This window comes from Myotis myotis, unplaced genomic scaffold (genome assembly GCF_014108235.1).
Source record: "Myotis myotis isolate mMyoMyo1 unplaced genomic scaffold, mMyoMyo1.p scaffold_m19_p_1, whole genome shotgun sequence".
In the NCBI taxonomy this organism is placed as follows: Eukaryota; Metazoa; Chordata; class Mammalia; order Chiroptera; family Vespertilionidae; genus Myotis; species Myotis myotis.
This window is the reverse complement of record NW_023416313.1, coordinates 54,392,373-54,454,493: the sequence shown is the minus strand read 5'-3', so window position 1 is coordinate 54,454,493 and position 62,121 is coordinate 54,392,373. Positions and strand designations below refer to the sequence as shown.

The 62,121-nt window shown below is 41.7% G+C and overlaps 2 protein-coding genes across 4 annotated transcripts; one reads left to right on the top strand and one right to left on the bottom strand.

The window, feature by feature from the left end:
• Positions 1-1,943: 1,943 nt before the first annotated feature.
• ENOPH1 (enolase-phosphatase 1) lies at positions 1,944-33,397 on the bottom strand. Of its 3 annotated transcripts, none has more exons than XM_036337703.1 (6): positions 33,249-33,397; positions 15,229-15,330; positions 13,811-14,013; positions 12,675-12,807; positions 11,167-11,290; positions 1,944-3,020 (listed from the first exon to the last, which is right to left on the bottom strand). In XM_036337703.1, the coding sequence occupies exons 1-6, from the start codon at positions 33,252-33,254 to the stop codon at positions 2,881-2,883; spliced, it is 708 nt and encodes a 235-aa protein (XP_036193596.1). In that variant the 5' UTR covers positions 33,255-33,397; the 3' UTR covers positions 1,944-2,880. The 3 variants fall into 3 exon arrangements, with proteins under 3 accessions (XP_036193596.1, XP_036193613.1, XP_036193604.1); XM_036337720.1 differs by having other exon boundaries at positions 33,260-33,397; XM_036337711.1 differs by lacking the exons at positions 15,229-15,330; positions 33,249-33,397 and adding an exon at positions 32,616-32,829.
• Positions 33,398-33,643: 246 nt separating this feature from the next.
• On the top strand, positions 33,644-39,013 carry HNRNPDL (heterogeneous nuclear ribonucleoprotein D like). The gene is made up of 8 exons (XM_036337689.1): positions 33,644-34,259; positions 35,054-35,222; positions 35,324-35,485; positions 35,954-36,085; positions 36,184-36,298; positions 37,019-37,189; positions 37,509-37,601; positions 38,750-39,013. The coding sequence occupies exons 1-7, from the start codon at positions 33,820-33,822 to the stop codon at positions 37,577-37,579; spliced, it is 1,260 nt and encodes a 419-aa protein (XP_036193582.1). The 5' UTR covers positions 33,644-33,819; the 3' UTR covers positions 37,580-37,601; positions 38,750-39,013.
• The last annotated feature ends 23,108 nt before the right edge of the window (positions 39,014-62,121 follow it).

Sequence of the window (62,121 nt, the reverse complement as noted above, 5' to 3'; positions counted from 1 at the left end):
TGTTTGTGTCCCCCACAAAGTCATATACTGAAATCTAACTACCCCCCCCCCCCCCACACACACACACACATACTTATGTATTTGGAAGTGGGACTTTGGGAGGCCTTGGCAGAACCCTCATAAAGGGATTAGTGCCATTATAAAAAGAAGCCCAAGAAAGCTCTTTCGTCCCTTCCACCATGTGAAGTTACAAAGAGAAAACTGTTCTAAGCAAACGGCTCTCATCAGACATTAAATTTGCCGGCAGCATGATCTTGGACCCAGCCTTCAGAACTGTTAAGAAATAAAATTCCAGCCCTAGCTGGTTTGGCTCAGTGGATAGAGCATTGGCCTGTGGACTGAGGGGTCCTGGGTTCAATTCTGGTCAGGAACACATGCCCAGATTGCAGGCTCAATCCCCAGTAGGGGGCGTGCAGGAGGCAGCCGATCAATGTTTCTCTCTCATCATTGATGTTTCTCTCTCTCTCTCCCTTCCTCTTTGAAATCAATAAAGGATATAAAAAAAGAAAGAAAATTTCATTTATAAGCTACCCTGTCTCTGGTATTTTGCTATAGCAATCTGAATCCACTAAGACACCTCTCCACCTCAATTCTCCATTGGCTAGATACTTACATTCGTTTCTAGTCCAGATAATGGTGTATAATTTTCTCTCATTTCTTCCTTACTTTTCCAATTATTCCTTTATTTTCTGTAAGAGATGCCTTTTCTGTCACCTTTTCGTGAGCTTTGTCAGAAATTGTATGAAGTTCAATCTTTATGAACATTTGTGGTTTTACCATCATTTACAACTCACTCCTATAAATTCATTTCCCTTTTACTACTCCTCTGTATTTCCATAATCATTAGGTTTCTTAATTAGCTACTAGAAGATAAAAATTATCAACATAAAAAATCTTTTATAGTCCCTATTCTCTCATATTTGCAAGGTTACTTCCTTTTCCTTATTCAGAGCACTCCCAAAAATCATTCCTTCAGGATTCATTAGTTTTTCTTTTTTTTTTTTATTAGTTAAGGTATTACAAATGTGTCCTCATCCCCCCCATTAACCCCCAACCCTCCCCCCCCCCCCCGCCCCACACACTCATGCTCCCATCCTCCTGTTGTCCATGTCCATTGGTTTGGCTTATATACATGTATACAAGTCCTTCGGTTGATCCCTTCCCCTTACCCCCGCCCTCCCCTACTTTCCTTCTGGGGATTGATAGCCTGATCACTGTTTCTCAGTCTTTGGGTCTGTCCCTTTTCATCAGTCTATGTTGTTCTCTATAATCCACAAATGAGTGATATCATGTGGTATTTATCTTTCTCTGACTGGCTTATTTCACTTAGCATAATGCTCTCCAGTTCCATCCATGCTGTTGCAAAAGGCAAGAGTTCCTTTTTTTTTTTTACCGCAGCATAGTATTCCATTGTGTATATGTACCACAGTTTTCTAATCCACTCATCTGCTGATGGGCACTTAGGCTGTTTCCAGATCTTAGCTATGGTGAATTGTGCTGCTATGAACATAGGGGTGCATATATCCTTTCTGATTGGCGTTTCTGGTTTCTTGGGATATATTCCTAGTAGTGGGATCACTGGGTCAAGTGGGAGTTCCATTTTTAGTTTTTTGAGGTAGCTCCATACTGTTCTCCACAGTGGCAAGTTTTTCTTGATTAATTACAATAACTGCCTCCTTCAAGCATTATCCTAGGTACCTAAAATATAAGTCTCAAAAATCTAAGAAACCCACTCATATCTTGAATGCTTACTATTCAAATAAAATAACCAATGAGGTTAACCATATATGTATACATAACTCAGTCAATGATTTCCAATGGCATTCCATTAAAACACACACATGATAAAGCAAAAACTAAAATGAAATTCTTATTTTTCTAAATCTCTAGTTTCTCTTTTGATTATGGCAATATGTGGTGTAGTTCAAGGATCTACATAAAACTGAAAGAAAAAATGTTTTTATTAATCACAATGTGAAATTAACATGATATCCCATTAGGACTAAACCAGGATAAATAATGCTGTTATAAAATTAACATTTCTCACATTCATTTTGAGGAAAATAGTACATAGTAGGGCTCTTCTAAGTCTTATAAACTGATTACAGTAAACTTTTTTTTTTAATAGTAAATAGCAATAACATATATTCTCAAACTGTGCTAAGAAGGAGTTAGAAGGGCAACTATAAAATCTAGTGATTACAACTGTTTTGTAATTTTACCTGTTACATCAGTGCACCTTTTTCACTGATAAAGCAGCTGCTTGCTAGGGGTGCCATAATGATTAGCAAGTTTCTTAAGTAATAGATGTTTGATTGATCAGGACTCAACTAGCTTCCTTTCCCAATTTTGTCTCTTTTGGAGCAGAAATAAATAACGTTATCTTCTGTAGGTAAGGAAGCTAATATTTTGAAATTCAGCTGCTAATAATCTTTTAAATCATAATTAAAAGGGGGGATGAATTACTATTAGGAATAAGTCTTTAAAATATTTCCAGTTTTTAAAACACCAAGGCTTCTGAATAACTTCTCAAACCTATCTTTCCATTTTGGTCCATAATGTGATAACTGTAACACATTAGATCTGTATTGTAGTAATTTCTTCTATCAACTACATTTTACCCTCAATAAGGGTGAGAGACTTGTGGTTTCAAACCATTTCTACATATAAAGCACCTTTAAATTAGTTTCCTTTTCACTGAACTGAGATTTCCCCCCAACTTCTGTGCCTATGAAGGTAATTTGAACACACACATATATACTTGCATGCATACATACGTGTGTTTATATGTACATTTAAAAGTAAGTTACTTTTACCACTAGAAAAAACTAGACTACAGGGCGACTCTGTGGAGACAGTTTTGTCTTCCTCGGAAATCCTCTAGGTGGAAGAAGGCAGGTACAGTTCGCTGAAGGACGTAATGAGGCTGTAGTAAGTCTTTTCATCATCTGTTAGTCCTGCATTGCCAGGTCTCACCACCACAGCTACATGTACATCTGCTTCCTCAGCAGCACTGGCCTCTGTGAAAATCAAAATGAATGCCAGAAACTTAAAAATATGATCTGAGATTTACTTGAAAGTAATCAGGGTGATGTGGGAATGTAAAAAACAGGTTTGACCCTGATCTGATAACATCTGAAGCTAGAAGGGTACATAGGTGTTGACTATATTATTCTTTTTTTACATTTTAATTTTTCTGTAATAAAAATTTTTTAAATATAATTGTACATGACAGGCTACAATGGCAATTATCCAGACCTCTGAGTTTTGTGGGGTTTTTTGTTTTTTTTTTTTAATCTTTATTGTTCAGATTATTACAGTTGTTCCTCTTTTTTCCTCCCATAGCTCCCCTCCACCCGGTTCCCCACCCACCCTCCACCCGCCCCCCTTCCACCCCCCCCCGTCCTCATTCATAGGTGCACGATTTTTGTCCAGTCTCTTCCCGCATCCCCCACAGCCCTTTCCCCCCAAGAACAGTCCACTCCCTTTCTATGCCCCTGATTCTATTATAGTAACCACTTTATTCTGTTCATCAGATTTATTCACTTTTTAGATTCACTTGTTGATAGATGTGTATTTGTTGTTCATAATTTATATCTTTACCTTTTTCTTCTTCTTCCTCTTCTTAAAGGATACCTTTCAGCATTTCATATAATACTGGTTTGGTGGTGATGAACTCCTTTAGCTTTTCCTTATCTGTGAAGCTCTTTATCTGACCTTCAATTCTGAATGATAGCTTTGCTGGGTAGAGTAATCTTGGTTGTAGGTTCCTGCTATTCATCACTTTGAATATTTCTTGCCACTCCCTTCTGGCCTGCAAAGTTTCTGTTGAGAAATCAGCTGACAGTCATATGGGTACTCCCTTGTAGGTAATTGTCTGTCTTTCTCTTGCTGCTTTTAAGATTCTCTCTTTGTCTTTTGCTCTTGGCATTTTAATTATGATGTGTCTTGGTGTGGTCCTCTTTGGATTCCTTTTGTTTGGGGTTCTCTGCACTTCCTGGACTTGTAAGTCTATTTCTTTCACCAGGTAGGGGAAGTTTTCTGTCATTATTTCTTCAAATAGGTTTTCAATATCTTGCACTCTCTCTTCTTCTGGTACCCCTATAATTTGGATGTTGGTATGCTTGAAGCTGTCCCAGAGGCTCCTTACACTATCTTCATATTTTTGAATTCTTTTTTCATTTTGCTTTTCCAGTTGGGTGTTTTTTGCTTCTTCGTATTTCAAATCTTTGACTTGATTCTTGCGCTCCTCTGGTCTGCTGTTGGGAGTCTGTATAATATTCTTTATTTCACTCAGTGTATGCTTAATTTCTAGTTGGTCCTTTATCACAACCTCGAGGGTCTCACTAGATTTCTTGAGGGTCTCATTAAGTTTATCAGCGGTTTCTAGAAAATTCTTGAAAAACCTTAAAAGTGTAGTTTTGAACTCTATATCCAGTAGTTTGCTTTCCTCCATTTCTGTCATTTGTGACCTGTTTCTTTGTCTCGGCATTTTTTATGCTTCACTGTGTCGATAGAGTGGCTTTCTGTGCTAAGTGTCCTATAGAGCCCAGTGGCTCAGCCTCCCCAATTACCTGAGGTAGACACTCTTGGTGCCCCCCCTTGTGGGCTTTGTGCACAGTCTTGTTGTAGTTAAGCCTTGATTGTTGTGGGTAACTGGGAGGATTTGACCTCCAGGCCAAATCTAACCAGCTGTGTCTGCAGTGGGAGAACTTCTGTGCTAGAGACACCGCTCCGGGACAAGACTTGCTTCAGTGGGGCTTTGGTGCTCACTGAGTCTGCCCCCTGAGTTTGTCCTTTATGGATCCAAGGAGCTGCAATCTGGATGGTCCCACTCTGACCACCAGGCACACTGGCTCCTGTATCTCTAAGGAGGTGCTAATCTAGCCTCTGCCTGAGGCTACCCAGCAGAAGCTCAGCTGTGAAGCAATGCAAGTTGCCCTGGGGCCTTGGGCAAGCTGCAGTTTGTTAAGTAATTTTCAGATTGCAAAGGGCCGGGCCTTTCATATGCAAAAGCCTCCGTGCAAGGCTTGGGCGGGGCGGGGTCCCAGAGGATCAACAGGGCGGGCAGAGCGATCAGTTATGGCTGCTCTCAGTCCTGCCCTCAGAGGCCCCGCTTCTCAGTGTCCCAGCTATCGCTGCGAGCTCCTCCGAGAGAAAGCTGCCCTTGAGTACCGACTGATGCCAGAGTCCCGTTTCTCCCGTATGAATCTGGGTCCCCAGAGACTCGCCCAGAACTGGAGCTCAGAGCCTGAGACTCCCTCCCGATTGAAAAAGACCGTGTCCTCAGCCGCCAGCCCTCTCCACATGCACCTCCACATCTTTGTATTTTACTTCTGCACCGCACCTCCTCTGAGTCTCGGTATGCTTTTCTCTTTCCTTCTAGTTGTAGAATTTCCACTCAGCCAGCCTTCCTGTGGTTCTGGATAATGTCCGTTCCATCTTTTAGTTGTATTTTTGAAGTGGTTGTGTGAGGCAGCAATCTCCGGTGTTTACCTATGCCGCCATCTTGGTTTTCCCAGACCTGAGTTTTATTAAGTACATGTGAATGCAGGACAGTGAATGCAGGACAGAGTCATGTTCTGTCCACACCTTTGTTCCATTCCCTCCCATTAGTCCTACAGAGAACTGAGCTGTATCCCCAAAGGGCAGCCTGCTGGGGAAAACACCAATTAAGAAGAGAGGAGAAAAAATCCTAGGACCTAATAAAGCTGAAATACCTGCTCTCACAACCTGAGCCCAAACGTATCACAACCCTTGACTAGAATACCCATCTTTTTTGCCTGGTAAATTCCTAGTCTTTAGAATTCAATTTAAATATCTCATCTTCCAGAAGCTCTATTAAGGGCATCATCCTATGTGTTCCTTCAACACCCTGTATTTTAGCTCTATTGCAACAACATGAAGTGACAGTTACTATCTGTTGTCACTCTCCTTCCTCAATAGATTGTGATCTGTGATTGCATAGTGGGTAAAATAAGAACAGGATTAGTAAAATAAACCTAGACATTACAGGAAATATCTCTAAAATGCCTTGGGTTATGTATCTCCTCATCTTGTTTCCATCTGAAAGGTAACAGCTTTTAATTTAGCACCTAATATACCAGGTACTGTTCTAGAAACAGAACAAAACAAGGCTCCCGCCTTCATGGAGCTCCATTCTCATCTAAATCTTTACAATAACCTTGAGGTAGTTACTATTACTAACCCCTTTCCACAGATATGGAAACTGAGAGCTAGGGAGGTAGAACTAAAGTTTGAAATTGTTACTCTGACTCTGTGGTCTGTGCTCTAGAACAAGGGTCAGCAAGTTACATATGACCTGACACTTGTTTTTGTAAACAGAGGCTGAGTGTCCTGCAAAGCCTAACGTATGTTCTACCTGGCCCTGTCCAGAACAAGTGTGCCGGCTCCTGGTCTACAGTGCTACTACTCGAGTGTGGTCCATGGACCAGCAGTGTGGGAATCACCTGGAATCTCAGGTCCCCAGCATGGAACTACTGAATTAGGACTTGCAATTTAACAAATGATGCCTCTGCAGACGGTGAGTTTTGATCAGAAAGTTGAAGGAAAGAAAGTTGGCAAAAGAGGAGGCATTTGAGGCAGGAGGCACTGTAGGCAAACATAACACATGTGTAAATATTGGGGGAATGGAGCAAGTCAGGGTGGGAGGTAGGACACAGTTCGGAAAGATGGGGCATACTTGGATAGACAGAGCAAAACTGGGGAATAATCTGAAACATGCTGTATGGAATTTAGGTTTGGTATAAAAAACCTCAGTGGGCCCTGGCCAGGTGGCTCAGTTGATTGGAGTGTTGTCCCATACACCTGCAGGTTCTATTCCTGGTCAGGGCACATAGCTAGGTTGCGGATTCGATATCAAGTTGGGGTGCCTACGGGGGAGGGCAACTGACTGATGTTTCTCTCTTACATCGATGTTTCTCTCCCTTCCTCTCTCTAAAATCAGTTGAAAAATGCACACACACACACACAAGCATGTCCTTAGGTGAGGATTAAAAAACACCTCAGTAGTTTCTCTTTGGAAAACAGTTGCAACATCTGAATGGATTAAAGAGCAGTGGCGTTGAGAGATAAGATCCCAGTGAGAAGTGGGACAGGCTGCCTCTTCCTCCTACCTACCTCAGGTGTCTCTCGCCTCTTCCTATGAAAGGGCTGTCCCCTTCCCAAGGTGAAAAAAGTGCTAAACAATCCTCTCCTCAGGTAAACTCTGCAGATGCCATTCATCCCAGCAGAAGAGGCAGCTCCCTCCTACTCCCTGCCAGTTCCGAGCCTGAATGCTTCAAGTCAAGCTTTCCTCCTAACGAGCAATCTGGGGTCTCCACCAAGCTGAGCCATCATGATCCACGATCCACCTGACACTAGCTAATTGTTCCACATTCATCATCTTACCTACATCACCATGGGCAAGTTCTGTTCCTAAGCATCTATTTGCTCTATTCATACAATACTGAGACACTAATACTTAAAACCCTGCACCTCTTTCCTTTCCTCAAAAGGGAAAAAGTCATTCAGTTCTCTCTCTCTCTTTTTAGAGAGAGTGGAAAAGAGAGAGAAGGAGAGGGAAGGAGGAAGAGAAAGGGAAAGGAGGGAAGGAGAGAGAAACATTGATGTGAGAAACACATCAATTGGTTGCCTCCTACACATGCTCCAACCAGGGTGGGGGATTGAACCTGAAACCTTGGTACACGCCCTTGACTGGGAATTGAACCCGCAACCCTTCCATGCACAGGCTGGCGCTCTAACCACTGAGAAACACAGGCCAGGCTCAGTTCTCTTTTATGCTTGGGTGTTATTTGGGATATCATTTAGTCCTCTCTGCCTTGGCAATAAAAGTCTGGGCATGTGATACCAAAACACAGGATCAGAGATAATAGACAAGAGTGAGGCAGGCAGCCAGCTGCCTGGCCCCATCCCAGCTACAGATGGACCCAGTTCTGGCCTTACTACCGGGTGTGGAGCTGGCAGAAGTCTAGGGGCAGGAATAAAACCTCTTTGTGAGGACTCTGAGGGAATCAATTTCATTGTGAGGCCAAACTGAGGATCATCTCTAGTCTGTAAAAAGAGTAAGAATAATTTTTGGGACTGCACCCTAAGGAAAGGAAATGGCTTAAGGGAAAAAGAAAGACCTGAAATTATAGTTGTACTACGATGGCAACTAGACAAAAAAATGTAGCTGAAAACAAGACTATGAAGAAACCATACGTGATCTTAAGGCATAATTTGTAATTATTAATAGTAACCAAAAGGTAGAGGATGGAGAGAAACATTGGGTCTGGGGATCACAGAATGCTTGGGACAGGCTGACTTTATGGAGAGCCCCAGCCACAAATCAGATCCCTAAGCCTGCAGGAACTTAACCATTCAAAGTGCTAAGGAAATTAAATATAGGACAAACCACAGATTTTCATCTTCAACAGCCCCCTTTATGTGAATGATTAAAGAAAAACAATTCACAGATTAAACCAGACAAACTCACCAGGACAAGGCCTGTCTCCTTTCCATAAGGAGTAAATTTATCATTCCTCACAGAAACTGCTGGCGCATCCCTAACCTATATGGACAACAAAGCGACCTCCCACCTCAACACTCAAAGTCCCACAAAAACCAAAGAGGGTATATTGAGCTTCAAAGCAGTAAAATGTTTGATAGGCAAACATTTACAGTTCAAAGTAAAGACCAGGTGAAATGTTTGTTGATGGCACATTTAAGCGGCCTGGCTACCTAGTTACACCATGAACCCTAAAGCAGTGTGCCTGTGCATCTGTCAGTCTCACTTCAGTGCAGTCAGATATGCCAAATGTAAAGCTTTCCAAGATGTGGGAAAATGAGACACCATTTGTAGAAACCCTTAGACTCAAGCTGAGCCAAGCCAGGACAGGTGCTGATCCCCACTAAATACTGTCTAACTAGGTCAAAAGTTCCAGTCTAGATGCATCAAGGTGTGAAATTTAACAAAGGTAATCACAATTACTGAATTCTTTGGTATGTCAGGTGAAATTAAGCCCGTTTTACCCCTTTCTCCAAAAAACATATTATAGCTTCTTGAAGGCATCTAGATTCTGGATGATCAATGCTGGTTGAGATTTTTTCCAAATCCACTTAGCAAATTAGTCTGTGTTATTATATACCTACAACTCCTCCCTAACACAAGAGGCCAAAAGGTCAAGGGTCAGCAGTAGAAAAAATATACGCACTACCACAGGTAAGATGCCACTGCTAGCAGACTGGATTTGCCTTTGGGCCCCATCTCTGCAAGTCCTAATGACTGGGTGACTTTAGTTCTGTGATAATAGACAGAGGGCTGAAGGGAGGAATAGTGCCTGTAGATGCTGAAGCTGCCCCCAAGGGGCCCAGGAGCCACGTGGAGCTGACTAGGCAAGAGAGCATCCCCCTGCCCTCTGTCTCTCCCCCAACCGCCTTCCCCAGCGTGCGGCAGTCAGGGTGCTGGAGCAGCTGCGCAGTGCACAAAGCCCTGCCCTGGGGTAAACAGAGGGTGAAACTTATAACCCAAGGTGAGTGGAAGAAACAGAAATATATAGAACTACCCTCAAATACAAGTGCAATTATAAACACACCAAGGTAGCCCCTGGGGAGATGCACAACTCTAAGGAGAATAACCATAAAATCAAGGGCCAGGGCTAAGGCCAGGCTGGGGAGTGTGGGAAAGCCTCACCAACCAGGGACATTCAAGTAAGAACAGCAGGGACACCCGACACCCCATCTCCCCAAACCCCGCCTTTGCCTGCTGCTGCCTGTTTCCTTATTGGCTACCACTTCCCTCTATCATTTCATAGAGGACTCAGAGTCTTACAAACGTACTTGGGTATGTATTTTACATTTGGTCAAAACCACTCCTGAAATCACTTAAATTGCCAATGAAGAACAGTATACACTGCTTTGTGCATTCAATCCTTAAAGTAATAATGCATCTGCTAATATACCATCTATATATATAAAACCCTCATATGCAAATAGACCAAAAGGCGGAACAACCGAACCACCGGTCACTATGACGTGCGCTGACCACCAGAAACATGGCGGGCGTCGGCAGCAGGCGGCAGAGTGCGGAACATGACAGGCATCACTGTGGCAGGATGGTGGAGCAGGTGGGCGGCACCAGACCAAGGCGGGACATAGGGCGAGCCTCTGGTGGTTACTGAAAATTCTTTGCTCCCATGTGCCATGTCCCGCTGGGCGCTTACACCTGCTACCAACCCCGATTGCCCCTGAGGGCTTCTCCACCTCCCCCTGCTTCTGAGGGGCAATCGGGGCGGCCACCACCGCTTGCACTGCTGACGGCGCCGGCCCTAATCACTCTGGGCTGTCAGTGGGTGCAAGTGGGGCCGGTGCTGTCAGCATGTGGAAGCAATGGTGGTAGGAGCAGGGCTGCTGGCAGATAGGGGACCAGGGGCCACGGCAGGAGGGGCCAGGCAGGGTCTCAGAGGATGGGCCGAGACCCGCCCCTGTGCCCACTGCAGCCTCGTGGCCCACAGTTCCTTTTAAGGTGCACGAATTCATGCACTGGGCCCCTAGTTTGAAATAAAGAGGGCCATGCTGGGTAAAGAAGATGCTGTCTTTAAACAGGTGAATCTTGAAGGCCTGGGAACTAATAAGACGGTCTTCGGGAAGGTGGGATGAGGCTCCTAGTCAAGCCAGGGCAGTGTTCACCAATTGAATGGACTGTAAGGCAAAGTCACTCAAACTAGAGTTCTCTTTTATCAGCTGAGTGTGTTATGTGATCTCACTGCTGCTAAATATGTTTGATGCAGATGCACTGTGACTTTATTGTCCTTACCTAGCCATGCATCTACCATCATATTCTTGCCTGCATGCTCATTTCCACAACGATACCCTGTAAGTCATCCTTTCTTATTTTCCCACTTCACCTGTGTGTGTAAGTACAGAGGGATGCATATGCAACCAAGGATAAGGAGTTAAAATGAGAGAAAATAAGTTTTTCCAATGCCACTTCCCCATACACAACCCCCAATGGAGAGAAAGGTGAGTTGGCCGGTTCACTGTTTCTTTTTATAAAACTTTCATTTTTCAAAGGTCCACCCATAACATAAACTTTCTTTAAAGAGGCAATGTGTTTGTAGTGCTGGGCTCAGATCCCATCCTGGAATAAGAAGTCAGATTCCTCACCTAGAGTAACGTCTGTCAGAAACAAGATGTTATTGGTTGAGCACCCAATGCTGTTTGCAATCTTTCGATAACTCTCACTCTCTACTTTGTGTCCAATCTTGGTATCAAAGTGACCATCAACAAGCTGAAAAAAGAGAAGGGGAAATACTGATGTTGTAAATATACTAGTAACCTGGACCACTTTGTCTCTATCCCTTATCTCTGAAATATACAATCATATTGACTTCATTCACTCAATATGTAACTGAAAAATCTACGTACAAGAGAACTTTGAGATGACTACAAGAAGTACATACAAAGATTTTATAGCAATAAACATTTGAAAGGAGAAAACTACCAAATCAACATATATAAGATAATTTTACAATTTACTTGCTTTGCTTTCTTTAGCATTAATTTTTTATACAAAATCTTTTAAAATCTACATGACCTACTTTCTACCCTTAAAATACTATTTGTACTCAAACTACTGACTAGAGTGAGTTTCACTACTAACGAAAGTTTCACTCCTTTCGACCCCAGAATGAACAGATTTCTTTACCCTACCTCATTAGTAAGTTGTTATTTTACTTTCATTTTCTGATTAAAACATTCTGAGATTCTACCCAAGAACTAGTATATATCCTTGCTGCTCAATAAATATTTATTTTAAAACTAGTTAGCTGAGTGACCTATTGTGTACCACTAAGTTCAGTGTATACTGAATTAGCATTTCTTTTTAAATCCCTTAAGTGAATCCTTTCCAATGACCACCCTGTCCCCCAGGGGCATAGGGATGCTAGGACGGAGGGGCTAACAACAATTTTTTCATGAACAAGAAATTTAATAGGTGGCCTTAACTTTTAATTGTTTAATGATGTCCCCAGTTCTCTTACATAAGAATGCTGGCTCTGCTAAAGTAAAATCTGTATCTCTCCAAAGTACCAGAAACAATTAATCCACCTTGTACTCTGCTCCAGTCAAGAAGTCCGTTTTTTTCTTTTTTTTGGATAGTGGCAAGTATCACAACTTTACATCTTATCCGCTCTACTTTAAACAACCAAAAGAAGCATGCCATTAGTTTCCTTTCAGTTGACAACTTCCTAATACTGGCAAGATAGCTGATTTACAAGCTAGATCATGTCTTGTTAGCTGTATTTTATATCACAGAACCACATAGGGTGAATGTTTAAAAATGGAGACTCCGACTCCCCACTCCAGGCCTGCCAATTCAGATTTGCTCAGAAGCAGGGCCCAGGGATCTACATTTTTAACAGACTCCCCAGGTGATCCTTATGCACAACAAAGTTTAAGAACCTTTGATATATAAAGACTGGTTAACACAGAAACAGTTAACTCTTGCTTATAATGTATTTCCCCAGTTTTCCCACTTCCCTTTGCAACATGCTTGGCATATATAAATGCAATTATCTGAATGGGGATTTAGCTTATAACTGTACCATATTCCTGTAACATTCATTATTTCATGCTTTGATAATGTCAAAGAACAAAGTTATCATGTAACCTACCTCAAGAATATCTCCCTCTGTAGAATACCCGAATAATAGTTTCTGTGCTTCTACACTCCCTGAAGAATAAATATACACCTTCATTCCAGCCTCTCTCCACTTCCTGACTGCTGGAACTACATCTTCAAAGAACCTAGACAGAAAATCAAGTTAAAATGCAGGAATACATTATGTTGCCAGATGAAAACCAATCAAAATAGTTGTCACAAGTTTCTCTATTTGTGCCCAAATTGTCATCATGAGAAGGGACTCCATCTGCAGATCTAATAAGAGTGTCACGGAGTTCCAGGATCACACAGATCAGAAACAATAATTTGAGTGGAGAGAAAAATAGTTTTTGACAGCCCCACTGATAATCAAAAGTGATTACAGTCTGGCTGGTGTGGGTCAGTGGTTGAGCGCTGACCTATGAACCAGGAGGTCACGGTTCGATTCCCAGTCAGGGCACACACCCAGGTTACAGGCTTGATCCCCAATGTAGGGTGTGTGGGAGGCAGCCTACCAGTGAGTCTTTCTCATCACTGATGTTTCTATCTTTCTGTCTCCCTTCCTCTCATAGGCAGCTGGAAACAGTCTTGGATCTTAGGGTTTATATCTGCTAAAATACTTAGCAGCAGTATCTTATTAAGAATTTTTTAGCAAAGCAGGACTCATAAGTCTTCTTTAGCAGGAGTGTTCTTAGGAACTCCACAACCAAGACAAAGAGCACAGAGAAGAGTGGCACTGCTGACACTGAGTAACCCCCAAAGTGACGGGGAGCATAATTTTACTTCTCTAACAGAAGAGAAACAGATAATCGAATGGTCCTAGGAAGCAGCTCAACATGCTGTTACTCTTAGCAAAGGATCAGATCTGACTTAGTTCAAGAAAGTCACCATTTCCCAGGAAGCTATTTTCAAACTGGAATTAAAAGTTCTTTAACCATCCCACCAAGCCAAACATCAGGTTTGGGGAATTTAGCTGGGTGAAATGCTTTATCCCAGCTTCGAAAAAATAAAACACTCACTTGTTAGAATTAAAAGAATTTGATTTTACCTATTTTACTAATCATGCAATACTGGAGAAGAGGACTAGTGGAAAATGTATTTGGTTTTGGGGCTGATGAAATGTTCAGAGTCCCATGAGCAGCTACATACTCTGCTTTCACGTGCCCTGCTGTGAATGCTGCCCTCCACATGTGGCCCTGCAGCTGTTTCAGTGCTGTAGTCTTTCGGTCCAGAGACATCTGCCAGCACACATTATCTACCACGGCCTGGATCATCAGTTGCAGGTCATCTGCTCCATTCTCAGGTGCAGCAGGGATTGGAACAGCCCCATCCAGGTGGGAGTCCTCTTCAGCCTTCAAGTCATAAACAACATTTTTTGAAAAAAGAGTCCTTAAAATGAGACCTGAAAACCAAGCCTACCAATTTTCTCCAACTATCATTAGCACCAAGCACTGTTACAAATTAAAGGATCCTACATTTTTGGTGCTGATCTGAATGATTCCTAAAAGAAATGGATTATAATTAATAATTTACACGATCTTCCCTATATTGCTAAAGTTAAAATTTAAACTGAGAGGCATCTTTGTAGGAAGAGAGACAGCATATGATAAAATGATACAGTTAAGACCTGGTTTGTTGATTCACTTATTAGGATGAACAAACTAGGACTCAATGAAATCTGATAATTTTCTCTGAACTGTAACTAAAGAAAAAACACACACAAGAAAACCTTTAAATCAGTTCATGTCTGGAATTCAATGAAAAGAAGCTAGTGAAGTAATGTCTGGGGTTGCTTCATATTCAGTCTCCTGCCATCTCTCATATCTTATAAAAACTCTAACAGCTATTTGAAACACTGACAATGTGAGAACGCCTATGTCCAACCTCTAAAGACTCAATGATATACATCCTACAGCAAGGATATATGTACATATGATTCAACAAGAGTTGAGACAACAAAAAAGGTAAGGGGAGGTGTTTCAGACTAACCTGGAGTTATCTAGAAAATCTAACAAACTCAAATACTCCATGTCACGAAGAATATATTTCCAATCCTAACTTTTAACCTTAGAAATTTCAGAGAGCATTCCACATTGTTTAAAGTAGAAAATTAACTAGAAAATAAGTGCTACAGAGTTAGCTCTGCACAGTATGTAAGAACTTTGCCACTGAAGCAATTTTAATTAAGAAAAAAAAAAAAGGAGTGCCACTGCACACAATGTGTAAGGGGAAAATAGAGATTGAAAACTGGACAGAGAACAGAGCACAAGAGGCAGGTATGAGGGCTGGGCCAAGTGCGAGCTGGGGTAAGAGGTCTGGAGGCGGTGGGCAGATGTGAGGGCCCGCAAGCACTTGTGCAGGGCTCAGAGGGGGCTCATGCCAGGAGGCAGAAGAGAGTAGAGAATGAGGTGATGAGGTACTATCCCTTGGAGACTTTAATGAACAATGTGAAAAGACAGTGCAAAACCTTTTGCATTCCATGCAGAAGGGCTTGAGCATGAGTCTCTAAGCATCATTATTTCTAAGATACTTGGGAATGTGGAAGCAATGGAATAGAATGTCCCAACCTGCTTCCTCAAAAGACTGATATCCTGCTGGCATTCCTCTTCTTCCCAATGTGTCTGCAAATACTCTTTAACATTTTCTTTGATGTAAGGAAATAAAATGTCCTGGTAAAAGAGTAAAAGAAAATATCAACTATTAGCTTTATTCATGTGCATGAGATCAAGTTCTTCAACAATCTCACCTTAGCTAACTGTAGCAAATAAGCCACTGAAAATATGAAAATTGCAGTTGTGGATATATGAGTGAGAGACATAGACCAATAAACAAATAAAAAGATCAAGAATCAGTAAACCATGACCCTCAGCCCAAATCTGTTCTACATCTTGTTTTTGTATATGAAGTTCACTGGAACATAGCCACATTCATGTTTACATAGTGTCTATGGCTACTTTGGGGCCACAATGGTAGAGCTGAGTATTCATAACCAAGATCATATTGCCCACAAAGTCTAAACATTTACCATTCAGCCCTTTACAGAAAGTCTGCTGACTCCAGAACTAGATTGCTAGACCATATGTCCTTGAGGGCAGGGATCAAGTATATGTTGTTCACAGCTATAACCTCAATGCATACCACAGTACTTGGCACATGTATATAACTCAAATATATGCTGAAAAGTGTCCACGCATGACAACGCTTTTTAAAAAACACACCTGAGCACCATGATTCTTGGTCATCAGACTACTTAAGAATACCCTATACGAAAGTGATGTGCAAAACAATTCAGAAATAGATAACCTGTCAGTAATTCATGCATTGGGAATATGATCTCTCTTAGGTCAAAGTTTTTACATTTACTTACAACTGTAGCATATGTATCTTAAAAAAAATGTGCCACTTTCAGCAATTGCTTTAGTGTCCACTATATGCCAAGATATGCTAGTCCCAGAGTTGGGCATGAAGAAAAGGATTCAAAAGATAAATGAGTCACAGTTCCTATTATCAGTAAGTTTAAGAACCTGGGGTGGGAGGTGGAAGGTAAACAAAGAATTATAATGGGGTACAATGGATAAGACAAGAGTACAGGCAGAATGCTGTGTGGATCCAGAGAGTAATGGCTCTGCAAGTCTTAGGAATAGCCAGAGTCTAAAACCAACATGCTGTGAGTATAGGCCCCAAGAACATAATTCAGAGAAGGCCTTACATTTTAAGAAAAATCCATAATCAAGTTGAATTCAAGAAGTCTGTTAATCCAAACTCATTCATTCAAACATTAACTCAATGTCCAATACAGGGCAGGCCTTGTGCTAAGAGCTGGAAATATAATTGGGACAAAAACCACACATCCACACATGATCTCTAATCGCAAGGAGTAGAAACACGTCTTTTTAGGGGTCCCGTAGGGTCAAAATCTTTTCATGAGAATACTTAGTTGTTATTTGCCTTTTTAGTTTCATCTCTTCAGGAGTGTACAATAATTTTCCAGAGGCTAGATAATGTGTGATATCACAAGAGATCCTATGCAGATACGAGAATCTAGCTGTCTTCAATAGCTAGCCATTGAAGAGGCATGCAAAAAATGTGAAACAATGCCTCTTCTAACCACATTTTCCAAAATAAAATTATTTTTTGAAAAAAATTTTATATTAACAAAGTAATGCGATTTATTGTTGTTTAAAATGAATGAGTATTTTTAAATTACTGTTTTAATTTCTAATACGGTAAATATTAATCAATATAATCCATATAAATAAAAGTTCTTTGGTTCTTCAGTAATTTGAAGAGTATAAAGGAATCCTGAAAACAAAAAGTCTGAGAACCACAAGGTGAATAGGATTAACCCAGAGAAGATCAGAGAGGATGTTCCAAACAGAGGGAATGGTGGGGTGAAGGAAAGGTTCTTGATAGTCACCTCATCTATGGAGTGTGTAAGCCAGAGATAAAAGGCAAGGGTTTTCAAATGTTTCCATACCACTTGAGGTGTGCAAAAGGCCCTGAAGATAAGTGATCCTATTCTCTTAAAAGAGGGCTCACTAAATGTAATTAAGAACGGGCTCCAATTCCTGAAGCTGCTGCAAGTGCTATCACAGGGCATCTGTGCCAAACACAGCACCTACCTCTTCTGATTAATATTAATCAGAACCAGCCCTCAGCCCAGCTTTGTGGGATGTAGGGAACATCTTAAAACCACTGATCCGTGCTTTCTCTCTCTTCCCTTGGACCTCTTCCTTGTTACAAGCTTCTGGGCCATTACATTTTCCTAAATATTATAAGACAGTGAACAAGGACAAAAGAGGTGAAAGAAACTGGCAGGAAACTGAGGGATGATGTGACTAGGACATAGTTAAAAGATCCATATGAACAAAACTATGTGTTTTTTTAGTATGCATAGTGTTTCCCTGGCTGGTACAAAGATTTGGCTACATAATTAGGATTGTTTAATATTTAAGAAGACCCAAGTTCAAATTAAACTGCAGTTCCAAATGAAAATACACAACACAAGAAAATTATGGCTTTTTTTAAAATGGTAGGACTGAATCTCTCTTCATAATACGTTATTCAAATTTCACCTGCCCTAGAAAAAATAAAGAAGTCATTCAATTTTGCTTGTTCTCCTTTGGTAAGTAATGGATCATTCATCAAATTTTTCAGCATACTTGACAGAAAAGCCTTGTTTAAGCTCAATGAAAACTCATTCTTGATCTAAAAGAAGAAAAATGAAGAGCTAAGATTGACAGCTTTCTTTTCCAAGAGATTCCTTTTACCCTAGTGATATATTTCTGATTTTCTTTAAATTACTTAGTTTTCCCATCATGCCCCTCCTTAGCCCTTCCTTTATCTACCGAATGTCTCTCCTCCACTCCCGTACTGGGGTAAGGCTGCAAAGTGGCCCCCGACTTGAGAATGCCATCTGAGAAGATGTAGTAAAAATTGAAGATACACAAGCCGTTTCTCTCCTGGGCATATACATATACCATAGAGAAACTAACACATGTGCGCACACACAAAGAGGAAAGGGAAAAAATGCTTATTGCAGCACTGGGTATAATTGCAAAATAACTGAAAACAACCTAAATCTTTATCAGCTAGAAAATAGATAAACGGGAGCCACAACCTGCATGGCTAGGGTTCAGGATCTGAAGAAGGGCATGATGCACAAATGAAAATACTATACAAGAAATATGAATTTAGAAAGCATGGGGGGGCCAGGTGGAAACCTCTCTCTTGGAGAGGCACACCCGACTTCCGGGCGGTCTGCTTTTTATTTACTTGAATACACATTTGCCCTTTAGCAATGCATACAGGCATATCAAAGGTAAAGTTTGGTAAATAATAAAAGGATTATCAGGTTAGGGAATTGCCTTCAGCCACTGAGCCCACAACAGGGCGATAGTATGCTGATTTTCAGCCCTGCTAAATATCAAAGTCCATTGGCCTTCCAAAGGGTCTTTTTGTTTTAATATGCTAACTACTGTTGGTTTTAGCCTCTGGCAAATGAGTATACTCATACTCTAAAAGATTATAAAGCAGTTGAATATTAATGTACTAAAATTATATTTATCAATATGAACATAAACTCTAACATATGAATCAAGTTCTAATGCAAAATGAAATGGCCTGGCTGATTTGGCTCAGGGGTTGAGCACTGACCCATAAACCAGATCATGGTTCGATTCCTGGTCAGGGCACATGCCCGGGTTGTGGGCTCAGTCCCCAGTGTGGGGCATGCAGGAGGCAGCCAACCGATGATTCTCTCACATCACTGATGTTTCTATCTCTCTCTCCCTCTCTGATATATATATATATATATATATATATATATATATATATAATTTTTGAAGACACAAAAAACAAAATTAGATGTACTCAGGGCCTGTTATATGTAATTCTTTTTTTAAGATCTGAAACAAACATAATAACAAAAATTAGCTTCATGGTGGGTGCATGGTAATTACATTAATCTTTCTTCCTGATTATTTTAATTGTTTCACTATTAAAAAACAAGCAAGCCAACTTTGATCCCTTATCCTACCTATAACTGCTTCTTTCTCTCTTGGTCATCCTCCTCCAGTGTCCTGACTCCAGTATTCCCCAACTCTCATGCAATTAGAAATATTCCTGGGGGAAACTGTTGGTTAGATCGAGGACCTCTTAGTAACTGAAGAGTTGAAGTACCAAAATTATAAAATGCATGCAGTTCTATACCATTTGGTGCTTCACAAGTTCCTACCTCCTATATCCAGTTTTACTGGTACCAACTAAAATTCATGAAATGAATTGTAAATGCTGAGAGCCCAGCTCCTTGACTTCTGTGGGAGAGAATACAGGAGATGAATACAGAATCCAGGCAGCATGTGAGGCCAGGGTCCTACCTCTAGCTGTGCTCAAGTAACTCATCCTCTCTGAGCCTCAGTTTTCTCATCTGCTATATGGGAATAATAATACCAAGCAAAGGCATTGCAGTAATTAGAGATAGAGATAAATAGAAAGCACTTTCTACCACTTGTTATATTCTCCAACAAAATTTTTAAAAATTGATTTTATAGAGAGAGAAACATGTATGTGAGAGAGAAACATTCACTGATTGCTTTCTATATGCACCCTGACTGGGGACTGAACCTGAAACCTGGGCATGTGCCTGGCTGGGAATCAAATCAGTGCCTTTTCAGTGCATGTGATGACACTCAACCAACTGAGCCACACCAGCCAGGGCCAGACAAATATTTAAACTGGGCAAGAATCACTTTTGATCCAAATTCAGTGATAAACAATAGCAGAAAAGTTTCTGGAGGATAAATCATAAACACAAACAACTCATCTATCTAATAAAAGCCTAAGTGACCGTTACACGGAACGATCAGAATGACCAGTCACTATGATGCACACTGACCACCAGGGAGCAGATGCTCAAAGCAGGAGCTGCCCCCTGGTGGTCAGTGCGCTCCCACAGGGGAAGCACCACTCAGCCAGAAGCCGGGCTCATGGCTGGCAAATGCAGCTGTGGTGGCAGGAACCTCTCCCGCCTCCGCGGCAGGGCTAAGGAGCAGCGAGCAGAGTGGTAAGGAGTGAACACGCAGGCAATAAGGAGCGTGGGATCCTGGATTATGAGAGGGATGTCCAACTGCCAGCTCAGGCCTGACCCCCCCCCCCCCCCCCACGGTCCGGGGACTGCGAGAGGGCGCAGGCCGGGCTGAGGGGGGAACCCCCCCCTCCTCAGCGCACGAATTTCATGCACCGGGCCTCTAGTTTATTCAATATTTACTGAGTGAGGATCTACTGAATGCAGGTACTTCTAATAATGGTGTTATAAACCATGACCTTCTCCTCAGAGAACTCCCAGAAATAAAAGGTGCAAGATTCCCAACAATTCCAAACATTTAGGAAAAGCTTTAGAAGTTAGAGATTACTTTGGAATTCCTGATCATCCTATTTGCCCCTTACCTCTATACATAAAACACTCCTCTGCTCTGAGTAAACACCAAACTAGGCAATGAAGTTAGAACTTAGTGTAACACCTGGGATATCATATTACCTGGGGGAGGCATGTTAGCAGACTGTTCTATTTTACTGAAAAAGTATTATTGTGTAACATAAAAGTACAGTAACTAAATTGTGAAAATTTTATCTATCCTTTCAACATACTTACTGATCATCTATTATGTAAAATAAATAAAATGTCTTCAAGGTGCTTATTTTAAAAAGCCAGTAATTACATCAGTCTGAGACGTGCTATGATACCATATAAGAAAGCTCTAAAAATAGGCTTTTTAGAACTAGTGCTTATTGCCCAACCCTGCCCACTGAAAATGTTCAGGCTTTAAAAGTAATTTCACAAGTAAATGAGATTAAGTGTTTTAACTTCAGCTATAATCAATTTATAGATAATTTTAAAATATCATAGTACAAAATAATGCAGCAATAAACCCAGGATTCTACAAATGTGTGATTATTTTTAGTCCACCAGATATTAAGGCAGTGGTTCTCAACCTTCCTAATGCTGCGACCTTTAATACATTTCCTCATTTTGTGGTGACCCCAACCATAAAATTATTTTCATTGCTACTTCATAACTGTAATTTTGCTACTGTTATGAATCGTAATGCAAATATCTGATATGCAGGATATATTTTCATTGTTCGCGACCCACAGGTTGAGAACCACTGTAAAGGGTTGTTATGATTTAATAGTATATATAGCAAAAGGCTATAGAAATAAATGAGAGTATCTGTCTTCCAGGGGACTATGATTAAATTCTGCTAAATGTTAAAAGAGATACTATGCAAGCAGCAATTTATCCTACTCTATAAAATTCAATGGCAGCTTTCTGAAAGCTCCATTAAGGGCCACAAAATTTCAGAAGATCTAATTAAAGAAGTTGCCTCATAAATGCTTGAAGTACAAATATGGATTTGCTTTGCGGTTATGCAGTTGTTTTAATAGAAAGGTCATGGAATCAATAAAAATAAAACTGTTGTTATAATATTTACTCGTCTCCTTTAAAGAAAATGTGTATATAAAAAGGTAATGGGCCCTATTCATTACACCATCATTTATAATAGCTAAGATTTGGAAGCAGCCCAGTGTTGTTATGCTAAGTGAAATAAGCCAGTCAGAGAAAGACAAGTACCATACAATTTCATATATGTGGAATCTAATGAACAAAATAAACAAACAAAATAGAAACAGATTCATACAGAGAACAGATTGATGGCTGTTAGAGGGGAGGAGGGGAGGGGCTTGGTGAAAAGGGTGAAGGGATTAAGCAAAGAAAAACAAACATACAACAGACATACAACAGTATGGTGATCACCAGATGAAGGAAAGTGTGGGGAAGTAGGGAAAGGTAAAGGGGGTAAATGATGATAGAAAGGGTAAATGGTGATGGAAGGAGACTTGACTTGGGGTGATAAACACACAATACAATATACAGATGATGTATTATAGAATTGTACACCTGAACTCTACATAATTTTATTAACCAACTAGAAGCCCGTTGCACGAAGATTCACACAATAGGCCTTCCTTCCCCTGGCTGCTGGCATCGGTTTTCCTCCGGGACCCAGGCCTTTGGTCCAGTCACAGTGGCCACAGCAAGGCTTGGCTTCTCCGCTGCGGCCACAGTGAGGCTTGGCTTCTCTAGTCTTCAGTCTTCACTCTATGCCTGCATATGCAAAATAACTGCCATCTTTGTTGGGTTAATTTACATAGTTGCTCTGATTGGCTGGTGGGCGTAGTGGAGGGACACCAATTTGCATGTTTCTCTTTTATTAGTGTAGATGCCACCCTAATAAATTCAATAATTAAGAAAAAGGAATGGATAATACTATTGATGTAATATACATCAATAGTTGTATATATTGCTAAATGATCACAATAAGCCTATTTAATATCTGTCATCATAGTTTTAATTTTTTTTTCTTGAGATGAGAACTTTTAACATCTACTCTCTTAACAACTTTCCCATATACAACCCAGTATTAGTAACTGTAGTCACCATTACATTACATCCCCAGGACTTATTTATTTTATAACTACAAGTTTATAACTGCTTGAACATTTCTAATTATGGGAATTTACTACTTCTTGGAATGAGTGGTCCATGACATTTGTCAGACAGCTGGAGCAGTTATATTAGAACTGCTCCTTAAAAAAACTTCCCGAAACCATACTAAAATCTATCAAGAGAAGTGCTACACAGTGCCACACTTTGCTGTCCCTACCTTCATGGAGTAATCAGGGGCATAACCATTCTCTCTCTCTCTCTCTCTCTCTCTCTTTTTTTATTTTTTAATATATTTTATTGATGTTTTTACAGAGAAGAAGGGAGAGAGAAAGAGAGTTAGAAACATCGATGAGAGAGAAACATCGATCAGCTGCCTCCTGCACACCTCCTACTGGGGATGTGCCTGCAACCAAGGTACATGCCCTTGACCGGAATCGAACCTGGGACTCTTCAGTCTGCAGGCTGACGCTCTATCCACTGACCCAAACCGGTTAGGGCACCATTGTCTTTTGAAAGCTGAAGCCTTTAGGAAAAACCATTAGATTTCATTATTTGCATTCAAAATAAATTAATAAATGTGTTGCTGTTAAGGCAACAGTGTCTTCTAAATCCCATTAAGGATATTAAACTGGCCGAAACCAGTTTGGCTCAGTGGATAGAGCGTCGGCCTGCGGACTGAAAGGTCCCAGGTTCAATTCCGGTCAAGGGCATGTACCTGGGTTGCGGGCACATCCCCAGTAGGAGATGTGCAGGAGGCAGCTGATCGATGTTTCTCTCTCATCGATGTTTCTAACTATCTCTCTCCCTTCCTCTCTGTGAAAAATCAATAAAATATATTTTTTTAAAAAAAGGATATTAAACTGTAATTAAAGAACAATAAACAATGATCTAATTAATTGTAATGAATCACATTGCACAAGGGAAGATTATAATTATAAAGGAGTAGTGTTGGGATATTTTTAAAAAAGAAGCAGACCTCTGGCTGATTTTCTCAGTGGTTAGAGCATCAGTCCACGGACAAAAGTGTTGCAGGATCAATTCCAGTCAAGGGCACTTAACTTGGTTGCAGTTTCTCCAGCTCCAGTAGGAGCCTGTGCAGGAGGCAACCAATCGATGTGTCTCTCATGTCTGTCTGTCTGTCTCTCCTCCATCCCATTCTCTCTAGAAATCAATATAAAAAAATCTCCTTGGGTAAGGATTTAAAAAAAAAAAAGAAGAAGAAGAAGAAGCAGCTAAGAAGAGACAAAATATTAGTATCTCATGTTCCAGAGAGGAAAACCTGATTGGCCCAGAGTCCTAGACCCTAACTGAGGAGGAGAAAGGGAAGGAATTGACATTTATCTCCTGGAATCCAACTACCATCCCTACAAGGTGACCCTTTTGAACAGATGAAGAAGCTGAAGTTCAGAAAGGTTTTACTGCTGGTACAAAGTAAAGCCAGGACTCAAACTCCAATGCCTGAGTCCATCCAGCTTGTCGGTGCATGGAAGCACACTTACTAAGATCACTCAGCCCCCTCGATCCTGATAACATATTCTCTATAGACATTTCTAATATAGTTTTGGTTTCTCAGAGAGATTTGTATTAAGAAAACGAGAGATTTGGGTTCACCTGGCAGTTTTATAACATGTTTAATAGTAATAACAATATGAATAGTTGTAGTAATAGTAGGAGAAGCTGCCAACATTGCCCTTACTATTCCGACACCTCTCTATCTATACACAATCCTTAGTGATCTCATCTGATCCCATGTTTTTAAATATCATCTATTATTGCTAATGACCTTCAAATTCACAGCTTTAGCTTGGACCTCCTTCCCTGAATTTGAATACCTACCCCAAATCTCCACTTTGATGTCTGAAACCAAACTCCTGCTTCTACTTCTTTTTTTTTTAAATTCTCACCTGAGAATATTTTTCCATTGATTTTTAGAGAGTGGAAGGGAGGGGAAGAGACAGAGAGAGAAACAGCGATGTGAGAGGGACACATTGATTGGTGTCCCAACTGGCAGGAGATAGAGCCTGCAACCAAGTTATGTGCCCTTGACGAGACTCGAACCTGAGACCCTTCAGTTTGTGGGCCGACGCTCTCTCCACCAAGCCAAGCCAGCTAGGGCTGCATCTACTTCTTATTTCTGAGTAAGCAGTAGTTTCATCTTTCCAGATGCTCAGGCCAAATACCTGAGAATCAGTCATCTTTGACTCCTCTTTCTCTCACACTCCCAGGTCCAATCAATCCATCTGCAAATTCAGTCCTACCTTCAAAATATAACTAGAATCTATATTTTAATCTTGGTAGCTCCTGCTACCAAGCACTCCAAATTCACTCAATTAGTTGATTAATAAATGGCTTGAATGATCAAATTTCAATTCTCATAACTGTATGAAACAAGTGCTATTATTTTCTCCATTTTACAGAGGTATAGGTTAAGAATAAATTAGTGAAGTATGATTACAGTTTATCAGTCAGGTCTTTTTTACTTTGAACAGTTAGATACCTACACCTGATTTTCCTTTGAAGAGATCTATTTAGCTTACTAAGAAAGCCCAGCCCAGCTGAGCCCAGCTGGCATGGCTCAGTAGTTGGGCATCTACCTATGAATCAGGAAGTCACGGTTCAATTCCTGGTCAGGGTACATGCCTGGGTTGTGGGCTCGATCCCGTGTGGGGCATATAGGAGGCGACAGATCAATGATTCTCTCCCATCCTTGATGTTTCTCTATATCCTTCTCCCTTCCTCTCTCTGAAATTTGAGCGGGGGTGGGGGGGAGGTGTACACCTCAGCCCAGCCTGCACCCTCTCCAATCTGGGACCCCTCGGGGGCTATCTGCCTGCCTGTGGGATCGGTCCTAAACCAGCAGTCGGACATCCCTCTCACAATCCAGGACCACTGACTCCTAACCACTCACCTGCCTGCCTGCCTAATGCCCCCAACTGCCCTCCCCTGCCGGCCTGGTTGCCCCCAGCTGCCCTCCCCTGCTGGCCTGATCTTGCCACCAACTGCCTTCCCCTGCTGGCCTGATCTTGCCACCAACCGCCTCTGCCTCGCCCTGCACCCGGGACCTAGGATTGCCTCCTCCAGCTGGTCGCAGGCACCCAGGACCTGGGCCAGCTTTGCCTGGGCCGGCCACAGCCGCAGGGGACCGTGCGCGGGCAGCTTCGCCCAGGCCACAGCCACAGGCGCCCAGGACCACGGGGAGGGCAGCTTGTCCCTCTCCTGGGCTGCAGGCACAGGCGCAACCGCAGCCACTGGCACCTGGGACCGCAGGGCAGGCGGCTTGTCCCTCTCCTGGGCTACAGGCGCTGCCACTGGCGCCCAGGACCGTGGGGCGGGTGGCTTCTCTCTCTCCCAGGCCACAGCCTGGTTAGTCCCCATTCCTCTCTTGTGAACTCATTTGTGCCTGGCTGGTCCCCATACCTCTCTCCCCAGTGTTGAGTGTCTCAGCAGTTCCAGCGAGGGCAGGAAGGTGTGACAACCATTTGCATATTAGCTCTTTATTATATAGGATAGCCAAGATTTGAAAGCATCCCAAATGTCCATTAGTAGAAGAGTGGATAAAAAAGCTGTGGTACATTTAAGCAATGGAATACTACTCAGCAGTAAAAAAGGAAATCTTACCTTTTGCAACAGCATGGATGTCCCTGCATAGTAATATGCTAAGTGAAATAAGCTAGTCAGAGAAAGGTAAGTACCATATTATTTCACATATGCAGAATCTAATGAATAAAATAAACTAACAAATAAAATGGAAAGACTAATTGATACAGAACAGATTAACAGTTGTCAGAGGGAGGGGGCTGGTGAAGAGATTAATCAAAGAACAGACAAAACTCACAAACAACAGTATTGTTGATTACCAAAGAGAAAGGGAAGGATAGAATAGGGTAAGGGGCGGGAATGATAAATGGTGATGAAAGGTAACTTGACTTGGTGTGGTGAACACACAACACAATATACAGACGATGTATTACAGAATTGTACACTTGAATCCTATAATTTTATTAACCAAGGTGACCCAATAAATACATTAAAAATAAATAAAAACTTTACCCCTAGCCAGTTTGGCTCAGTGTATAGAGCATTGGCCTGCGGACTCAAGGGTCCCAGGTTCGATTCTGGCCAAGGGCACATACCCAGGTTGCGAGCTCAGTCCCCAGTAGGGGGTGTGCAAGAGGCAGCCAATCAATGATTCCCTCTCATCATTGATGTTTCTCTCTCTCTCTTCCTCTCCCTTCCTCTCTGAAATCAACAAAAATATATTTAAAAAAAAAACCTTTAAAGAAATAATTTTGAAACACCAGATGTATACATTCTTAACACAAGGTGATTTCACCTCTCATCTTTTAAATGTGTCCCTTTCAGAGTCTATTTGTTTTTAAATCTTTTTTTAAAATATATTTTATTGATTTTTTTTATAGAGAGGAAGGGAGAGGGATAGAGTTAGAAACATCGATGGGAGAGAAACATTGATCAGCTGCCTCCTGCACATCTCCTACTGGGGATGTGCCCACAACCAAGGTACATGCCCTTGACCGGAATTGAACCTGGGACCTTTCAGTCCGCAGGCCAACGCTCTATCCACTGAGCCAAACCAGTTAGGCTCAGAGTCTATTTATTGCCACATCTATCTATCTATCTATCTATATAAAAAGGCAGCTACTGTAACGGCCATAACGACCTAACAACTGGTCGCTATGACGCCCACTGTGAACAGGGAACCAGCCAGATCAGGGGGTAGGGCTGGCAGCCAACCTCCTGCAGCCCCTCCCCCTGGTTGGCCATGCCCCCAATGGGCCTCCACCACCCTGATAGGCCCGCAGCCCCTCCCCATGGCCGGCCCTGGCCCAATCGCCCCCCAACTCTAATCGAGGGCGGGGTCCACCAGCCAATCACCCGCAGCCCCTTCTCCCAGCCGGCCCGGCCCTGATTGAGAGCCCTAATTGGGCCCCGATCCAGGCGGGCCTGCTGGACAACCTCCCACCATCTCCTCCTCCTGACAGGCCCAGTCCCGATCCGCCCTGATTGGGACTGGGCTGGCCAGACCCCACCCGTGCATGAATTCGTGCACTGGGCCTCTAGTATATATATAAAAGCCTAAGCGACCGAATGACCGGCAGGTGGCTATAATGCACACTGACCACCAGCGGGCAGATGCTCAGCGCAGGAGCTGCCCCCTGGTGGTCAGTGCACTCCCACAGCGGGAGCACCACTCAGGTGACAGACGGGCACCAGATGCCGCCACTGCCTGCGGACACGCCCCCTGTGCGCCCGAGCGGCAGGCGCAGCAGGGCCGGGATGAGCAGGAGCAGTGCAGAGCCAGCATGGGCTCAGGCTCCTCCCTGACGTCTGCTGCTTCCCGCACTACTTCGTGCTCTGCGGGATCGACAAGGACAGAGCCCAACAAGCTAGAGCAGCCGTGGGCAAACTACGGCCCGCAGGCCAGATCCGGCCCATTTGAAATGAATAAAACTAAAAAAAAAAAAAAAAAAAAAAAGACCGTACCCTTTTATGTAATGATGTTTACTTTGAATTTATATTAGTTCACACAAACACTCCATCCATGCTTTTGTTTGGGCCCTCCGGGCCAGTTTAAGAACCTATTATGGCCCTCGAGTCAAAAAGTTTGCCCACCCCTGAGCTAGAGGGTAAGGCCAGGCTGTGACAGCAAGGTGGTCCACTGATCCCTGCAGGCCAGGCCAAGGGACCACACTGATGCACGAAATCTGTGCACTGGGCCTCTAGTTTTTATATATTGTGCCTTTTATTGGTGATTGTGCAGTTTAAAATTGGCCAAGCACTGTCTAGTGTTCCTAAGTGGAACAAAGCTTTGATGTTGTGCCTTATGTAGAAAATACATGTTGGATAAGCTTTGTTAAAGCATAAGTTACAGTGCCATTGGCTATCAGTTCAATATTAATGAATTAAGAACATATATAAAACAAGGTAAACAGAAACACATAGAACAAGGTTATGTATTGATCAGTTGATGGAAATGTGACCAGAGACTCACAGGAACCTAACCTTGTATTTTTTCTACAGACAACAATTCAGTATTTGCTAACATAGTGTTCTCAGTGACTTCACAGAACATAACTACTTCAACTGTTATTACATGTACCAACTCAACATGTAGCAACAGGAATGCCACCAAATTATAGACGATTTTCTGGAACAACAGATCATTTACCCCCAAAGTCAAACAGTAGTTGTAGATTTCTGACAGGATAACCACAGGGACTGATGAGTGTTATTTCATAGCAAACAGACTAAAAACATTAGAATAATGCAATGCACAAAGTTAGAAAATGAGTATTACCTCACCACAAAGATCAAGAGATGGCTCCAAGGGGTGCATATACCCCAGGGGCATGCAAATGAATCAATGGGGTAAGGAAAGAGAATACAGTGGGGCCTTGACTTACGAGTGTCCCGACTAACGAGTTTTTTGAGATACGAGCCATCTCTTGGCCGATTTTTTGCTTTGACTTGCGAGCTAAAATTCGGGTTACAAGCCAGCTTCAGATACCCCACTGCTAGTTGGCGCAGCGGACGTCACAGTGAACGCCATAACATCAGCCCAGCATCACGTGTCTCTCGTTCACTTTTTGATTTGACATACGAGTAATCTGAGTTACGAGCTCCGTCACGGAACGAATTAAACTCGTAAGTCAAGGCCCCACTGTATAACATTTATCTATACTTATTAATTTCATCTTTAAATTCCAATTTATTTTATAACTTAGTAATAGTAAAATATGTATACACAATTTATAAATTTGACTGGTAGTGCCTGTTCCATTTCTGCTGATGTACAAGATCAAAAGAAGTTGAGAGATCACCCCTATAGAGGATCAGAGTGAGTAACTCAAAACAAATTCCAGGAGCACATGTCCTGCAGTGAAGGGAAAAGCTGGTGGCTTTGAGGACTCAGATGCACTGAGAACATCTATGGTAATCTGGGTTCTACTGCTGCTCTGCCCCAAGTTGTGATGATCCTCACACAGGCCATTCCTACAGGCATCAATTAATTCATGGAAGAAATTAGCTGGTTTTAACACTCACCGGACAATCTGAGCTAGCTGGCCTTCCTGCTCTAGCAATTTGACAATTCTATGATTCAGTGAAAAAGACATAATAGCTAGTAAGTAAAACCATTGTGTGCTGTTGCCTGGGGTCTGAAGGCTGAGGCATGCACTGATACAGCAACGGACTGTCCCCAGAATACCACTTCCCAGACTGGGAGGATTCAATGGAATACTTTTTTTTTTTTTTTAAGATTTTTTAAAAATGTATTTTTGTTGATTTTAGAGAGGAAGGAAGAGGGAGAGAGAGAAATATCAAATGATGAGAGAGAATCATTGATCGCTGCCTCCTGTACATCCCCTACTGGGGATCGAGCCCGCAACCCGGGCATGTGCCCTTGACCGGAATCGAACCTGGGACCCTTCAGTTGAACCTGGGACCCTTCAGTCCATAGGCTGATGCTCTGTCCACTGAGCCAAAATGACTAGGGCTCTATGGAATTCTTTAAGAGTTCTTAGCTAGACTGTTAGTATTATCTTTTTTTTTTAATATATTTTATTGATTTTTTACAGAGAGGAAGGGAGAGAGATAGAGAGTTAGAAACGTCGATGAGAGAGAAACATCGATCAGCTGCCTCCTGCACATCTCCCACTGGGGACGTGCCGGCAACCCAGGTACATGCCCTTGACCGGAATCTAACCTGGGACCCTTCAGTTGAACCTGGGACCCTTCAGTCCATAGGCTGATGCTCTGTCCACTGAGCCAAAATGACTAGGGCTCTATGGAATTCTTTAAGAGTTCTTAGCTAGACTGTTAGTATTATCTTTTTTTTTAATATATTTTATTGATTTTTTACAGAGAGGAAGGGAGAGAGATAGAGAGTTAGAAACGTCGATGAGAGAGAAACATCGATCAGCTGCCTCCTGCACATCTCCCACTGGGGACGTGCCGGCAACCCAGGTACATGCCCTTGACCGGAATCTAACCTGGGACCCTTCAGTTGAACCTGGGACCCTTCAGTCCATAGGCTGATGCTCTGTCCACTGAGCCAAAATGACTAGGGCTCTATGGAATTCTTTAAGAGTTCTTAGCTAGACTGTTAGTATTATCTTTTTTTTTTAATATATTTTATTGATTTTTTACAGAGAGGAAGGGAGAGAGATAGAGAGTTAGAAACGTCGATGAGAGAGAAACATCGATCAGCTGCCTCCTGCACATCTCCCACTGGGGACGTGCCGGCAACCCAGGTACATGCCCTTGACCGGAATCTAACCTGGGACCCTTCAGTCCGCAAGCCGACACTCTATCCACTGAGCCAAACCGGTTTTGGCTGTTAGTGTTATCTTATATAGTTAAACTAATCAAGTGTAATTGCTCAGCAAAGAGAAAGAGACAAAGAGGAAGAGAGAGAGAGAGAGAGAGAGAGAGAGAGAGAGAGAGAGAAACATAACCATAACCAGTGCTGTCAATCTGTCTGCCATTCCACTAAATGAGGGTGTTCTATTCCCTGGGACACTCTCATTTCTCCAATCTCTTACATCACCTGATCATAAACAAACTACTTTCTCTGGTGCTCAAGGGAAGAAGCAGGGATTATTTCAACCCTAAAGGAAAAGTGGCTGCATGTGACTTACTGAAAGACGGAAATCAGCCTCCAAAGAGGACTGGCTTCCTAAGGATATTTCAAGGACAATTTTTGACAATAGTCAACTTTCACAGTATACACCGAGAGTAGAACCTAACCTCCAAGTAAAATAAGACTCATTATAATAATGTTAGTGAAATTTGTTACAATATGCTTTTATGGTACTTCATACTGTTTAAAGTGCTGTCATATAACAGTGTCATTTAACATACACAGCAGCCAAGCAAAGACAGAACAAGAACTGCAGTTCCCATTTCAGAAATCAAGAGCAATAGTGGAAAAAGAGTTTTGAGCCAGACAATACAGGTTCAAATGCCAGGCATTTTGTTCAGTTTTTCAGAGCCTTAGTTTCCCATCAGTAAAATGGGAACAGCTGCAAACACCTCACAGACTTCTGAGGATGAGTCAAGTGTACAAGTCACATGTATACAGTACTGTATCCTTTCATATTCCACAGAAAATAGTGCAAGTTCACACACCTACTATGACTAATCCCCAATTCCAAGCTCCATGTTCAGAGGTTCAAGAAGAATGTAAAAGGTGTTCAAAAGACAGAACTATTTTGCTAAATTTATGAAATGCTCTCTTGAAGACTCACAAAGCATATATGTGTGTAGATGTGTATGATATAAAGGCTCTATAATAGTATTTAAATAAAGCTGGTTCAACATGCACAGAACATTTCCCAAAAATGCATTTAAATAATGGAATCCTTTTTTGGATAGTTAGTATAAACAGACAGACCTAATGTTCTTCTGGACATACTTTTGGTTGAAAATACTTTAGAAACATTGATTTTGATAAATTAATGTATAACAAGTTAATATCGTATCCGATTAATATTTAACATTAATAAAAGCAATTAATAGGTTATAGGACAAAGCACATGAAAATCAGGGATACCTGCAATATCATACTAATCCGCCACACCAGGTGGAATCAAGCAAAAGGCAAGCGCTCACCTGCCCCGCAGGCGGAGCACACTTCGCCTCGCTCAGCAGCGGCGGATCGGACCATTCCCTCCTCCGCCCTTTTCCGCCGCCACCTCCATCCCTTCCCACCCACCTGCATCTAGCCAAGGGCAGGGACGGGGTAGGGTGACATGGTGCTATGAGAACAAGCAACCCTGCAACCCGGGACAGCCTTTCTACTCCCATCCCACAGTGGGTGCAAAGCCACACCGCCTCTCCCACCTCTCCTGTCTCTAGTGCAAGGTCTACAACACTTTAAAATTGTTTTAAAGCACAAACACTTCCCGGGTCCCTTTAGCCCCTCACCTTCACGAAAGCAATCGGGGTGGTGGTACCTTCGATATCTAACAGGATCACAGTGACTTCGGCTGGCACCGAAAGCACGACCATTTCCCTACCGGATGCTATCACGGAAATCGGCCTACTGGACGGGAGGGCGGCGCCGACTGCACCCCCAGCACCGTCCTGGGCTTCCGAAAGCTCCGCGGGAACCTCGGAGCGGTCAGCCACGTGCGGCGTGAAGCACGAGGGGAAGAGGCCACCTCCACGCCACTGAGAGTGGAGAAGGCAACCGAGTAAGGGACCTGAACTAGGGAGCTGCCCGGGGCCGGAGGAGGAGACCACGTGGGTCGGGAAAGAGGCGGGCCGGCGGGGCTCTGAGGGGGCGGGGCAAGCAAAGGCAGCGATGCCGACTGGCCGCCAGAGGGCCACGGACCTATCCGTCAAGTCGGGGCTCGCGGGGGCGGGAACAAAGCGAGCGCGGGAGCCGAGTGCGCGGGCGCGCGCTCCCAGCACAGGTTAGGCGAGCCGGAGAGGCCGGGGCACGTGCCGACGGGAACCCCGCGAGTGGCGCGCCGGGGACGTGAGTGCGCCCTGCCCTCTACGACATCTAGTCCCCCTCCCCGTCCCCGCCCGCCGCCGCCGCGTTTGTATATTTACTGTCATCTAACCGGGCCTGCGCCCTTCCTCCCGTCCTCGGTCAGCTAAAGAGGCCGCGCGGCGTCCCGGTGGGTGTGACTGCGGTGGTTCCGGCCGACCGGCTCGAGAGGCCCGCCGCCCCCTCTCGGCCCGCGCCGGTAGCAGGAGCGGAAGAGGTGCCGCTGCCCGCAGGGGCCGCCGCGCCGCTTCCTGTCCGCGGGTTCCAGCCGGCGCGGGGACCCAGCACGCTTGCGCGCGGCGACGGCAGGCGCGCTCGCCGCCTCATCCGCCGGTGCCGGGCGCAGGACGCCTTTTCTGGAGCGGGCCGGCTGCGGAGCTCATCGGTCGCCGCCGCCCCCGCCGCAGTTCCGCACGGGGAGACCGAGGGTGGAGGAAGGCAGGGTGGTCGGCTGTGGCTAGGAGTGGGCTGGACCGGACGCCAGAGACAAAGGCTCTCCACGCAAGAGGGACTCGGACCTGCGACGGCGCTGCTCGGGATTGGTGAACCCAGGACTTCTCGCCCCTTCGTTTTTCTCTTCCGACGCTTCTCTCATCCCGAGCCCGCGACCCCGCTCCTCACCGGAGGGCCGCGATGGAGGTCCCGCCCCGGCTCTCCCATGTGCCGCCGCCATTGTTCCCCTCCGCGCCCGCTACTTTAGCCTCCCGCAGCCTCTCCCATTGGCGGCCGCGGCCGCCGCGGCAGCTGGCGCCGCTGCTCCCTTCGCTCGCTGCCGGCACCGCCCGGCAGGGGGCGCGCCGGGGCCCGCGCCACGTCACCGCCCAGCAGCCCTCCCGATTGGCGGGCGGGGCGGCTATAAAGGGAGGGCGCAGGCGGCGCCCGGACCTCTTCCGCCGCCATTTTAAATCCGGCTCCATACAACGCTCCGCCGCCGCGGCCGCGACTCGAGCTGCGCGCCAGCACCCGCCGGCTGACAACGCCGCCGCCATGGAGGACGTGAACGAGTACAGCAATACGGAGGAGTTCGCAGAGGGATCCAAGATCAACGCGAGCAAGAATCAGCAGGATGACGGGTACCGCACGCTGCTCCTCTTCTTCCCCCCCACCCCCCCGCGCGCGCCCTTGGTTCCTCGAGAGCCCCGCGCTGCCCACATTCTTGCCCGGAGTCGATTCCCCGCGTGCCCGCGGGGCCCCGCTAGCTTGGAGAGAAGAGGAAAGTAGGAGACGGGAGGGGAGGACTCGAGAGGCCCGCGGCGGTGGGGGAAGGGCGCAGGGGTTGGAGGCGGAGGGCGGCGGCGTCCGGGCCCCGAGTGCGCAGGCGCCGCGTGGGCCGTGGGGGAGGGGCCGCCTCGCTGCGCCACATGCTGCAGCTGCCGCCGCCTCTTCATTGTGTCTGTTGGGGCCCCGCGCGGCGTTCCCGGGGGAGTTTAGAGAACTCTGGGTGTGGGGGCCGGCGAGCGCCGGTGCGCAGAGCCCCGGAAATCATCGTGCGGGGTTCTGCAGGTAGAACGTTGGCCTGGTAGCTGAGGGAGACGGCGGACCTCCGTTGTGAGGGGTTAGGTTAGGAAGTTGGATGTTCTCAAGTGGAACAATGCTTAACGTTTTGTTGGCCTCGTCCTCGTTTAAACTTCGCGTTATGCGGTGCGGGAGAGCAAGCTGTAAGGTGTTGTGAGGAAGCGACCTCCATGGGACTTTGGAATCTTTGCGGTCTATTGATAATGAGTATCTGAAAACATGGATTAAATTACTTGCACTTGGCATTAAACGTCCCGTACTCGCTTCACCCTTAAAAACATAACCCCAGAATTGGAGTGATCGTTTCGGCCGCTGGTAACCTTTAAAAAAAAAACAACGCTTTTATTTTTAGTAAAATGTTTATTGGAGGCTTGAGCTGGGACACAAGCAAGAAAGATCTGACTGAGTACTTGTCTCGATTTGGGGAAGTTGTAGACTGCACCATTAAAACAGATCCAGTCACTGGACGATCAAGAGGATTTGGATTTGTGCTTTTCAAAGATGCTGCTAGTGTTGATAAGGTAGGAATGTGTTTTGCATGATGATACTTTTGTGTGCCTTTTGCAAATGGTTCGGGGATTGGTTGTATATTGCTGTCAGATTAAATAAATATGTCTTCTAGGTTTTGGAACTGAAGGAACACAAACTGGATGGCAAATTGATAGATCCCAAAAGGGCCAAAGCTTTAAAAGGGAAGGAGCCCCCCAAAAAGGTTTTTGTGGGTGGATTGAGCCCAGATACTTCTGAAGAACAAATTAAAGAATATTTTGGAGCCTTTGGAGAGGTTCGTTGTGTGATTGTTTATGTGTGTTTATATAATTATCTCTGACCTTCTTACAGAATAAATTCATATGTCAGGTGAGGGTGGGATTAAATTACTGCTTGGGGTCCTTCCAGTCACCATACTTTAATCACTGTTTTCTGTGCTGTAATGCAAACCAATTTCTAATTTATTTTGAAGGAAACACGGATGCTTTGGTGTGGTCAGTATTTGGACTTGTTAACTAGGGGCACCTGTAGGGTATGAGAGGCTCTTAAATAAAGGAAGCTTTGCTCTCCCTTCTAAATGTTTACTTAACAGATAAATCACATAGTTTGATGTTGATATTAAGTAGTAGTAGTCTTTAGACAGAAGTCATCTGATTAGAATACCATGTTATGTTGAAGTTTGCAACGGAACTGTGGTATTCTAAGACCTTTTGGTAGCTTTTTGCCATTACTGCATGATCTTGAGTGTGCTTCTTGATTTCAGATTGAAAATATTGAACTTCCCATGGATACAAAAACAAATGAAAGAAGAGGTTTTTGTTTTATCACATATACAGATGAGGAGCCAGTAAAGAAATTGTTAGAAAGCAGATATCATCAAATTGGTTCTGGGAAGGTAAAGCCATTTTAATTATATTAAGTGAGGATTTTGAGTTTCTTTTTATTAGTGAAGTGGTTTCTCAATCTTGTTTGCTTTTTAAAATTTGTCTATAGTGTGAAATCAAAGTTGCCCAACCCAAAGAGGTATATAGGCAACAACAGCAACAACAAAAGGGAGGAAGAGGTGCTGCAGCTGGTGGAAGAGGTGGTACTAGGGGTCGAGGCCGAGGTGAGAATTCTTGAGAAATGAGTTGATAATGTTTTAAGCTATAAACTGCTAAATGTGAAAAACTAAAGCATGAGAAAGTAAAGCCAGATATAAATTGTTTCAGGAAATTGCTCAGTTGAGTGGGTGGGTTTTTGGTTGTATTATTTACTGGTTTCACCTTTTCAAAGAATGGCCACTGTGAGACAGTGTCATCACTGATGGAAAAATGATACTATTAAATGTAGTGGAAATTACACTGTTATACCATGGTGTGATATGTCTGCTTGGGCAGGAGTTCTTGCTTTAAATTTTTTTAAATTGAACAAGATAGAAACATTGACCTGTTTGTTCCACACATTCATGTATTTATTCATCCATTGTTTGGTTCTTGTATGTGCCCTGGCGGGTTGAAACTCGCAACCTGCAACCTTGGCGTGTTGGGATGATTGCTCTAACCAACTGAGCTACCTGGCCAGGGCCTAGGAGTTCTTGCTTTAAAGTAGATGGGTCTACCTCTCTTCACCTTTGTCCTGATTTTCCATTCAGTTTAGGAAGCATGATGCTAGCACAAGTGGACTTGCCCCCTTCCCCCTTTTTGTAATTTTCAGTCAGCAGTATAGATATCCATTCTGCTTAAGATTTGCAGAGTAAGAGACAGAATGCATTATTTTATGTTAGGATTGGGGGGTGTGGGGGATGGTCCAAAAGTTGTTTCCTAACAATCATTGTGCATTGTTTCAGGTCAGGGCCAAAACTGGAACCAAGGATTTAATAACTATTATGATCAAGGATATGGAAATTACAATAGTGCCTATGGTGGTGATCAAAACTATAGTGGCTATGGCGGCTATGATTATACTGGGTATAACTATGGGAACTATGGATATGGACAGGGATATGCAGACTACAGTGGTAAGAATATTTAACTTAATTTTATAACCAGTGGTATTAAAATTCAGTGTTATTATCCCATTCTAAAATTGTGGGTTTCCCCTTTATTGAGATGTTTGGAGTTATGTTTTCAAAGCAATTGATAGTCATAGGGTGATTTTACTAACATAAAATTCTGATTATAAATGTTCAAGAATATGTGATATATGACTAGTTTATAATGGCTGTTACAATCTTATTTCATACTTGCCATGTAGTTTTATACATTTAATCTTTAAGTATACTTATATAATCATTACATAAAAACTATCCTGATATAATTTTTTGTCTTACAAAATAGGCCAACAGAGCACTTACGGCAAGGCGTCTCGAGGGGGAGGCAATCACCAAAATAATTATCAGCCATACTAAAGGAGGACATTGGAGAAAACAGGTGTGTATAAGAGTATGAGACACCAGTGGAAATGTCTAATTTAATTTAAAGATCAATAGACAAAATAAAAACAAGTAAAACATTGTATAGCCTTTTTTTACTAAGTTGTTAAATTTTAATTGCTTTATGAGCCTGTTTTGCCTAAAGTGTCTATAGATCTTTAACTTTAAAGTTTCACTTCACTTTCTTTAGTATTACAGAAAAACTTAAAAGTTTTTCTGTTTGCTTTGTGTACCAGGTGATCTAGAGGAATAATTAAACATTTTTAGAACTATTAACAGGTAAAGTACTGAAATGGGTACAAACTTAAGGAAAACACGAATGTTGTCTTCTAACTCTGACATTATACCTTGTTTGTACCCGCCAGCGGGAACTTCATTGCAGGCCGTGTGTCACCCTGACCACGTCTATCTCTGGGGGTCGCACGTTGCGGGCAGAGCGCAAGGCATACACCAGAAAACGCTGTCCTGTGGTATGGTCTCTTCCAACTTCATGTACCAGCGTAAAGATTAAAGTGGAAAACTTCAGACTTTGGCTTCTTTTTTAATCTTTTTGGAGATTAAGTGTCTAAACTTAACTTAAATGGTTTTTTACAGGAGTTAAAGTACATAAATGCCTTTTTACAGCTTACTCATTTTGGTCTTCTGTTTAGTGTTGTATTTCAATTGTGGAGCCTCATTTTAAGTGTTCATTCTTTAAGATTTAATGCTTGCTTTTTCTTTTTATAGCTAATAGTGAAATCTACAAACCAAAACAAGAACTTTAAAATCTGGGATATAAATTAAAGATCATATGCACACAACAATTTTTCTTGAAATACAATAATCTTATTTAAAAATTTGTCATAAAGTCATTTTACTTGGTTTACTAGAGATACTTCTAGTAGACTAATCTAGCACAGTTCATCCTGTGGATATGGGAAAGTTCTATTCCCAGATTCTTTTCTAAATAGATTTAAATTTGGTGTCATTTGGGAAACCGGGTAAATTTACTAACTACCCAAACCACATTTGCCAATGAATATGCATGTGATCTTTAATTATTGAAGAAAAGAATAAAGTGAGGACTTAAAACAATTCATGAAAGTGGACCTTTGAAAGCTTGTCAGCGTTGCACAAATCTAATTGCTATTTTGTTTTTGTTTTTAGGAGGAGATTGCTAAAGTAACCCATCTGTCAGGACGCCATTGAAGATTGATCTTCTCTTGCTCTAAGATGATTATTTTGTAAAAGACTTTCTAGTGTATAAGACACAACTGTGTCCAACTGTATATAGCCGCCAATTAGTTTTCTTTGTTTTTACTTTGCCTTTTGCTATCTGTGTTATGATTCAATGTGGATTTGTGTTTATACAAATTTTATTTGTATGATTTCATGTTAAACCTCAAATAAATGCTTCCTTATGTGATTGTTTTTCTGCGTCAGGTACTAAATAGCTCTGTAAAAAAGGGTGATTTTAAATAAGCAATAATTAAGGCACAGTTTATTTTGTAAGGAATATTGGTCTGTAAGGAGAAACTGGCCCTTTTGAACAGCCAGCTACAGTGTCACCCTGTTCCCATTTTTGTTAGCTGTATTCTATGCTCCCACTCTTCATTTCCCTGTTAACTGAGGCTTTCACTGCATTTCAAAATGTTTCCTCTGTGTGTATCTGGAGACCTTGTCATGGAAGTATCCATGTCATAGTCATAGTGTTGTAATTAGTGGAAGCTTTCTAGTAGACCATCAATCTTCCAATGATTATACTCTGAGGAAAAGTACCCCTTTAATGGCACAAAGAATGTTGGTTGCTCCTTTTATGAATGGGAAAGATTTTGCTTTGTTCCTGTCTCTGGAAAGCCATTTGTCGTGATTTGTTAAATATTTTAACTTAAGTGGTTTGTTAGAAAGACCTTTGAGTAATCATAATACCATGACTTTAATTGTTCTCGATAAAAAGTCCAGATGTACCCAGGAATAAAGCACTGTTGAACTAGTGGGAGCTATAGTTTGAGGCTATCAAAAATAAATTATTACAAAGATTTTGGCAGATAAGTTTGAGGTTATTAGAACTAGAGCAAAAGTTAAGGTATTTAAAGGTAGTGACTGAAATTAGTTTTAGTTGGTATGTCACAGTAAGCAGCAAACAGCTGTTTTGGGGCATTCTTAGGAAGCTATATTGGGTGTTAACTGTTAATGTGTGAACTCTTAGTAAAAGCCATGTTAGTAGCTCATTTTTAATGCAATTAGTGCATGGGCCAAGTAGCTACACATATCCATATTCAGACAGGAAGAAATAGGGAAACTGCTTGAGTGTTACTTTAATGCAAATCTTAAGTGTGACCAAGTCATGTCATTAGAACAATCTTGGTGCATTATTAAAAAGCTTTAGCTCTAGATTTTGGGAGGATTTCCTGGGTAAATCCAAGCTTTGAATTTTATATTAAGTATAGTTATTGGACTTAAGGTTTTTTAAATTTTGTTTTTATGATTCCATGTTAGCCATTGGGGATTGGGATATGTTCGTATGTGGAATAGTTGACCTCACCTTAAAGTATAAACTTACATTGATGAACCTGCCGTTTTTTATTTGGTGCCTGCAACTTTGTTCGTATGATGTTTGTATTTGCTGGGCTATCAAGTTGCAGAACTCTTGGCCTTGTTTTGCTCCTGTTTTCCTATTTTGACCTTACACCTAGGCTAAGTACCAGTGTTGGCTATTGCAAGGGATTCTGTTTAAACATACACCCCTAGGGAACAGAAGGGATATTTTCATTTTAAGTTATGTTGTCAGTCAATAGGTGTGGTGTCTTTAGGGCAGTGAATCCTGTAAGTTCAAGTTTATGATTAGGTGACAAGTTGACATTGAGATTGTCCTTTCCCTGATCAAAAATGAATAAAGGTTTTTTAAACAAAATCCAAACTCTCCAATCAAGTCTTAATATATATGACTTAAGAAATACACTACATCTAGAAATGACTAAAATCTTTTACAAAGAATGGGGGGGGGATGCGTATATGTCCTTGTGTTTTGCACTTTTCCAAGGTGCTTTGGACTTTGCTTAATTCTGATTTTAGGTTCTTTAAGTGCCAGCACATAAATTTGAAATAAATATGCTAAGGTTAAGTGCTTCCAGACACGTCTGTTAGGATGAACAGTAAATAAAGTTAGTATTAAGGTTTCATTCTGAAGTACTTAGAACTAAGCAAAGTGATTTGACAAGTTAATTGAAGGGGTTAATTCTGAAGTACCTATGATAAACAACTAGCTTGTATATCTTTTTGAAATATGCTTCCTGATTTTTAACCAAATTCCGTGTAGTGTTATTCATCCTAACAAATCTTACTAGCAATTTTGTTGATTAACATTACTGTTCCATAGTCTCCTAGCTATGTTTATAAAGTTAGGAATATTAAGAATTAAGATGTCGTTGGGATGCTAAACATGGGTAAGCAAAACCTGTTTCTTTTTCGTTCCTCTCCTGAGGGTATTTTCCCATTGATTTTTATTTTAGAGTGGAAGGGAGGGGAGGAATGGAAACATCGATATGAGAGGCAAGTTGATTGGTTGCCTCCCACATGTGATGGGTATTAAGCCTGCAAAAAGACAAGCCCTTGACTAGAATCAAACCCAGGACCCTTCCGTCTGAGTGCCAATACACTATCCACTGAGCCAAAACACCATTGATTTTTAGAGTGGGAGGGAGAGACATACATCTCAACTGGCTGCCTTCCTGCATGTGCCCCAACCAGGGCTGGGATCAAACCTCCAACCCAGGTATGTGCCCCTGACCAGGAATTGAACTGACCCTTGGGGGTGTGGGCCAACATTCTAACTACTGTGCAGCACCAGCCAGGGTGGTAAGCAGAGCTTTATTTCATTCTCTTCATGTATCTTTTTCATAATGGTGACGGAGGAAACCCTTCACTAATCTTTATTAATTGTAATACAGGGACATCTGAAAAATTCATCACTACCAAGATTTGATAGAATGTTGACCACAAGATGCTAACTTTCACTAGTTGAAAAGGTAATTCAGAACACTGCAGGTATATAAATTTTTAGTTGCAGGAGATGAGTGTGTGTTCATATTTCAACTGATTCTAGCACTAAGCAAAATCAGGGGATGTTAAAGCACTAGAGGCCTGGTCCATGAAATTTGTGCATGAGTAGGATCCCTAGGCCTGGCCGGTGATCAGAGCTGATCTGTGGGACAACGGGCAGGGTGATCAGGAAGCCCCTTCTGGCACCAGCCTTGGCTGGCCTGGGAGCAGCTCCTGCATTTGTGTGCCCCTTTGGTGGTCTGTGTGTCGTAGCGACTGGTGGTTCTACTGGTTGTTCAGTCAATTTGCACATTAGGCTTTTATTATAGAAGATTCCTCCTCAGATTTTTCCAAGCTAATATAATTGCCATTTACTGTGGTCTCAACTTTTTGAGCAAAAGCGTGCAACTTTATCTTTAATATTATCATTCAAAAGTGTATTAGTCATAAAAATATGGGCTGTTCTTTTGGGATTGATTGGGATTTTATATATTTTTGTCTTGAAATAGTTAAGTTGGATGTGGAATTTCAGCAAGTTTTGATTGAATAACAATAATTCATATTTCTCAACCACTTTTTATAAATGAAAATACAGTGATGTTCTGGGGATTACAGGATAAAGCTGAACATTCTGAAGACTTAATTTGTATTACTTTAAATAGCAGTTTAATCTCTGGTTTTACTCTATTAGTATGATAAAACCTCGAGCTGTCCTGCTCTGTCCCACCTGGGATATGAATCATCCCGTTGTCCAGGGTGTCCAGGCAGTATACACTTCCTGTCTATTATATTTAATAGCTATCTCAGTTATTGGATCAACTGTCATGGTATTTCAGTGCTTGTGTTCAAATAACTTACTTTACTTAACGATGACCCCAAAGCTCAAGAGCTGTGATTCTGAGAATTCCTTTAAGTGAAAAGGTGAAAGTTCTACTTAATAAGGAAAGAAAAAAGTTGTATGCAGAGCTTGTGTGAAACAATGGAGGAAAAAAAAATTCCAGCCCTAGCTGGTTTGGCTCAATGGATAGAGCATTGGCCTGTGGACTAGAGGGTCCTGGGTTTAATTCTAGTCAAGGGCAGCCTGGGTTCAATTCTAGTTGTGGGCTCGATTCCCAGTAGGGGGTGTACAGGAAACAGCCAATCAATGATTCTCATCGTTGATGTTTCTATCTCTCCCTCTCCCTCTCTGAAGTCAATAAAAATATATTTTAAAAAATTTCCAGTTTGCTGAGACATTCACATAACTTTTGTTACAGTAGATAGTTATAATTCTGCTATTGTATCATTAGTTATTGTTAATCTCTTATCAGGCCTACTTTATACATTAAACTTCATAAATACGTATGTGTAGAAAAACATACTTAAATTATCAGGTTAGGTACTATCTACAGTTTCAGACTCAACTGGGGGGGTCTTGAAATGTACACCCCTCAGACAGGGGAACGTCTAGAACTTAGAACTATACTTACCACATTGTTGGAGATTTTTTAAAAAAGCTTTTTTGAGTATGCATTGTTTTCATAATCTGGAAAAAGTGATATTTTTAAGTACTTGTAATATGGATATAATTTTTAAAATTTTGCATTTGGAATAAAACAAATTATACCTTTCGTCTCATTTAAAACATTTTTTTTCATATATTTTTTAAAAGTTATAATCCATGTAAACAGGGCTTAGAGCCTATCAAAACTAATTCTACTCTGGCCTACGTCTTCTCTTATTTTTATATAGTCATTTTTTTTTTTTTTTAATCCCAAGAACGGAGGGTTGTCTTGGTGTTGATGGCAGGTACAGAGTTGCAATAATTCACACTTAACCACACTATTGACATGGCTGGTCAGTGGATAGAACATCGGCCTGCAAACTGAAGGGTCAAGGGCATGTGCCTGGGTTGCAGGGTCAGTCCTCAGTGAGGGGTGTGCAGGAGGCAGCCAATAAATGATTCTAATCATTGATGTTTATCTCTCCCTCTCTGAAATCAATAAATAAAAAAAAAAAAAAAAGAACCACAGTATTACCAGACTTTTCTTTTTTATCTGAATTGCTCTTTTTAAATTCTGGGTGTAAAATTTGCTCCTTGTTGAAGTGAAATTCTTCACTAAGGATACCAAGGAGGCCCTGGCTAGGTGGCTCAGTTGGTTGGAGTGTTGTCCCATATATCAAAAGGTTCCAGGTTTAATTCCCAGTCAGGTCACATAACTAGGTTCTAGGTTCAATCTCGTGTAAGAGCAGCAACTGATGCTTCATGCTCTCTCTCCCTTCTCTCTCTAAAATCAATATAAGTGGATCCTTGGATGAGGTTAAAATAAAAAGGATACCAAGTGGCAAATTTCTTTCTGCCTATCATAGAAACAATCAAGCACTCTTAACCAGAAAATATACAGGCATTAATTACTTTATTCTTGACAGTTCTAGAAAAGGTATACAAACTCTTAGTATAACTTAAGAACAATAGTTTATTGAACTCCATTTGTTGCCACAAGAAGGGAAAAAGCATTACATGAAAATGTCAAAGGTTCTCAAATTCATTATTCCATAAATTGCTCCTAAGATCATATTCCTGTTCTTTATTTCATGTTACGTATTCACTTGCGTGCATTAGCAAAGTTCTACATATAGTGTAAGAGTACATACTCGGGTGCACACATACACCTACATAAGATAGAAGGTACACAATTTTTCAAAGGTATTTTTCTACTTTCAGCAAAAATGGATGACCTGAGTAATCAAACTAATCCTTCTAAAGACAAGCAGGATGAAAAAAATTTTAAATCTTCTCTAGAAAAACTAAAAAACCCTGAAACAAATACAGAATAATATTGCAAGTAAACTGTTAATTGGAAAATTAAATTTTCCTTAAGTTCTCTAAAAAAAAAAAAAAAAAAAAATCTCGAGAGGAGAGAAGGAAAAAAAGGGAAGGGGGGGGGACGGAAAAGGGAAAAAGGGGAAAGAAAAAGAAAGAAAAGGGAAATTCACCCTGTTAAAATCTTAAGAGGTTAAAACCTAGAAAAGCAAGCCTACTGCTCAAAGCTGGGTTTTGATGGCCTTGTGGGACAAAGGACATGGAAGTCAAAGTGTAATTACAACCACCCTAGGTGCAGACTCCGATAGCCCAATTGCTCCATAAAAGGGCTTCCAAAAGGCTACACTCTTAAAACGAGATAATCCAGGTTCCTCACCTCTCTCAGAATTTAAGATAGTCCTAGAAAGGAATGGGGCCTCAAATGCTTGGATGAAAATCGTTTCTTCACCCTTGATTTCTAGTTGTTTCTACAAAGATTGTTTTCTAACACATGGAAATGTAAAAATCACTTTCCCAAGTTCCCTTACCCCATTGTATGCCATAAGCGTCTTAGACACAAGCGGCGGACCTTCCCCACACGCCAAGCGCATCAGTAAAAAAAATTAAAATGTTTTCCCTAAGTGGCAGCCCTGACCAACTTTCAAACCATTTTCGTGTGAATTTTCAGCTGAAAATATTCAAGAACACCCGAATTGTGAGTAATATTTTTATAATATTCATTGTAAATTGATTTTTTTAAATTAAATTCAAAATATCTTGGCTTATGGGGATGGTTTCCGTTTTGGATGTGTGGCAGTTAACTGGGTAATTACTAACAGAGCACAAATATGTGATCTCAGCTATATCAGTTGGAATTCTATATTACACTTTGAGACAGAAGCTAGTGAATCAAATTGATTTAGTGGATTCAATGCTAAAACAGGTGGTAACCATGGTGGCAGATACTTTTTCAAAGGGGCAGTGGTTCTAGCAGCAAAATCCAGGGTCTTGCGTTGGTAATGTCAATATTGAAAGCAGCAGCATTGGTGTACAGCAGGAGCAGCAGCAGCAGAAACTGTTTTTATGGAGCCAGTCCTGTGATTTTAGAAATAGTTTCTGGATGAGAGTTCCCAAGAGTGGCTTTCCAACTCTCTTGGAGAGTTGAATTACTAAAATCATTATTTTTTTTTTTTAATTTTTGATTTTTTTTTTATTGGTTAAAATATTACAAAGGGTATTACATATGTGTCCATTTTATCCCCCCGCCCTAGACAGTCTCCTAGCCTCCCCTATCCCCCAGTGTCTTATGTCCATCGGTTATGCTTATATGCATGCATACAAGTCCTTTAGTTGATCTCTTACCCCCCTACCTCCTGCCCCCCAACCCTCCCCGGCCTTCCCGCTGCAGTTTGACAATCTGTTTGAGGCAGCTCTGCCTCTGTATCTATTATTCTTCAAAAGTTTATAATGGTCTCTATTATCCATGCATGAGTGAGATCATGTGGTATTTTTCCTTCATTGACTGGCTTATTTCACTTAGCATAATGCTCTCCAGTTCCATCCATGCCGTTGCAAATGGTAAGAGTTCCTTCCTTTTTAGAGCAGCATAGTATTCCATCGTGTAGATGTACCACAGTTTTCTAATCCATTCATCTACTGATGGGCACTTAGGCTGTTTCCAGATCTTAGCTATGGTGAATTGTGCTGCTATGAACATAGGGGTGCATATATCCTTTCTGATTGGTAAAATCACCATTATTAAATTAACTTTTAGCTCAGGAAAAAAAAAAACACAAAATACCTAAGAGTATGGAATGGATATACAGACATATTAATCAGAAGCACTTCCAGAATGGCAGAGTGAGGACACCCAAAATTTCACTTCTCTACTAAAATCAATGAGAATAGTAACAAAAATTGTCAAAATCATTTTTTTTCAGAACTCTATAAAATAAAGTCTTGCAACAATCCAAGAAGCATTTTTTTTTTAAATGACAACCTCACAATAGTGAGCTTTGTGACACTGTAACTTCCCCATAAGGGAATATAATAAACTATTGTATACCAACAAATTAGATAACCGAGGTGAAATAGGCAAAGTCCTAGAAAGATAAAAACTACTGAAACTATCTCAACAAGAAATAAAACAACTGAACAAATAACAGAGATTAAAATTTTTTTAAAATATATTTCTTTATTGATTTCAGAGAGGAAGGGAGAAGGAGAGAGAGAGAAACATCAATGATGAGAGCGAACCATTGATTGGCTGCCTCCAGCACACCCCACACTGAGGATGGAGCCTGCAACCCAGACATGTGCCCTTGGCCGGAATCGAACCTGGGACCCTTCAGTCCACAGGCCGATGCTCTATCCACTGAGCCAAGCCGGCCAGGGCAAATTTTTTTAAACTTTTCATAAAGAAAAATCCAGGGCTAGATGCTTCACTGGTGAATTTTACCAAAACATTTAAAGAATTAACACCAATCCTTCACAAACTTTTCCAAAAAACAAAAGAGGAGGGAACAGGTCTCAACTCATTCTATGAGGCCAGTATTACCCTGTTATCAAAATCGGACAAAGATAAAACAAGCAAACTGCAGACCAATATTCTTATGAATATATACACACAAATACCTTGTTTTTCAAATTTTATTTGAGAGAGAGAGAGAAAGGGGTATCAGGGTGAGAGAGAGAAACATTGATTTGTTGTTCCATTTATGTATACATTCATTGGTTGATTCTTATAGGTGCCTTGACCAGGGATCGAACCCATGACCTTGGCCTATTGGGATGATACCCTAATCAACTGAGCTACCAGGTTAGGCCACACAAATACTTAAAAAAAAGAAAAAAGAAAAAGAAAAATCCAGGAAACAGAATCCAGCAACATATAAAAAGGATTATATACTATGACTAAGTGGAATTTATCCCAGGAATGCAAGGTTGGTTTTAATATCTAATAATCACAATGTAACATACAATATATTAATATACTAAAGAACAAAAATCACATAACCTGAATAGGTACAGAAAAACTACTTGACAAAATCCAACACCTTTCCAGGATTTAAAAACCCCACAAAAACATTCAACAAACTAGGATTAAAAATTATTATGGACTAAATTGTGCCCTCCCCAATTGATATGTTAAAGCCCTAACCCCAAATGTGACTTATTTGGAACTGGGACATTTAAGGAGGTAATTAAGGTTAAATGAAGTAATAGGGTAAGACCCTAGGCCTAATCTGATAGAACTGGTGTCCTTATAAGAAAAAAGACATCAGAGATCAATCTCTACCTACACACACACACCAAGTAAAAGTTCATATCGACACAGCAAGAAGGAGGCCATTAGTAAGTCAAAAAAAGAGGCCTCACTATAATCTAATCCTGCTGGCACCTTGATCTTGGCCTTCTGGCTTCCAGAACTGTGAAAAAATAAAAGTCCATTATTTAAACCACCCAGTTTTCAGTATTTGGTTATGGTAGCCTGACAAGACAAATGTAGAAGGGAAATTCCTTAACCTGATAAAAACTGTTTAAAAAAAACCTTACAACCAACATCATACTTAATGATGAGAGATTGAATGCTTTGCTCCTAAGATGAGGAAGCAGACAAGGATATCAACTCTTATAATTAATGTTCAACATAGTACTGAAGGTTCTAGCCAGGCCAGTTAGGCAAGAAACAGAAATGAACGGTATCTAGATTGAAAAGGAAGAAGTATAAAACAATCACTATTTAGATGACATGATATTGTATATAGAAAATAGTAAAGAATCCACAAAAACAATAGAATAATTGAGTTCAGCAAGGCTGCAGGGTATAAGATCAAAATACAAAAATCAATTTTATTTCTATACACTAGCAATGAACAATCCAAAAAGGAAATTAAGAAAATTATTTTTACAATAGCCTCAAAAAGAATGAAATGCTTAGGAATTTAACAAAATAAATGTAAGACTTTAAAAACAGTTAACTATAAAATATGGTTGAAAGAAATAAAAGAAAATCTAAGTAAGTGGAAATATAGCTAATGTTCATGAGTTGGGGCCTAATATTGTTAAAATGGCAACAGTCCCTAAGCTGATGTACAGATTGAATGTAATCACTATCAAACCCTCAGCTGGACGCTGCTGATATTGACAAGCTGACCTTGAAATTATTATGGAAATATATAAATTACAGCATAGGGAATAGTCAATGTCATAATAACTATGTATGGGGCCAGGTGGGTACTTAAAACAACAGGGGAGACCACTCTGTAAAGTACATAATTTCCTGACCACTATGTTGTACATCTGAAAATAATACAGAATAATATTGAATGTAAAGATATAAATAAAAAATAAACATTTTTAAAATTACTTTGAGAAATATAACAGACCCAGAATAACCAACCTTAGGGGGAAAAAGAACAACTAAAGTTGGAAAACAGTCATCAAGATAGCATTTTACTGGCATAAAGATAGATATATAGACCAATAGAATGGAGTTGAGGGACCATAAATAAATCATTACATTTAAGATCAATTGAATTTTGATAAGGTTGCCAACACAATTCAATGGAAGAAGAATAGTATTTCCAACAGTGTTGGAACAATGTGATAGCCACATGCAAAAAAATAAAGTTGGACACCTACCTCATAACATATACAAAAATTAACTGCAAATGGATGAAAGATCTAAATGTAATAGCTCAGAGTATAAAATCCTTAGAAGAAAACATTGACGCACAGGAGTAACTGTGACCTTGGATTAGGCCTAGCGCTTTCCAAAAGCACAAGTGCAAAAGAAAAAAATATTGATAAACTGGATTTCATCAAAATTAAAGATGCTTATGCTTCAAAAAGACACCATCAAGTAATTAAAAAGACAAGCCACAGAATGGGAGAAAATGTGCAAAACAGACCAGCCAGTGTGGCTTGGTGGATGAGCATCAATCCATGAACCAGCAGATCACAGTTCGATTCCTGGCCAGGGCACATGCCTGGGTTGTGGGCTCAATCCCCAGTGTGTGGCATGCAGAAGGCAGCCAATCAATGACTTAATCTCATCACTGATGTTTCTATCTCTTCCTCTCCCTTCTTCTCTGAAAGCAATTAAAAAACATATTGCAAAACATAAATCTGATAAGATTTGTAACTAGCATCATATATAAGTAATATATATATGTAATTTTTCTTAAAATGCAGAAAAGGACAACCCAATTTTAAAATAGGCTAAGAATCTTAATAGATATTTCTCCAAAAAAGATATCAAAAAGTACACAAAGATGCTGACCATCATTAGTCATTAGAGAAATGCAAATATCAAAACCACAATGAGATACTGCTTCACACACACTAACCTGGCTAAATCACAAACAAAGACAGTAAGTTTTGATGAGGATATGGAGAAAACAGAACCCTCATACATTGCTGATTGGAATGTCAAATGGTGGAACAACTTTGGAAAACAATGTGATATTTCCTCAAAAATTTAAATGTAGAGTTTAAGTTACCATATGACCCAGCAATTTCAGTCTTAGGTATATATCACGAAACATGAAAAGGGATCCACACAAAAATGTATACATAAACGTTCACAGTAACATTATTCATAATAGCCCAAAAGAGGAAATAATACAAATGTTCATTAACTGCTCTGACTAGTTTGGCTCAGTGGATAGAGCGTCGGCCTGCGGACTGAGGGGTCCCGGGTTCGATTCCGGTCAGGGGCATGTACCTGGGTTGCGGGCATTTCCCCAGTGGGGGATGTGCGGGAGGCAGCTGATCGATGTTTCTCTCTCATTAATGTTTCTGGCTCTCTGTCTCTCTCCCTTCCTCTCTGTAAAAAATCAATAAAATATATTAAAAAAAAATTGTACATTTAAAAATATAAATTTTATGGTATGTGAATTATATCTCTTTAAAAGTGTGAGTTAATAAAAAGAAATACATACAATATAAAGTATACTTTTATTTGAAAGAGATTCAAACTATCAACGATAACAAGGCAACTTTTAAACACATTAAGAGAAATTTGAACATGGACATTACAATGGTAATTATCTTTTCAAAAAAGTTCTTGTCAGAGACACAAACAAAAATACTTATGCTAGCCCTAACCGGTTTGGCTCAGTGGATAGAGCATCATCCTGTGGACTGAAGGGTCCCAAGTTCAATTCCAGTCAAGGGCATGTACCTTGGTTGCGGGCACATCCTCAGTAGGGGGTGTGCAGGAGGCAGCTGATCGATGTTTCTCTCTCATCGATGTTTCTAACTCTCCCTCTCTCCCTTCCTCTCTGTAAAAAAAATCAATAAAATATATTTTAAAAAAATACTTATGCTAAAATGATATGGTATAAGGTATTACAGCATAAGAAGAAAGGTAGAAAAGACTGGAATAACATTGATAATTTTTAAATTGGGTGATGGGTACATTAGTTAGTTCTAGTCTAGTGTATATTGGGAAATTTCCATTTGAAAGTATGAAAAATAAATAAAATAACAAGCAACTGGGGAAAGTATTATTTCCCTAGGTCCTGAAGAGTAAGGGATATTTCTAACTTCTGAATGAAAACAATGGAAGCCAATCAACAGTGGAGTGTTATATTCAATAGTCTAAAAGAAAATAACTGCAACCAAAGATTCCCTAACAGTCAATCCCCCCCCCCCCCCCCCCAGATTGGGGGAAAAATAAAGATATTTTCTGGGGGGAAAAAAAGAAACTAACACTTCACCATGAGGAATTTTTCACTAAAGGAAATTCTAAAGCCTACACTAAAAGTAGAAGTTAAGTGATCCCAGAAGGCCTGAGATACAAAAAAGGAATGATTTTTAAAAGGTAGTGTAAATGAGAAAATGTGAATGAATGTTGTCTGAAAAAAATGAAGTGTTCACAAAGAAGCATATACTCTTGTATACATTCCATCATTTTTATAAGATCATGGTTATGATTTAGGTTTTTCAGAGTTTTATTACGAAGGAGACTATAAGTACCTTTATACAAAATTCTTTATGCCTTTGGATTGAAGTTGTTGTTTCTTGTACATTTCTCAAAGTAGTATAATTTTTATTGTCATAATGCTCGCTAAAAAAGACTAATGATATGGTATATGGTATTACAGCATAAGAAGAAAGGTAGAAAAACAAGACTGGAATAACACTGATGTCATTTACAACATTTTTGTACTTGTCAACATTGGTCTTTACTCTCTTTTTTAATGGTAGCTAAAACTCTTTTAGTGCTTTTAAAAAATATATATATATATTTTTTCTTTTTTCTTTTTTTAATTGATTTCAGAGAGGAAGGGAGAGGAAGAAAGAAACAGATACATCAACAATGAGAGAGAATCACTGATTGGCTACCTCCTGCACACCCCCCCTCAAGCCTGCAACCTGGGCATGTGCTCTTATCTGGAATCAGAACATGACCTCCTCTTTCACAGGTCAATGCTCAACCAAGGAGCCACGCAGGCAGGGCTCAGTGCTTTCTTTACATGTTAATATGACTGAACTAGTTAGTTCCTAAAATAGAAAAGAAATTTTATTATTTACCTTGTAAGTTTGTTACTGAAGCAGTATATTTTGACACGGACATTTTGACCATTCAGAATATTTTATATACTACTAGAGGCCCGGTGTACGAATTCGTGCACCAGTGGAGTCCTTCAGCTTGGTCTGGGGGATCGGGCAGAAACCAGCTCTCCGACATCCCCCGAGGGGTCCTGGATAGTGAGAGAGTGCAGGCCAGGCTGAGGGACCCCACCGGTGCATGATTGGGGCCGGGGAGGGACATGGGAGGTTGGCCAGACCATCTTGCTCAGTCCGATTCAGCTGGACCCCAGCAGTAAGCTCACCTACCGGTTGGAGCACCTGCCCCCTGGTGGTCAGTGCACATCATAGTGACTGGTCGACCAGTCGACTGTCTGCCCCCTGGTGGTCAGTGCACATCATAGCGAATGGTTGAGCGGCCTTAGCATATAAAATTAGCATATTACGCTTTGGTTAAATGGCCGAGAGGTCGACTGGACACTTAGCGTATTAGGTTTTTACGCTAAGTTAGTTAGTTAGTTAGTTAGTTTATATAGAACTATTTATTCTTTGTATTAGCCATAGCATGAACAGTTATTATATTATATATTGATTTCAGAGAGGATGGAAGAAGAAGAGATAGAAACATCAATGATGAAAGGGACTCATTAACTGGCTGCCTCCTGCATGCCCCCTACTTGGGATTGAGCCCGCAACCCAGGCATGTGCCCTTGACCAGAATTGAACCCAGGACCCTTCAGTCTGCAGGCTGACGCTCTATCCACTGAGCCAAACCGGCTAGGGCTATAGTGGCAGACTTTCAATGGTAAAATTAAATATGGGTAAAATGGGACCAAATCTTCAAAGCAAAGGATTCTGATTAATTTCAGAGAAGTAAAAAGAAAATGAAAAATATTGGAAATGGATTTACTGCTCTCCATATAAAATTAAACAGACGTAAATTTACATTACATTTAGCTATATAAAAGATTTGATAATTCATCAATGTATCATTCTATTGAAATATGTTTAATAAAAAACTTGTAATGAAAAATTTCCTAATCCTAAAACCATAGTATTAAAAGCACTCTTAATTTCATATTAGATGTGTGTGTGTGTGCGTGTGTGTGTGTGTGTGTGTGTGTAGGTTGAATGGGTTAGAAAATATAATCTTTATTTGTTAATGCTTTTCTTTTTATTTTCTGATAACAATTTAGTGAAATAAGTTCAAAAATTTATTTCCTACTATAATTTAGGTAGATGTACAGGGGGGGAAACTATTTTTTATTTGTTTTCTTCTCACACTAGACCTTTTATTCATTGGAAATATGGCATTCTAGTCCATTCTGACATTATGGGATTCTGTGACTTAGTTTTTTCAAAGCAAGATTTTATTCATGGCTATAAAATAAATCATCATATTGTTGTACCATAACACATTTGCTACCCCACTGATGCATACTTAGGCTTGGCCAATTTACCACCAATAAAATAACATTGTGGGATACAACACAAGTTTTTTTTTTAACCTAAAACTATTACTCAGTGGGAGGGAAAATTATTACATATCCAATGCTTTAGCTACCTCACTAATCTAATTGTCCACTTGGATTCTTTATACAGCAAAAAGAATATTTGGATGAGTTGGTAACAAGAGTCTTAAGCAAGTAAGATAATCATGACTGTGACATCTCATTACCTTTGTTGTATTGTATTGATTAGAAGCAACTAAGTCCCCCATTCACTCAAGGGTAGGTGTGAGGGGTCATCACCTCAGAGTTTGTCTGCCGTAGCTAGAAAGTAAGTTAACTAGAAAGATAATACTCTAAGAAATAATGATAAATTGAAACTAAAAAATCAAGTGGCTGGAATAAGTTCAAACATAACAATAATCACAGTGTGAATTATCTGACAGAATATAGAATGGGGAAAATAGAGACAAAATGTGGGATATGCCATTCATAAGAGATATACCCTAAAAATGATATGCGAAGGTTAAAAATATTGGCATCAGAAAATATACAGCATTACAATACTAACAATACTGGTAACAGAGAAAACTGAATTTAAGGTAAAAAGAAATAAAAGAGGTAATGTGGAATAATTTATACTAATATTCCATGTTATACTAATACTCGATCCTTGGTGTGGGGCATGTAGGGGGCAGCTGATCGGTGATAGATAAATAGATTTTTCTCAGAAAAATCAATAAATCAAATTTAAAAAATAAAGCCATTGACGATTTGAATAATACAATAAACAAGCTTGATTAAAAGAAATAGTTATGAAAATGATTTCATTTTAAGCCACAAAGAAATTTTTACACATTTTGAAAAACAGAAACCAGGCCTAGTCACTGACCACAATGCAATAAAATTAAAAAAAAATAATAGCCATAACATGAATACTGTATTAAATTTACATATAAGACTTTAAGCTGTATTCTAACTTCAGAAATCTTATACCATAAAAAAGATCATTTAAGAAAAGTCAACATACCAAATGTCTCTGGTTCTTAGAGACTATCCTTCAGACCCCATTCATTGTTTAAGCTGCAATTATTTCTTCACCCATCTGCTAGAACTCTGAATGCCAATGACTCCAGGGTCCTCTCATCCAGATTTCCCTTTACATTTCAAGGCTCTGGGTAGCATGTTTTGGGGGATAGGAACAGCACTAAATATATTTACCTGTTAACCTACTTAATTCTCACAATATCCCTGAAGACAGAAATCCAGTTTAGAAAGTGTGGAGTAACTTGCTCAATAAATATATGTTGACGAAAGCCTCTACTCATTCAATGTCTTCCCTGTTAGCCAGGATTCAAACCTGCCTGGCTCGAAAGCCTGTGTTCTTTTATGTAGGCAACACTGCAATGTTGTGTTCAGGTGTTTTTTCCTAGCTTGGACTCCAGTGGAAAAGTTTAACAAAACCATTCATATGTTTATAATAATTAAATATTCCAAACCAGTAAGAATTAATGTATGCCAAGTCAATCTTGAATTACTGAATATAGGGGTGGTCTTGAGAACCCCTGAAACATATGAATATACAACATTTTAATTATCCATTTATTAGTTGATAGACATCTAGATTATATTCACCTTTTGGCTATTATAATTAACTAGAAGCCCGTTGCACAAAGATTCACGCAATAGGCCTTCCTTCCCCTGGCTGCTGGTACCGGTTTTCCTCTGGCACCCAGGACCCAGGCCTTTGTTCCGGCCGCAGCAGAGAAGCCAAGCTTCTTCAGTCTTCAGTCTTCACTCCAGCCAGAGCCTTCAGTCTTTGCTCTGCACCTGCGTACACAAATTAACCGCCAGCTTTGTTGAGTTAATTTGCATAGTCATTCTGATTGGCTGGTGGGCATAGTGGAGTGACACCAATTTGCATGTTTCTCTTTTATTAGTGTAGATATTTCTCTGAGCATCAGGGACAAGTTTGGGTATAGACTTATGTTTTACTTTTTCTTGGTTATTATCTATATATATAAAATACTAATATGCTAAGTGTCCCTCCAACCATCTGATCAGTTGCATGACGTGCACTGACCACCAGGGGGCAGATGCTCAATGCAGGAGCTGCTGTGATGTGCACTGGCCATTTTCAAAGAAGCAACACTCACTTGGCTTCCCCCAAGTGGGAAACAGGCCCTGCCACCACCCCAGAGCAACAGCCCACCAAATCGCAGCCAACACTGCTGAGAGACCCCATGGTGCAAAATGCAGCCCACAGCACAGCACAGTCCACAAACGGTGGCTGTGGGCGACGGGTAATGATGTCACATAGCAATGCCAGGCTTCCTCTCGCTAGCGACTAGCCTCCTTGACATTTCTTTAGCCCAGGAACACGACTTGCTTTATAGCCAGGTGCAAATATTTTACACTTTAAGCAAATGTCTATGAAGCATTTTCCTGTGCCTCATCTCATTTGACCCTCACAGAAGTCCTGGAGTAGGTAGATAGGAGGTTCAGTGGAATCTATTTTCTTTTCATTAGCCAGAAAATGGAGATTTAGAAAGGTTTGAAACTTGACCAGATTGAAAAGAAGTAAGAAATGGTGGGCTTTGAAAATGACTTCAGGTTTTCTCACTGTGCAGAATATAGTCAAACACTACTGCAGTTAAATATTTCACCCTTTGTTCTCCCTTCATGATCTACAATAATAATCTGCTTCATGTTGATATTTACTGCTGTGTTGCTGACAATTACCTGAAAGAGAAGTTGGGGCGCTTCACTGGGCTGGACAAAGTTTAGCTAAATCAGAAAGCAGGTCTAATTAAGCAAGTTTATCCTATATATACTAGGAGCCCAGCGTGCAATTCAAAATCACACGGCACTTCCCACCCTCAAGTCACCGGTCTGGCCCTGCCTCGCTTCCCAGGCCCCACAGCAGCCGTGGCTGCTGCCAGACTGGCCCTGCCTCCCTCTCTGGCCCTTGAAGCAGCCCCGGCAGCTGCTGATCAGGCCCTCCCCCAGGGCAGGAGTGCCACCCTGCCCCTGACACTGCGCGCGCAACCTCCTCCTGTCCAGTCAACCCATTGCAGCGTCCTGGTTAATTAGTATATTTCCCTAATATATATATATATATATATATATATATATATATATATATATATATATATCTCCTATCTAATAAAAGAGAAACATGGTAATTAGCCGTACATCCGCTACCCTTCCCATGGGCTAATCAGGGTGATATGCAAATTAACTGCCAGCCAAGATGGCGGCCGGCAGCCAGGCAGCTTGAAGCGAACATGAGGCTTGCTTGCTTCAGTGACGGAGGAAGCCAACGTTCCCCGCCTGCCGCTGCCGGCCTCTGAGCTTGCAGTTTGAAACATTGTTACAAATATAGAAGCTAAACAAAACCCCAGAAACCTGCTTTCAGCCAGCCGGGATCTCAGAGCTGGCGTTGAAACAGTGTTTCGATTATAGAACCCAAACAAACCAGATACCTGCTTTCAGCAGCCAAGGCCTAAGAGCTGGAGCCAAGCCTCAGAGCTAAAGCTGGCCCAGAATAAAAAAAAGAAAAAGAAAAAAAAGGAGCGGTTGGGAGCTTCAGTCACTCACCAGCCTGAAAACAGCCCTCAGCCCGTCACCCAGACTGGCCAGGCACCCCAGTGGGGACCCCCACCCTGAAGGGTGTGTGACCAGCTGCAAACAGCCATCATCCCCTCATCCAGGCTGGCCAGGCACCCCAGTGGGGACCCCCACCCTGATCCAGGACACGCTTCAGGGCAAACCAGCCGGCACCCACCCGTACACCAGGCCTCTATCCTATATAGTAAAAGGGTAATATGACTCCCGGCACCGGGATCAGCGTGACAGGGGGCAGCGCCCAAACCCCCTGATCGCCCTGCGGCTCTGTGTGTGACAGGGGGCGGGGCCACAACCTCCCTAACTGCCCTGCTCTGTTCGTGACAGGGGAAGGCGCCCCAACCCCCTGATCAGCCCTACTCTGTGCCTGATAGTGGGGAGCTACCCAACCCCGATTGCCCTGCGGCTCTGTGTGTCAGTCTGCAGTGCCCCAACCCCCTGATCGGCCCTGCTCTGTGTGTGACAGGGTGCAGCGCCCCAACCCCCTGATCAGCCCTGCTCTGTGTGTGACAGGGTAGAGCCATAACCTCCCCATCGGCCCTGCCCTGAGTGTGACAGGGTGCGGCGCCCCAACCCCCTGATCCGCCCTGCTCTGTGTGACAGGGGGCGGTGCCCCAACTCCCCTATCGGCCCTACTCTGAGTGACGGGGGGAGCTCCCCAACCCCCTGATGGGCCCTGCTCTGTGCGTGACAGGGGGGAGCTCCCCAACCCCCTGATGGGCCCTGCTCTGTGCGTGACAGGGGGCAGCGCCCCAACCCCCTGATGGGCCCTGCTCTGTGCGTGACAGGGGGTGGCGCCGCAACCTCCCCATCGACCCTGCCTTGAATGTGACAGGGGGCGGTGCCCCAACCCCCCAATTGGCCCTACCCTGAGCATGACTGAGGGTGGCATCGCAACCTCCCAATCCGCCCTGATCTGTGCATGACAGGGGGCAGCGCCCCAACTCCCCAATCGGCCCTGCTCTGAGCCGGACCAGGGGCTGCACCTAGGGATTGGGCCTGCCCTCTGCCACCCGGGAGGAGGCCTAAGCCAACAGGTCGTTATCTCCTGAGGGGTCCCAGACTGCGAGAGGGCACAGGCTGGGCTGAGGGACTTGCCCTCCCCCCGAGTGCAAATTTTTGTGCACCGGGCCTCTAGTATATATATATAAAAGGCTAGGTTTACTCGCACATGCGTGATACATATAAAGCTCTCGCTGGCACCAATCGCATGAGTGTGTTTCAATCTGTCATTGTCTATCATGAATCTGGTGGACACTGCTATTATAGAGAAAGGGTGAATAAGCAATATTAAAATATTTCTTCTAATTAATTTCCTTTCAATGTGCATGAATCCGTGCACCGGGCCACTAGTCTATATAATAAAATTCTAAGCAACTGTTATGGCAGAACAACCAGAACGAATGGTTGCTATGATGCACACTGACCACCAGGGGGCAGACACTAATGCAGGAGCTGCCCCCTGGTAGTCAGTGCGCTCCCACAGGGGGAGCACCACTTAGCCAGAAGCCAAGCTCACAGCTGGCGAGCGCAGTGGCGGTGGCAGGAGCCTCTCCTGCCTCCACAGCGGCACTAAGGAGCAGTGAGCTGAGCGGTAAGGAACAGCAAGCAGGCAGGCGGTTTAGGAGCGAGGGGTCCCAGACTGTGAGAGGGCACAGGCCGGGTTGAGGGAGTCCCCCACCCCACAGTACAGGAATTCCATGCACCAGGCCTCTAGTTATTTAATAAGATTGGCTTTTGACCCTGGGAGGGTGTCTTTATTTTTCATTAGCCCCTTGGATCACAACTGATTTTATGCTAAGAGGTGACTCATGGTAGATGGGTAGATAGCTTCAGGATGGTGCCTGGCCATGTGCTTAGAGGTTTGGGGCTTTGAGCTATGTGATATTAGCCCAAACTTCTGGCATCTGAGGAGGGGAGGGAAGCTGGAAATTGAATTCTTGCACTTGGCCAATGATTCAATCATGACTATATAACGAAACCCCAATAAGAACTTTGAACACTGCCCTAGCTGGTTTGGCTCAGTAGATGGAACATCAGCCTGTGGACTCAAGGGTCCTGGGTTCGATTCTGGTCAAGGGCATGTACCTTGGTTGCGGGCACATCCCCAGTGGGGGGTGTGCAGGAGGCAGCTGATCAATCCTTCTCTCTCATCGATGTTTCTAACTCTCTATCCCTCTCCCTTCCTCTCTGTAAAAAAAAAAAAAATCAATAAAATATATATTTAAAAAAAAAAAGAACTTTGAACACTGAACCTCAGTGGGAGCTTCCTGGTTGGTGAATACATCAACATGTTGAGGGTGACATGCCCTAAGGGCACAGAATGGTGGTATCACTCTAAAGTTTATGTCTATTTTTGGAAAGTGGGAGTGGGTTAGAGTTAAAGAGGACTTTCTTTTTTTACTCCATATACTTCTGTTTATCTAGATTTTAAAAGTGAAGCTGTATGTACATATTACTTGTCCATTTTAATATTGCTTTAAACTGAAAAGAAGAAGATAGTACAGCCCTGGCCTGTTTGGCTCAGTGGATAAGAGCGTTGGCCTGCAGTACTTTAGTATTCCCCCCACAGATCTGATTTTCAGATTTTTAGGTACAGATTCTGCCACTGTATAAACACACAAGATGCCACTGCAACCAAAATGCCACCCTGGCTGGGTGGCTTAGTTGGTTGGAGTGTCTGGCCATATACAAAAAAGGTTGCAGGTTTGATCCCTGGTTAAGGTGTGTAGGGGAGGTAGTCAATCAATGTTTCTCTCTCTCTCTCTAAAATAAAAAATAAAAAAAAAACGTTCCCCAAGCAAGGATTATTAAAAAAACACACACACACACACAAAATAACAACCATACACCCAAATGCCAATTTATTAATGTATTCATGTATAATTTTATTTAGAGCAAGGCAGGGAGATAGAAACATCAATGATGAGAGAGAATCAATTGATCTGCTGCCTCCTGCACACCCCCTACTGAGGATCAAGCCTACAACTTGGGCATGTGCCCTGACTGGGACTCAAATCGTGACCTCCTACTGCATGGGTCGATGCTCAACCAATGACCCACATCAGCTGGGCTATGTACAATTTTAGGGACTGAGAAATGTTTCCTTTCCAGTGACCTTAACATTTATGGCTACCATGAAGAATAACACCTTCCTCATATGAGGGTAACTATGAGGCTGAATTATTAATTAAATGGCGATTGATGCAGAATAGGTCCAAGAAAAAGTTGAATGTTAATATTGAGGGATGCAGGAAATGGTGAAGTCTGATTATTTCCAACCCTACAAAAAAGAAACTCTCTTTAAAAATAAAAATAGCCATATTTGCCCTAACCGGTTTGGCTCAGTGGATAGAGCATCGGCCTACGGACTGGAAGGTCCCAAGTTCAATTCCGGTCAAGGTCATGTACCTTGGTTTCGAGCACATCCCCAGTAGGGGGTGTTCAGGAGGCAGCTGATCGATGTTTTTCTCTCATTGATGTTTCTAACTCTCTATCCCTCTTCCTTCCTCTCTGTAAAAAAAAATCAATAAAGTATATATTTTTAAAAATAGCCATATTCACCAAGTTAGGAACTTCTTTTTAGAATTTGAAACCAGAGGGTACTAGATAATGACTGTAGTGTTATCTTTTTAAAATATATTTTTATTGACTTCAGAGAGGAAGGGAGAGGGAGAGAGAGAGATAGAAACATCAATGATGAGAGAGAATCATTGGTAGGCTGTCTCCTGCGTGCCCCCCACTGGGGATTGAACCCACAACCCAGGCATCGAACCCAGGACCCTTCAGTCCGTAGGTGGATGCTCTATCCACTGAACAAGTATTGTATCACCTTTGAGAAATGTTGTAGCAATCTTCACAAATAGCTTTCCACATTTGATAAACTATGGTAAACACCACAGAATATTATGCAATGTACTTGTTCTGTTGGGGTCTTCAGGGGAGGGTAGGCTAATCTCCAGGAAGTAGATGGACCAGATTCCTATTGTTGCTATAACCAAGTAATAGAAATTTAAATTAGTAGGCTTAAAACAACACAAATTTATTATCTTACAGTTCTGGAGGTCTCATTATGCTAACTTAAGGCATCAGCAGGCCTGTGATCCTTCTGAAGGTTCCAAGGGAGAATTTATTTTCTTTTCCTGCCTTTAGAGGCCACATGCACTCATTCCTTGGTGTGGGGCCCCTTCCTTCATCTTCAAAGCCAGTGGTTATCACCTTCAAATCTCTTTCTGACTCTGACCCTCCTGCCTCCCTCATACGAGGACCCTTGTGATGACACTGATAATCCAGGATAATTTTTCCATTTAAAAAACATTAATTTAATCACAACTGCACAATCCCTTTTGGCATGTAAGGTAATATAGTCAGTCTTGGGTGATTAGGATGTGGAATCTTTGGGGGCCATTATTCTACCTACCACAGTAGAGGAAAAGCTGTTTTTGCTGGCAAAGAAGACTAAGCAAACTTCTGGGGTTCTCATTTTTTGGATTTTATTGTCAGAAATCTTGACCCAGTGATCACATCAGGTAAGGATAATCATCTCGCTCACTCCCCCCGGGCAGGCAAGAAACTTTCTGGTTCCTTATTTAGACAGCGAAGTAGGAATTTACACAATGAGTTTATCATTTTCTTTCTCTAAATTCTCTAGTGTAATCTGAAATAGCCACCCCACTCCACAGTCCTTGTACCCTTTATTCCCATTATGTTATCATATTGCAGCAATTTCTTGGTAGTCCACGGTGATAATTAATCATTTACCACTGTATTCCATGGGCTACTAATACCATTATCACTGGCAATAGGGTCCTTTAAATCAAATGGGATCAGAGAGCCAATTCCCATCCTTAAAGTTCTGTTTCCTGGAAACTAGTTCCATTACCAATGACTAGTGAGGAAATCAAAGCCATGCAAGTATTCTGGAATAAAGAGATTTAATGCAGGGACTGAGGATTAAGTGAATGTAGAGAAACTGGAAGCATAAAGGTCTGGGGGCTGCAGTAGATTTAGAGAACATTCACAATGATTGGCTTGAAGCCCTAGAGCAGACTGAAGAAGCCAGAACTCATGGGAAAATATAAGAAGCCAGAGCTTGTGGAGGA

Coding starts and splice junctions, on each gene's coding strand:
- ENOPH1 (XM_036337703.1), bottom strand. Junction 14,014..15,228: donor TCAGTCTTTTGAGGAAGCAG/GTTGGGACATTC, acceptor TATGACTTGAAG/GCTGAAGAGGACTCCCACCT. Junction 12,808..13,810: donor GCAGGGCACGTGAAAGCAGA/GTATGTAGCTGC, acceptor TTTTCTGTCTAG/GTTCTTTGAAGATGTAGTTC.
- HNRNPDL (XM_036337689.1), top strand. CDS start 33,820: ATGGAGGTCCCGCCCCGGCTCTCCCATGTGCCGCCGCCATTGTTCCCC. Junction 35,223..35,323: donor ATGCTGCTAGTGTTGATAAG/GTAGGAATGTGT, acceptor TATGTCTTCTAG/GTTTTGGAACTGAAGGAACA. Junction 36,299..37,018: donor TACTAGGGGTCGAGGCCGAG/GTGAGAATTCTT, acceptor GCATTGTTTCAG/GTCAGGGCCAAAACTGGAAC.